The 61,172-nt window shown below is 41.9% G+C and overlaps 5 protein-coding genes across 7 annotated transcripts; 3 read left to right on the top strand and 2 right to left on the bottom strand.

Moving 5' to 3' along the window:
- Window positions 1-5,871: 5,871 nt before the first annotated feature.
- On the bottom strand, window positions 5,872-14,607 carry nop9 (NOP9 nucleolar protein). The gene is made up of 12 exons (XM_076744088.1): window positions 14,551-14,607; window positions 13,401-13,705; window positions 11,311-11,547; window positions 11,004-11,204; window positions 9,780-9,887; window positions 7,827-7,968; window positions 7,532-7,724; window positions 7,291-7,431; window positions 6,997-7,116; window positions 6,608-6,820; window positions 6,220-6,325; window positions 5,872-6,104 (listed from the first exon to the last, which is right to left on the bottom strand). Exons 2-12 carry the CDS (start codon window positions 13,624-13,626, stop codon window positions 5,950-5,952), a joined length of 1,842 nt encoding a protein of 613 aa, XP_076600203.1. The 5' UTR covers window positions 13,627-13,705; window positions 14,551-14,607; the 3' UTR covers window positions 5,872-5,949.
- Window positions 14,608-19,778: 5,171 nt separating this feature from the next.
- On the top strand, window positions 19,779-36,844 carry tgm1l1 (transglutaminase 1 like 1). The gene is made up of 14 exons (XM_076744131.1): window positions 19,779-19,892; window positions 23,524-23,822; window positions 23,920-24,111; window positions 26,503-26,754; window positions 30,278-30,396; window positions 30,685-30,792; window positions 31,165-31,342; window positions 31,918-32,056; window positions 32,522-32,714; window positions 33,080-33,233; window positions 33,556-33,840; window positions 35,183-35,343; window positions 35,481-35,617; window positions 35,711-36,844. The coding sequence occupies exons 2-14, from the start codon at window positions 23,525-23,527 to the stop codon at window positions 35,853-35,855; spliced, it is 2,361 nt and encodes a 786-aa protein (XP_076600246.1). The 5' UTR covers window positions 19,779-19,892; window position 23,524; the 3' UTR covers window positions 35,856-36,844.
- Window positions 36,845-38,164: 1,320 nt separating this feature from the next.
- On the bottom strand, window positions 38,165-42,774 carry abhd4 (abhydrolase domain containing 4, N-acyl phospholipase B). The gene is made up of 8 exons (XM_076746034.1): window positions 42,592-42,774; window positions 41,429-41,514; window positions 41,125-41,229; window positions 40,720-41,008; window positions 39,544-39,731; window positions 39,350-39,461; window positions 39,054-39,240; window positions 38,165-38,850 (listed from the first exon to the last, which is right to left on the bottom strand). The coding sequence occupies exons 1-8, from the start codon at window positions 42,633-42,635 to the stop codon at window positions 38,761-38,763; spliced, it is 1,101 nt and encodes a 366-aa protein (XP_076602149.1). The 5' UTR covers window positions 42,636-42,774; the 3' UTR covers window positions 38,165-38,760.
- A 519-nt stretch (window positions 42,775-43,293) lies between these two features.
- On the top strand, window positions 43,294-45,881 carry dad1 (defender against cell death 1). The gene is made up of 3 exons (XM_076745221.1): window positions 43,294-43,614; window positions 44,580-44,753; window positions 45,636-45,881. Exons 1-2 carry the CDS (start codon window positions 43,404-43,406, stop codon window positions 44,708-44,710), a joined length of 342 nt encoding a protein of 113 aa, XP_076601336.1. The 5' UTR covers window positions 43,294-43,403; the 3' UTR covers window positions 44,711-44,753; window positions 45,636-45,881.
- A 3,590-nt stretch (window positions 45,882-49,471) lies between these two features.
- On the top strand, window positions 49,472-53,611 carry pigr (polymeric immunoglobulin receptor). Of its 3 annotated transcripts, none has more exons than XM_076745152.1 (8): window positions 49,472-49,568; window positions 50,142-50,486; window positions 50,595-50,676; window positions 50,875-51,101; window positions 52,161-52,266; window positions 52,738-52,826; window positions 52,964-53,034; window positions 53,148-53,611. In XM_076745152.1, exons 1-8 carry the CDS (start codon window positions 49,520-49,522, stop codon window positions 53,217-53,219), a joined length of 1,041 nt encoding a protein of 346 aa, XP_076601267.1. In that variant the 5' UTR covers window positions 49,472-49,519; the 3' UTR covers window positions 53,220-53,611. The 3 variants fall into 3 exon arrangements, with proteins under 3 accessions (XP_076601267.1, XP_076601268.1, XP_076601266.1); XM_076745153.1 differs by having other exon boundaries at window positions 49,484-49,568; window positions 52,158-52,266; window positions 53,151-53,358; XM_076745151.1 differs by having other exon boundaries at window positions 49,484-49,568; window positions 52,158-52,266; window positions 53,148-53,358.
- The last annotated feature ends 7,561 nt before the right edge of the window (window positions 53,612-61,172 follow it).

The following is a 61,172-nucleotide window of genomic DNA, read 5'->3' as shown; positions in this document are numbered from 1 at the left end:
GCCAGAGACACTCTGATCAATGACAATGTTGCTCTGGAGCTGCTGGATCTGTAAATAAGCAACTTTTGCCCAGAGGCTCGCCACATCAACTTAAAAGGTAGTGATTTGTTGAATAGAACTTTCTCACATCAGACATTTTGACTTGTTTTTTTCATAAAATGCTGCATTGCATTGTTAATTATATTGGTCCAACTTGTGCTTTTGCTCCATTAACAAACCCAAATATCTGCTAAAACAACCACATGAGTGACCTGATGCTGCAAAGCTATCAAGAGCCAGGCTATGAAGATTCACTCAGAACGCCACGTGTAAAGTACGAGATGTTCAAGTTCAATGTCAACAGAGCAGGAGACCCTTATTGTGTGTTTTTATTGTATACTAAATTAAAATCTGAATTAAACTAAAACTAAAGTCCTTTTTTTTTACTTGTTTCTCCAGTATTGTTACAGATTCAGAATGAATGTATGCATCTTGGAGCATGAACTGAGGGTTTCAGCGCAACAGTAAGAGATTAGGAACCACTGCTCTGAATAATCCACCGAGGATGCTGTGAATAGCTTTTTACAGGGACCGTGTCTTCAGCAGAAAGTAGTTCCAGAGGAAAGAGTGTTCAGAGCAGTGATGCTGCCCTTGAATTTTGTGCTTCCCAACAATAGAAGGAACAAAGTGTTGTTCTGTTATGTGAGAAAACAGATTTCTCTGCAGTGTGAATGAACTGACCTTAGAATCTGTCCAGCACCTACAGCTAAAGCGACCATCGCCTCAGATGCTGCACTTTTTATACCTGCTTGTGTTTAAGCCACATTTTCCATGCAGTCTGGTCTAAAAACAAAACACAGGTATTACTTTCCCTCCCTCCAAAGGAAGTTAAGGAGACAGGCCATGGGGGATTGTCTCCACCTAAAAATAACCATGCAGCGGCTGGTTATACCTGAACTAGTTCCAAAAACAAAGTTAGCATCAGTTACATGAATGATTTATGGATCGACAGTCCTTCAAACAACACGTTTGGACAAAGCAGGATTCAAAAATAAGAAAAGCCAGTCATAGGACACAGCTAATGATCTAAAGGAACTGGGCTTTGACTCCCCATCACTAACTGAGTACGTTCATGAACCTACTCCTTCAACGACGATGGATTTTAGTTGACAGGCTGGAAAATAATGACACAAATAACTATGAGAACATCTCCCCTCTCTCTGCTCCTCCCTAATTTTTAGCAAGTGTACAGAAGGGCCTCGGGCTAAAAAGCAAGAGCACCGTTCCCCGCAGCCAATCACATGAGATCACATCAGATAGCTTTCAGCCTGTGATGCTGCTACAGTAACTATCTGGAGTGGATACATGGGAGGACTTGAGAGGAGCGCAAACTGGCAAAGAGACAGAGGGGTTGAGGAGGGAGAGAGAGACGGGGTTGGAGAAATGCTTTGAGGAGTAATGGTTGCTTGGAGACTGTTGTCAAGGAGACGATGAGTCCTCGAGTCCTTTGGCATCTCAAATGTCCTATATTTATGTTGATTTTCGGAAAGAGGATGTTTTTTTTGTTTGTTTTGCTTTATTCCCTCAGTAGGTGAACGCGAGGCAGACGGCGATAAGCGCACAGATAAGGTGAACTCTTCAGAGGCAGCCTGGATTTTCTACAATGCGCCTCGCAAAACGGGAAATGACACATAGAGGATTTCATCATACTTAAACAGGTCAGATAACTGTCAGATAATAGCATGCATTTGACAGCTGCACAGAGGCCCGCAGGAAATAGAAAGGGAAACAAGGACAATATGATACAGTTTCTTTTTGTGACACCCTATCAGTCTCTCAAATCGTGACAGACACCCTCCCTCTCTCTGTCTTTCTGTCGCTGACTCATTCTGTGGGCATTTACTGTGAATTTCGGGCAAAAGACGAGAGCAGGGAAGACAGGGAGCTTAGAAGACGAAAAACCACCTACTGTGCGCCAGTGAAAGCCTGTCGAACTTACTCCTCACTTTGCACCAAAGAAAGACTATTTTCAGTGAGCACTGTGCATAATGAGATGCATGTTTTCCTGAAGTGTGGGTGTAGGCATGTAAGCCAGGAGGTAATATTGGAAATGTTCTGTGTAGTGTATCTGGGGATAGACCAGGGCACGTGGAGGCTACAGTGAAGGCCAGACACTGCTGTGGCCAGACGCTGAGTGGCACTGAAGGAAGCATGGCTGATTCCCCAGGGAAGGCGTGCAATGTGATTTGTTTTCAAGCGGCAATGGCTCATTGTACCCCAAAGGTCATTGTTCCTCCGCTTTGTCTCCCAAGTGCACAGAGCTGATTATACATGCACACAGCTATAATAACCAAACCACAAAAGAATAAGCCAGACCAGCCTCACTTCAGTATCACGCTCAGAGTGGAGCACGTGGAATTAAACCCGGTTTGGTCAAAGGGAGAAGCCCACAGTGAAAAATCAGGCCAAGTGATTGTAATGGTGAGTTGAGGAGGCACAAATCAGCGTCATTACCGGCTGAATGCTGCAAGAAATGCTCCACATGTTTCCAGTAATGTGGATTAATGACAGAAGGTGAAGGAGAAGCATGCGTTCTGCAAAATATGACTGTAATGAAATGACACCATGAGATTAGTATTGATTTTGATGTAAGCTGACATGGATGTAAAGAGGAACATGTGCAATGCATCAAGTTGGTTACAGCTAGTATCTTAGAGCCTGAACTGGAAAACCATGACTGCACCTCACAGATCCTGTAGTTCAGTAAAAGTGCCAGACTGCAGTATTAAAGAAATGAGATATAAGTAAGCCTTACAGGTGCTGGGAAGTGGATTCTGCTGTGTTTTAACAGGGCCAGGCTTGAGATGTCTCCTACTTTCAGTCTTAATGCTATGCTCCTTGATAACTGTCTCCTTGCTCCATCTTAAAAAAGTCACAGAGACAAACAGTATGGAAGGAGATTCCATCTTCTCAAGCAACTCTCGGAAAGAAAGTGAATAAGCATATTTCCCCAAATGTCATACTGTTCCTTTAAATCAGGGGTACAACAATATTATCACACACAACTTTTTAGGCTTTTTATCTCCTTTGAAGAAATTCTCAAATTCTTTTGATGTTCTACCGCAGCTAAAAAATCTTAATTTTCGCTATGTCGCCAGTAAAGCATGATTACAGTGCATGGCAAAATAAAAGTAGCAGCTTTGATGGAATAAAAGTCCAAAGAGATCTCATTACAAGCAGTAAGTAAAGAGAGCTGAAAACATGAAGATATTGGAAAATGGAGCTTTTTCTCTTGTCACCTGCACAACCACACATTTTGAGCCAACTGGTTTATTGGAAGCTTGGTTTGAAAGCAGCCTGTCGGGGGCTCGGTCCTGCTACCAAGCAAAGTGATGAGACAGTGCTGCTGTACCCTGATGTGAGGCCGACTGAGCCAGGCTTGGCATGCAGTTGGACAGCTAAAGAACGTTATATCAGAGCTGAGAAAAAGGCCATTTCACGTCTTTATGAGCATGAATACACCTCCATGACAGTCTGACCTTTAGACTATGAAATATCCAGTACGGTTTTAAACTGAGAGGACACATCACAAACTGAAGTAATTCATAACTGATGTTTCACTCATGATGATTTAAAATGTGATTTAATGCATTATGCATGCATCATATACCACGGATAAAGAGTTAATGTGACTCGGTGGATCATCAATTAATGATTATTAATTTGCATTTACTTCATACATTCATTCATATGCCACCAAATTAAAAACAAATCAGGAGAAAGGACACACATCTTTGGACATACATCAAAAGTTTACACTGGAACGAAGTGAGAAAGAAAACCTGGCCTTTAATATTGTGTCATGACTGTGACTTGTCAGCATTACTAGGGCAGGTCTCTGCTGACCGTTGGGTCAGTCAGCCACATGTGGGTGTTTGCTTGTCACGACCAGTCTGGTGACGGAAAGGTACAGCTCATGTTTCTACAGGAACAGGCAGCGTTCTGTTTCAGCACCACTCTGAAATATCCTCCTCTGTGTCGCCGGTTTCCAGCTCTTGTAATGGAATAGGAGGTAATGTATGCATCAGCATTATAAACTCATAGTGGCTTGATCATTTGTTGATGGTGAACAACAGGAAGTCATTATACATACTGCATGAAATCATTATGAATCATTACTTCTGCATCAAATAAGCATGTGATTGGAACCTTTATCATGAAGTATTAGCAAACATCTTTTGTGCATAGTTGACAGTTTGGCTTTATATTCTGCAAAGGTGACAAAAAAAACCCATTAAGATTGGTCCTCTGGAGAGCATAAACATGGTGGTCTATCATCTGTGGGTTGTCCTGAGTAACCAGGCCAGTGTTTCAGCACAGATGTTCTGATGTTGAGCTAAAAACCCCAAACTATCTTCATAGTTCAGTACAACTTTGGGAAAGTGGGAGTTTTTTTCTGATTTGAGTAAACTTATCCATTAAATATTCCTCAATGGCAGACGCTGTTTCAAATGCTCTCTACGTTCTGTTATGCTTTTATGGTGAGCAGACATGTCACTGTACACTCTGTACGCTCAGTGAGCAGAAAAATAGAAACACTTTTATGATGTAATCAAATGCAATGCACGACCTGCATCAAATAACGACCTGACTTCGCTCAGGCTTCCTCTTTACTTGTTTATGTTTGGGAGCCTGAACCTTGGCGCTAATGTGTTGTGCTACACAACACTGACAGAAGTCTCTAATATTTTTTTCTCACTTAATTGGGGTAGCGCAACTATTAAGAAACATCCTATAATAAAATGGAAAGAGGTAGAGAAAGAAATGACCACACAGCTGAATCAGCTCCTCTCTGTTGAATCAAAAAGGTTGCATTTCTTAAAGGAGCTCTGTGCGGGAGTGAAATATGTAGGATGTTTTTTTTTATATTTTCTGACTTTTTTCTTTAAGATCTTTGGATTGAAGATGGATGAATGTCTTTATTTGTTAAAATTTATTGTAAAGAGGCACCAGAATTGGAGCCCTGAGGGTTTTCTATAAGGTGGTCTTTACCTGCTGTATAGGGAACCTGTCTGTGCTATACAGTGTGGAAAGCTGCAAGCTGATTGGTGGTCAAATCAACCTGTTAAAGCACTGTAGTGCATTTATGACCTAGAAGCATGGTGGCCTTTGTTGTTGCGTCCGTGCTAATAACGCATGCTGTCATACAGCGTGACTCCTTAGCTCTGTGCTTCTTTCTCTTCTGAGAAGCTTCTGTCAAGATGAAGGCTTTCTTTCTTCAAATCAATATATAATCAATGCCCTCCTGTGCGATGAAGCGATGTGTCTCCAGCAGGCCTGCGACAAAAGAAGCTCACTGCTGAGGCACAGAACGATTCCCAACAGCCTGGATTTGTTTGTGTTTCTGTTTAGGAAGTTATTAGGAAACATGACATTCAAGAGGACAGAAGAGTCGATGATGGCTTCAAAGATCATTTTCACATCCACGTCAGACTTCCAGTTTTTACCCGAATGTATGAAATGTACTAAAACTGCTGTTCCATATTCAACGTTTGTATGCATACATTCATGTCGTATTTGTTTTTTCATTGCCACTATTATTCAGCAATAACAACATCCACAAAACAAAGTGAGGAAAATCAGATGTAGTGTCAGCTTTGTGTTTCTGGGTCAGTGTTTCAGGCAGTTTTCTCAGTGACTATGTTCACACATTTGAGCGGGTGTTGCTCTGCTCATCTGAAGACCTGGACCACCACCAAACGAGACTAAGAGAATGACACGAGCTCCACCTAGTGGCAATGGTGCTCCTTACATTAAATAGTACAAAGGTGGACAGAACTGCGTTGCTGTTCCTCAGTGCTCGATTGATGGGTGACAAATTCTCACACAAATAAGGAATATTTTCTTTATTTTTTTAACCAATTACATAGCAAAAAAACACTAAGAGATTATTTAAATATAGATTTTGTTCTACTCGAGGATTTCGCTGAAGAGTTTCCGCTTCTTGGACTCGCCGGTCTGTATTTCCTGCCAGTGGGCTCTTCTGTGGGTGAAGTGGGAGAGAGCAAATTTGGCCCACACATGGCGAGCAAACTGATCCGCCCTCAGCTGGCTTTCACTCCCCACTGGAAGGGAAAGGAGGGACGATAGAGGACGCCTGTTAGCGGGGATGTGGCCGACAGGCAGTGTTTAAAAGCAAATGAAAGAAATATCCAGCCACCCCTTCACCTCAGGACCTACCGAGCTCCTGTGCGATGCTCTGCCTGTGATTGACTGAAGCGCTGTTCCACACGGCTTCCAGCACCCGACTGCCCAACCTGGAGCAGGCCATCTGGACATACTGACCCTGGGAGGACGAGCAATGGAGAAACGGTGATGAGCTTTAAGACGACAACAAACAAGCAAACTAGTTTACAAAGAAATGAGCATGACATTTATCTATTAATACTGTCACAAATGTTGGATCAGAACACGGAAGCTCCACTTTCACTTTGGCTCTCTATTAGCTGAAACTGGCCAATTTGTTGCCACCTTAGGGGCGGCTATGCTTAAGTTACTCCCTAAACCATCTGGTCTACAGTTTTTAGCAGACAGTAACTGGAGCATTCGTGGAGGACTGCACTCGTACCTCCAGCCTCTTGAGGATCTTGCCTCTCCCCTTGTCGCTGGATGTGGTGATGAGGGCCTGGAGGACGTGGCTGCCTGCGGGGTCAGACGCCAGCTTCAGGAGGTCAGCGGGGGTCAGGGTGCGCAGGCTGCTGAGGAGGAGCGAGCGCTCCTTGAACCTGGCCAGCGCCTGGACCAGACGGGAGCCGTGGTAACAGATGGAGGACAGCGGGACCTAGAAACGATCGAGAAGCCCAGAACTGTAGCTCGCTGCATGCGCAACATGTACTCAGTGTCAACATTTTTCAACATCTGCGGTGCAGCTTTGTGCCAGTAACTAAACCGAAATGTCAAGACCGCAGTTAAAACGCAGCCATACTCGGTTTGATTGGACGTCTCTCAGTTGTTTACCTCTGCCTGTGTGTCGCCCTCTGCTGTGTCAGAGTGGTAATACACCTCATAGGTGAGCAGGGACATGAAGAGAGGGAGGCAGTTGACGTGACGAGAGCCGGGCTCGGCACAGTGGAACGCCTGGGAGCCAACACATCAGCAGGATTTCCATTACCCACAAATCAAACATTAAGCAGCTTCATTGTGCTTTATGCACTTGAAGCCATAAAGAAGGAGGAATAAACAGAAACAAGGGTATTGTTTTGTTGATTTAAGACCCATGTGGGCTACAAACCACTGCTCTCTGACGCTTACTTGGAGGAGGCACTGCATCAGCTCTTCCTGTTTCTCCTCACTTTCTGCACAGCTCTCTGCCAGCTGGACGATCACACCCATGTGACCTGCGGCTAAGATGGCCTCCACACCCTGGATCAGCTCATCAAACAACCTCAGGAACTGCAGAGGAGCAACAGAGAGAGAAAATGGAGTCACCCTTTCAGTGACAGACCTCCTGTCTTTTATCCTGCCCTGTGGGACATGCAGACTCATGACCAACCACTTTGTGTTTGGCCGAGGCCGCAGTCAGCCTCTGTATGGGGAAGTTGGCGATGGGATGCAGGGCTAAGTCGACCAGCTGACCCTTGAGGTGGTTCTTGTACAGGTCCCGGAGAAGGGACTTGTGGGACAGCTGTATGATGGTCTCGATGAGGCGGCTGGAGGCCTGGTCCTTGAAGAAGACCAGAAGTGGACTAAAAGGAATGTGAAAACAAAAGCAGCTGTTACATAACGTTTCATGGCAGCAGCGACTCATTCCTGGACCAAAGGAACACAGTGCGAGAGTCGCCTCGGACCTAACTCCTGGTGCGGCGCTGCGACTCGTCAGATACTCCATGATGCGTTTGAGGAGCTGCTTGCAGAGTTTGGGCCGTTTTCGGTGACACACGGTCAACATGGTTTGGAACACCGCGCTGGCAGCAGCATCGGTAACACTTACTGGAGAGAAAAGAGACACAGAAAGAATACTTCTTAAAACTTTCAGCCAATTTAAAGGCGCCCTGTAGCAAACAAACAAACAAAAAAAAGATACATTCACATTCAGGGTTTGGCACAAAAACACCCTGTTTGGATCCCTGAGGTCTGTGCTTGAATGCATTTCTTTGGTTTGAGGTCATTTAGAAGTTGTTTTTCAGCTGTAAAATGTCCTGCTCAGTACACTTCTTAAAAAAACAGAAGAAAAGGATCTGCAAATTTTGCACACTTGTTTTTTTTTTCTTTTAATTAAAAAAATAGCTACACTTCTTTGTGTGTTACCACTGTCGGCTGTATATCAGTGGAATGGTGGTAAATCAGCAGCAGACACACAATAAGACATAACAGGGACCCAGCTGTAAAAAATATAGATTTTATGTTTTTTTTTTTTAATTTTGCAACTGGACCAAAGCTTTCAGACCACCAACCACTAACCAACACCAGAGAACATCTGCACCAAATCAGACTAATTAATGTCCTTATTTACCAGCATGCTCACAGTGCGTTTCGTCTCTCATTTGAACAGAACTGAATGCTTGTAAAATGTATGTTTAATAGCTCATGCTGCGCCATACTATCACTTCAAAGGCAGACTGAAAGAGCTGCATATGTGCCTCTCTCTCTATTTATCCAGACACCTGTGTGGACGAGACGCCGCTCTGCTTTATGGGTTCGAAAATGTGGACACAACACAGTTTGTCCCTGTGCAGCAGAGCTCCGTTAAAAGCCACTTAGGTTTCTCTGCGGCATGTGCGCTTGCCCCGAGGTTATTCATTGACTCTTTCATTTTGTTTTGATATTAAACCCGCAAGGTTGAATTTATCATATGAATTCTAAACACAATTCAGACAGAGTTCTATTTAGGAAAGCTGCCCTTGAGCACTTCCACTCTGACTCTCCTCAGAGCCCTCGCTCGCATTTAACAGGCTTCAATGTTTTTCTGATTCCAATAGAAATGTCAGAGCCGTCAGCAGAGTTCAAGAGGAGGGGCCCGACAGTGTTCGCCCGCCACGTTACTTGAAACGCTCCCTTCCAAAAGAGATCACGGGGCTCACGTACTTGACCCGGGATTCAACAGGTTGAATGCACAAATTCTTTTTTCAATAACAGCTAAATCGAAACAGAGTATTCAAACAATTCTGATAATAATCGAAAGTAATATGGAAAGAAAGAGAAATAGAAATGGTCAAATTCAGGACACTAAATTTAATCCTGAAACAGTGGAAATAAAATATTAAAACCAGAGTAAGCGGTGTGTGTTAGAGGCATTTTTGTTACGTTTTCAGAGCCGACCCCCTCATCACCACTCTCCTCCTCCACCCTCTCTGGTGGGCTTGTCCTCCAGCGGGAGTCAGGCAGCGAGCGTCCATGTGTTTTGGGGAGTGGCTTTGGACGGAGGCCTGAGGGGATGTTTTTTTGGTAGTCTACTTTCAAATTCTAGATTAGTCTTGCGGGTTTCTCCAACGTCACCAGCTCCAGCTTGAAAGGTCAGTTGTTAAGTGTTTTATAAGGCTGCTGACTCGCCCTCCATCAGTCGTAAATGAACTGTTTAAAACCCAAACTGTATAAGCAGCAGTCATTTTAAGACTGAAACCTGGACAGTTTAGCCTGTTCACACTGTGCAGGTCTTTTTTTTAAGTTAAATGAAATCAACACAACACCCTGTGCTTTGCCATACAAGCATTTTCTCCTTGTGGCAAAGCTGAACACAACACCAGTCTGTCAACGATTACTGCGAATACGCATGTGCTTCGGTTTGACGAAAGATGACTCACGATTAACGTTGTCCATCAAGGTCTCTGTGAGGCTTTTGAGCTCGTACCAAAATGATGTGGGAATTTCAAAGTCTGTCAGCTGCGGAACAACGGCGCGTTCTTTTGTACCTGGGAGAAAAAACAAGAATCACAAAAGACAGAAGTTGACATTAAAACAAGCTTAAAGCGACAAGCCGCTGTGTGTAGAAGCCCTGATACACTGGACCGGCCTCTAAGACCGAGCACTGACAGGAAGAAAATAGAGCTTTTGATGTGCTGGCTTTGCTGTCAGAAGAAAAAAAGTGGAGACTGATGTGAAAAGCACACATAATGGGTGAAATCGGTTCTTTTCTAGCAGCTCAGACAGCCCTGTCTGTCTGGTGAGGGTCGACTTGTGTCACTGTTGCCAGACACTGGGTAACGTAAGGTCACAGGCTTTCAACAACAGCAGCAGTTTGATATCTGTTTTCCAACTGTGAGGCACGCACAGCTCATGGAGGCTATTAGGTACTTTAAACCCTTAGTGACTGTCGCAGGTTCCCTCGAAAATCCCTCTCAGAGTCCTAATTCACTCACAACTGAACTCACAGATGTTGTGCACATATTTTTAAATTCTGTGTGACTTTGGAGACATCATGATCTCCAGTGTCCATTGCAAATACATACAGCTTAGAAGTCATCGAAAGAGACACTCCTGGTAACTACAGAACTTGCTTGAGAATCATCACGTTTTTAATTTTTTTTTTGGTATCAAAACAATCCAGTGACAGTTGTCTGTACATCCATATGTTCACTGTCAACAGGAAGTGCTAACAGCCAATTCGGCAGACTTTTGATGATGCCAGTTTGTTGATCACTAGTGGTAGTCTACGGCTAACCAGCTGCCGCTACATTATACTTTTGATTTACATCCTCTGAAGCCCACAAATGACTGAAACTGTGTGTCCAAAACTCGGAGCATGATTACCTACCACACAGAATTGACACAAAGAACAATGACAAGGCTAGCAAGTGACAAAATCTTTTTCTATGTTGCACTATAAATATTTTTTTCGACATGACTGAAGCTCAGAAGTTCCCACAAATACTGAAGGACTTGGTGGACGTGCAGTTACCTCAATTTTGTCTGACAGTGGGTCCACAGTGTCAGACTGTGTGCTGGGCCAGCAATGACTTGGTGTATGTGTGTGTGGGCGTGTGTGTGTGTGTGTGTGTGTGTGTGTGTGTGTGTGTGTGTGTGTATACCTGGACGTGACTCGGTGCGGGGCGGTCCGAGGCAGCCTGCCAGCACATGTAAAAGCGTGCGGACCACGTGTGAGCCATGAACATGTTTGATGAACTCTCCGCAGTTGTCTCTCACCACCTGGCTTAAAGATAACACCTGGGCCTCCAACACCCCACAGCTCTCCTCCTCTTCTTCTTCTGTGGTAGCAGACGGCTCCTTCTCTACCGGTGCATGGACACAGAGGAGGCACACAGAGCTGAGTTGTTAGTGTTGCTTTTGTGTGATTTCACCTCTTTACCACCACCTAAATGAAACATGTAATCGTACCCATCACCCTGGACATCTGCCGGACTGCACTCTCCACTACGTGACCGCCGCACCGGTCACAAGAAACCGGCTTAAAATCGGATCCTGATTCTCCTCCCAGTTCGGCCAGCACCTCCCCCGCCTGGTCAGGACTGGACAGTGGGAGCAGCCGCTGCAGAGTGATGCTTCCTGTTCGGTCCATCGCCACCAGGGTCGCTTTACCTTTAACTTCTGTGAGGACGTTCTCCACAAACATCTCTGTACAAGAGACAGAGAGTCACACAGCAAGCAATTACACACAGTTAGAGATAGAGCATTTGATATTCAATGACAAATATCATCAAAAAGGAGAAATGAGAAATTGGGGTAAACTAAGAATACACAGTGACTCTGATGGAACTGTACAGATGGAGAGCGCACAGCTTGGTGAAATGATGCAATAAGGCTGCAACAAGCAGAATTATGTTAAACCTGGTTACATATATACAAGTCTGCCTTCTCCAACAGACACCTAGTCCCCTCCCTGATTACAGATACCAGGGTCCTCACTTACACGACATTCAAAAAAAACTCATTATACCACAGCTAAGGGCCGTCCTTCTGAAAACCCCCTTAGCGTGGTATAATGAGCGCATATCACGGACTGGAGTGATGTATTGCTTTTATAAAACAGTTACCAAAAATGGCTATATGAAAGAGGAATACACAATAATTTTCATGTAGTTTTTAATTAAACAGAAATACATATTATCTAATAAAGTAGCCCCGCTGTGGAAAAAAATAGTCCCACCTCTCCGTACGTTAGCTCTGCATGTTGTCTATTCCTCGCCTTTTTTTCAGGAGAAAGTCACTGCTCAATCAGCTCTACCATTGTTAACCCTATCTGGAGGTGAAAAGTTAACCTTAAACATGAGAATTCAACTAATTTAGTCTATTTGTTAACATTGTCAAAACACTGCAGCAACTTTTTGCTACCTACTGTAACAGTTTGTTGTCATGGATACATTGTTGCTTCTCTGACAGTCAGCCCTGTAACGTAAACATGCGAGGCCCCCCCGCAGTTAACTATGAGTGAGTGGTCCGGAAGAATCCACCCAAAACCTCAATGAATGAGACTTTTTTTTTAATAGTTTCAGCTTTGAGTGATCACTGACTTTATGTAAGCCGACTATATGTGACATCGCGGCAGGCACCTGGAGACGCAGCAGCGGCATCTGAATATCATGACTTTAAAAGCACCAAATTACTTACTTATTACTACGAATTTCGTTAATAAATAATGTGAAGAATTGTAAAATATCATTTCCATGAGGCTGTTCAATTAGACAGTGACAGATCACCCTATAGAGCCCTAAGTGTCACAGTCGCTGTCAAGGTGCTGATCCTGTGACTGACCGTGAACATGTTTGAATGTTGTTAGCGCCTTAAAAAAATAGACATCAAAACGGGCTACTTTTTGCTGCGTACTGTAACAGTTGGTTGTTGTCATGGAAAAATTGTTGCTTCCCTGAAGCGGAGTGATATGCTGTGATAAGGCTTTTTAGAATAGCAGCTGTAGTATACGCTCATTATATCACAGTTAACAGCCAATCAGATTGCTGGATTTCACCTTTCCGTTTTATAAGTGAATGTAAACACACAGTCTCCAATAATGTAAGGGATGAATACATGCAGCTCTGTGCATAGCGAACATTCAGTGGATGTGTTGTCTCATCAATCTGACAACTGAACAAAGGCTCAAGGTAGCTTATTTACTGGCCAACATAACATGCTGAGCAAGCTGCGTAACAGCAGGGCACTGACACTCAGCCCTAATAAGATTTTATTACTTGCCATTCTTGTTTGAAAAATAACTAAAACGATCAGTCAAATAGTTATTAAGTGATAACAGATTAATAACAGCCTGTACGTTTTCTGTTGCTCAATGAATGGACTAGTTGTACAATGTTTAAACTTCACTCAGACACACTAGCAGAGGATTTTCCACAATCCAATCACTATAATAAAGCACAGTTTTTTTGTGTAAGGAGTCTTTCTGCTGCACATTCCCGACTTTAATCGACTTCCAATCCTCTGCTGGCTCCCGTCACCACAAACAGAATCCCTCTCACCTCTCTCCTCATTATCTTCAAAGCCTTCGCTGAGCCTTTCCCCGACACGGCGGAAATAGCCCACACTCAGAGCGTCCAGACGCTTCCTGCCGCCGTCTCCCTGACCCTTTTCTCCTTCTTCGCCTCCCCTCCTCTTCCTCTCTCCTCCGTCTCCATCTTCGCCGGGGTGTCTCCTCTTCTTTCCTCCCCCTCTCTTTGGCTTCCTCTCCTCTGCTTTTGCCAGCATAGCTTGGACCTTACAGCATGCAGGTTACAAGTTGAATGTGTTGGTCTTGTTAGAGAGGTTGCTCAGTTTGACCCTCAGGCTGTAACAGGGAACAGATGAGGGGAAAACATGATGTCATCACTGGGATTCGATGGTGACGTTCACACTCACCTTATTCATCAAACCAAAGCATTTTAATAACATAACCAATACCGGTACTTGTAGATATGATGAGTATTGTTTACCTACAGCGACACAAAATTTTGTAAAATTAGGACTTGGTACAGGTTAGTCTGTATTTGATCATACAAATCACATGAAACAAGCAGGCCAAAACTTCATCAGAAATTACACATCAATGCTGTCAACCTGTCAAATGTGAATTGATATAAAGGAGAATCAGAGGAAACACTTCTTTTCTAATCAATACATTTTAGTAGATAGGCATCAACTAAATTTGCATTTTCTGCATCTATTAGGTATCTTAGTGCTAATTGTTGTGTTTTCGATTTGCCAATCCCTCCTGACAGCATGGTCGAAGACTGAGGTGAACGTCAGTGAGACCAAGATGGAAATTCTATGTAAACACAGAGATCTTTATTTGTTGGATCGCAACAAATATGCCGAATTTACCTCTAGCTACTAATGATTCAAGAAATGTCATAAGTCGTGTTATACGAGGACAACATGGCTTCCGATACGCTGTTACACATTATATTGATACATCCTGGAAAAGGACCTTGGTTTCGGGTTCTACATAAACGAGCAGGCGTCCATGTTAAGTCTCAGCATGAGAACCACAAACCAGCTCGAGCGTTTTCGAAACAAGTGGAGATTTTTAACAGACTGTTGAAAATATTTTACTGACACATTTAGCATAGTCAGCTGAGGATGAATCGATACACACAGAATTTATGGAAAGCACTAAAATGTAGTTTGACTCACGTGTGAAATGTGTAGACCGAGCAGAGGCGGTGTGTTGTGGTCGCGGAATGATGACGTGGTAGAAGTATGATACGGCGCGTTTGTCATTTTTGGGCCCACATGTTCCATTCCTCAGAAAAAAGAAAAAAAAAACTAAATTGTGATTTGTTGGATGCGGACCCACACAAAAATGCTTTAGTTAAGAGGATTCGCATCATGCGCATTTCTTTTGTCTCACTGAAAACTGTCTTATGCTTTAAAATGCACGTGATTAACTAATTAACTGAGAATAGCAAAAAGAAATGAATCATGTTTGGGACACATTCAGTAATAGATTACTAATAATGTGTTCCCCTCATAAATCATGATATATTTATCTCTCTTAGCACATGAGCTGCTTTGATTGATCACAGTATTGATATCGGTATGTGATCCTCGCCTGGTATTAGTTGGTATTGGATCGAAAACAAATCTTGTGGTATTGTCCAGTCCTATTCATAAATGAGTGCCCACATGTCGAATCTGAAGCACTGTTGTACTGTACAGTATGTTAATCACACTGTCCTAACGTGCACTGAGCTGTGGTTGTAACCACCAGAGGGCAACATGGTTGCTTCAGGTGAGGAACCACACTGCCCTGGAGAGATTCAATGACCATGTTCACCTAAAACCTCAGTGAATGAGGTAAGATCAGAGGCGTTGACTCCAACCCAAAACAAATGACTCATTTAAAAACGAGACCTGCACCCCAGGTAACACGTGACTTTTTCCAAGTCTTTTGAAAGACTTTTCCCACCCACAAAGCACAAGAACCTTGGGGGGTGCCAGCTGTGCTGTATATTCAAGAGAAAACAAACAGCCCGTTTTCAAGTTGCAGGTGGACTTGAGAGTCATCAGCACTTGTTTCGACGAGCCTTTGATGAATGAATGTTTATCGAATTCTGAAAACTGAAGAAGCTTAATTTGAAATACCACTAATCGATGGCAGGACACGTCTCTGCTCTGCTGCTGTTTACATCTTGAAACTTACTTACATTCAGATTAAGTGAGCACATTTAACACTCAAAATCTAAAGTTCAAGACTTTTGACTTTTGACTTGCTTCTGACTAAATGGCACAACTGCCCCCCTCTGCGACAATGACGACAGCATGGTGCTTCCTCAGAAAAGTGACATACCCCTGCCTACAGCCTACGTATGGGTGTGCCTCTAAATGAATCAGGGGTGAGGCAAGTTCAGACGTTGTCATTTCTGATCACGTTGGAGACACGGGCTGTGTAATACCTGCCACAGGTGAACGGCAAGCGCAGAATAAAGAATCTCTGAATGAATAATGTGATGTAAGCATTAAGTTCAAAGCCCTGCTGTGCCTAAATACAGCCTCACAGAGCCGTAAGCATGGCTGGAGACTCTTAATCCTGTAAGACAGTTGAAATGAGGATGGTTCAAATGAAGCTGCCGTACAATTTAAGAAAATCACAGGACTGTGTACAGAGAATGTATATGGAGAGAGCAGAAAGCCTGGCATAGAATGTGAAGTGGGAGAATATAATAAATGAATAAATTCTGGTAAATCTTTCAATGCTTTTCAGGCCAAGATGTGTGACTTGTTTAAATTGTGCTCAGAAAACACAAAAGCTTTGTCTTTTCATACGCAGAGGACAAACTGAGTCTTACACACTAAAGATTTTTTTTTTTTTTTTTTTTTTTGTCTGGCGAGGACAGGGGGTTTAGAGCAGAGAGGCACAACCACAGATAAATCATTTGTTCAACAGCAGTGCTCCTGTTGGCTTTGTCTGTTTGTGCTCATCTCCAGAGCAACTGCAGCGCATGCAGCAGCCCCCGCAGCAAACTGTGAATGAACACTGCCATTGATTAAGACTTTGAGAGTCACACAGACGTAGCCAGACGCATTTCATCACACCGCTGCGCAGTAAAACACACACAGCTCTCGATGTCACAGGCTGAACCTTGTTATGAATCACGGGAATCAGCAGTAATCTACGGAGTGAGCAACGCTTTACAAATGAATTTGCTGGTCTTGTCTGCATCACATACGAAAGTTACTGTAAGCTCTCTCTTTGTTGTTGTCTGGCTTGGCTGCCTGTCAAGCAATACTTAGATTTGTCATAATCGTAATGGAAACAATATTGCGAATGCTTTTGATATTACGAGCGCTGAACTTAACACACATTTCCATTTCCATTCCCATCATACAGGCAGGAGTGGTGTCAGTTTTCTCATCTAACTCTTGTCGAGGAAGAACATAAACACATTTTGCACAATGTCAGACTGTTCCTTTAAGACCGAGCTGACATTCAGTTTGAATTGTTTTTAACCCCTGCATTCTTTATTTTTAATGTAAAACAGGAAATTTATTGTGTGTGTGTGTGTGTGTGTGTGTGTGTGTGTGTGTGTGCGTGTGTGCGTGCGTGCGTGCGCCTTTTTGATCTTCATAAGAGGTCAGAGGAACTTGGTTATTATTTAACAGAGATGTGTCAATACAGCACATACCAAAACTATTCTCGCCGACACTCCTTGACATTGGGGCAATCCTGCTGTACGTTGTATTTGCAGAAAGATTGGACCTCCTGTTTGTGTCAAGACACAATGAACAACAGCAATTGATTCCTATATTGTATTTTTCATCAGCTGCTCTCAGTGAAAACGTATACCATACAAAGGGCACGTATCTCCACGATCCTAATATGTCTCCCAAAGCCAGGAAGTTTCCTTTGGCCGGCTGCTGACTGTTTGGTTTCCCACGTACAGTGTGAGAGCCAGGACCCAGGCCCATCTGTTATGCTCAGATACTCAGCGAACCCAAGTCACCTTTATGTTTCCTCTCACGCCCACTGCTCTGCAGAAGCCACAAATGCTGTCCATGCTATTTATCACATCGGCGTGCGGCCAGCAGGATGAACAATAAGACCGGTCGGTGGTCTGCATTTTTCAAAATACAAATAGTCATGACCAAAATGTAATGTATGGCTCCAGGATACATTTCTCATAGAAAAATCATTTGCACAAATAATTCAGCAGCACATTTATAATTCAGTAATAAATTCCTTGTGGGACCTTATTACTTTTGTGTTTTGAAGGTTTTGAGTGTTGTCTTCCATTTAAACACCTCAGTAAGGCACTAAAGTGACTCATTATACACAATACACAAACCTGGAACGGGCACATCTGAAAGGAACTCAGCCATTATTAATGTTAGTAATTACACGTGCTTTTCCCACTATGACATGTCATACATGAAGAAGGAGATGTTGGATCATTACAATCCCATTAAAAACCTCACAACTGCTCTTAGACAATGACTGATTACATCAATTTTAAATGAATGTTTTATTTGAATAGTAGCTAATATAGATTTGTGTTTAACTAAATTTGAAACTTTAACAGCCTGAAAATCCATTCTAATATATCCTGCATGTATTTAATAAATATACATCCGTACCACATGTTTTAATTACTTTTCCTGATGTCTTTTTCCTCTTGGGTCACTAGTAAAATACCTCCCAATTACAAACAGCAGCCTCAGTTTTCCCGCATGGTTTGTGCTAATTAGCAATGTTAGCATGCTAACACATTGCACTAAGATGGTGCACATGATTATAAACATCAGCATGTTAGCATAGTCATTGTGTGCATGTTAGCATACTTGCATTAGCATTCAGTGCTGCTGTGCTTTCGTGCAGCTTCACAGCTCTCGCTGCCATGACAAATAAACGTGATCTTATTATTTCTTTTGATTGTTGTTGTAATTCTCAGCTGCAATGCTGCAACCATTTACCACTGACTGGCAGTGGAAGGCAGGTTTAGATATATATCCAGGTTTCAGGTTTCCCTTGTAATCATCTGATCAGATGTGACATCATTATGGTCTCCAGCCAAACCACAAAGCTGCGGTGCACTTTACTCATTCACACTGTCTGCTCTCATTGGTTGGTGGCACGTTGGCAAAGGTGGAATCTATGAGACAAATTGCCTGGAATAAACATTTCATCATTTTTGTGTTTTATGTTTACCTGATGAAGAGCTGCTTTGGACTGAAATCAAAAACATGCAATAGCAAATATGCCATCTTCTAAATCTGTGGCTGGGATTTTAAGTTTGCCTTTTTGGGCTTGTGATCAGACGGTTTATATTTAGGATGTCAGAGGTCAGCTAAGTCTTGTCCTCTGAGGTTTTCCTGTAAACTGGCCAACAAAGGAGTACTGAAAGTGTGCAGGGGAAGTTTCACAGTGACTCCAGCATTGACAGAGGGGGGTTTCCTATGGAGGAGGTTCAACCTTGGATCAACAACACATCATCCAAACTGTGCTTTTGGTTTATTTTGGTGGTTGCAACCACGATAGCACAATTTACACATCTTTATAGGCTGAAATAGGCTCCCGGCCCCCTCTTTTTTTTTTCTTTTTTCTTTTTTTTTTTACTGAATATGGTTCATATTATGATTGCTCTGTGGTGCAGGTTGTGGTTGTTTGAACCAAAGCATTTTATACATGACTGCAGTTACTGATTTGCTAGTTTTATTACGTGATCCCATTAAGACTCATCTTACACATTAAATGCTTATTTTCCTGCCCTCGACTGATTGACGTCTGCTTCCACCAAGGTTTTTATAGCTAACAAAAAGTAAACTAAAACTAAGTGTGAAAACAACATTTTAGACAAACACTTTAAGTCAAATTTGTGAACTCATCAGGCATGAGGCATTGGTGCTTCAGGGTTATTGAGACTGGGATGACTGTCAGTCAGTCACCCGCCTCCCTAACACCTCCACTGAACTTCTTAAATCTCACCCCAGACAAATACACCCCATAAACCTAAAACGGATACAGAAACTATTCAAAACTAAAGTAAAACTAAACATTTTTAGACTATACACTAAAAAGTAAACTGAAACAAGAAACTCTGGAAACTAAACAGAAAAAAAGAAAGAAAAGAAAAACGGAATCATACAAATTTATATCAACTATATTAAGTCTGGCTTCCACTCCCTGTCTGCACTGGAAAAATAGCGCTGAACATTGCGCAAAAACTTTATCTCTTCACTGAGTGTGTGTGCTTCTCATCGTGCATCATGACACACCACGTGCAGCGGCGCAGCTCGCGCTCAGCGGAGCGGTGGGAGTGGGAAACTTCAGGCCGCTCAGGGGTGGGACTGGGTGGGCCGAGCTGCGAGGACGAGGGGTGTGTGTCCGCTTTAAGTACCGCGCAGTGGGATCCGTTTCATAAATAAACTGATCCAAGATCGGAGCGAGGGAAGCAGCAAACTTTGGACGCTGAGTGATAATTACTGAGGACGAAGCAGAGGGTTCACCGCTGATCCAGAGAAGAATCCGCACAGATCATGTAAGAGTTTCAGTGGCTTGTCTTCATGGCTTTCTCTGTCCTATCAGGGGGGTGTTAGGTGAAGTGGAAACTTGACCTCACAGCTTCTTTTACGCAGGAGAAAGTAGTTAAAGTTAAAGGGGAGACCCTCCCATGAAGAAGAAGAAGAAGAAGAGGAGGAGGCATGTATTTGCATTTTCACAGAGGACAGATTCATGTCAAAATGTCTCACAATATAAAATCTGGATTTGCTCCACATAGAAGGGCTTTTCTTGAACTTCAGCATCTATCTCGTGTTCTAGCTGTTCTGGTTGAAGTTTTGGGCTTGAACTTTCTGAAGTTTTCTTGCTACAAAAATCCAGTTAATCAGTTCCCCAGGTGGGTTTCCAGCTGATAAGAAGTTGGTTTGCTGTTCTCCTCACTTTTTCTTTTAGTCTTTTCCATGTTCAATAAAGAACACTCAGTTAGTTCAGGTATTTCTATGTCCTCCACCTTTTTGGTTGGCAGCCAACCAGCTGCAGCTGATCCCATTTTCTTTCATCAGAGACCTTGAGGCTGTGTGCAGTGCACAGGCTTTCTTGATGTTTCTTTTGCTTGTGGTGGCATTCCAGGCTTTATTTATTCAATACATGAATTAATTTTACATGGGACCAATCTCACCAGACAAGCAAGCAATTGACAGCTGGTGTTGTTTGGGAACTTGAATTTGAAGCACTTATCTCAGGGACCAGTGTGCATACCAGCCGCGCTGGCATGCCAACACAAACCGACTGAACAGAAGTGCAGAGCTGCAGAGGGAGAGGGCATAATGGAAGAAGTGATACATGTGGTAGTGATAGGCAGAGGGGGCGAAAAGATGAAGTAACACTTGTTTTCAAGCTTGGCTGAGGTTTGTATTAGAAGTCCATTTAAGTTTGTGCATTTAAGTGTGAGGGAAGAGCAAGGCTGCCAAAAAATTAGTCTGGTGGAATGGCTTTTCATGGGTTTTTTTGGAAGAATGGATGACTCTAATTGGGCAATTCTAGGCCACCTAAGGTGCAGTATTGAGATAACTTTGCTTTTTTAAAAGCCTCTGAAGATGCAAATTGCAACAAAGCAGCGTGAAAAGCTTTTATTCAGTTGTTACATTTCAAAAGAATCCACATTTGCTGTGGTATTGGGCCAATTCTAATTTCATCTTACATTTTATCACCCCAAATATTAAGTCTCCCATCGTCTGAGTGAGAAGAAAAAGGCACAGAAGCTCAGTTTTACACAGTGAGCCTAAATCCATCGCTATCTAACCAAAACCTGTTTAATCCTGTCATGCCTTTCACTTCATGCCAATCCACACGCTGGTTCCTTTTTTTACTAAAATTAGAGGTGGAGCAAAGGCAGCATGGGTCAGAGAGCGTGACCAGTTTTGGGTGGAGATCATGTTGCAACACACACAGCTGACTTGATCCATTGTGTCTGTCACAATGATTATGAATGTATGCACCAAATATTTAGAGGATTTGGAAACAGTTGAAGGGAGGGGAGTGTTATCAGACCTGCAGATGACCTCAAGGAGAAGAAAAATCTGGAGGGAATGATAATGTGTGCACACACCCACCCACCCACCCACACACACACACACACACACACACACACACACACACATTCGATACTTACACACATCGATCTTGAGGGTCTGGTACTTGGAGCTGCTCCTCTCTACCACCTCCTCCTCAGCTGTTGTCTGCCCTTTGAACTGACATAACTTCACTATCACTGCCTTTTTCCCAAACCCAGTCACACTCACTGCTGCTTGTCTGTATGAAAGAGGTGTAGCTTTCCTTACATAACCCCATCATGTTACCTGTCCAGCCTGAACTTCTAGCTTTACTTTGCAAAGCAGAATGCTAAAGTTTAACAAAGATAACATAAAGAGGCGCATTGACATCGGCCCATGCACACAGCTAAGCAGGCATGCACAGATGCTATTTGACCATTTGCTAGACCCCTTTCCTAAAGAGTGAAGTTCAGTAAGCTTCACCACCATAACTAGGAATGGCGGTGTGTTTATCTGCTCCAGCTACCTGACTGCAATTACCTCCAAAGACAACACAAAGACACAAACATCCAAACAAGGTTATGTTCGAACAAAATAACTTTTATTACATTTTTATACATGCAGTATATGTATATTGTACTATAAAGGTAGGGCTAATTAGCCTTAGCTAGCAGTGCAAGAACATGATACAACACATGCATCATCAACTGGTGAGGATGCTAACTTTTTTGTGTGGCTATAACTTTAACCTCAGTCTTTTTGCATTATGTCATGCAAGCAGCCATTAAGTCGTGTTTAAGACCCTTTTACTTAAGTCTTATAAAATCCGTGTGCTGGGAAAAGTGAAAAATGGCAGCTGGAGGAGCAAAACGGGGCTTAGCGAAGGGTGTTTGTAAAAATGAGAACATCACCCTATAAAGCAAACACCTCCTCTATGTGTTTACTTAACAACACTGCATTTCTCCTGATTCTGTGCATTACTGCAGCTCATTACAGTTTATGAGTGTTTAACAAGAGCAAATAAAACTCCACTACTCCTTTAATGTCTTGGTAAAATAGATTTATTTTTGCGTGCAGCACAAAAATAAATGTATAACGTTAAGATGGAGAAGTTGCAGATGCTGAGAAACAGGCAGAAAGAGGAGGATCGGAGAGAACGCCCTCCTCTCCCTCCCTCTGCTTTTCGCTCTTGTAAACATTTTTTGTTTTCATTTTTCTCATGTTGACATTTGGTGTTTGACATTTGACCCCGATTTTAACATCTGAGTATGGACAGGAAGGAGCGGCTTATCTTCAGTGTGACAAATGATCAGCTTCAGCTGTGATTATTAGTGCTCTGTGTGAGAGTGGGGATGTGACACTGTGATAAATGTTCACATCAGCTACAGCACTGGACACCCTCACCCGCAGTGTATGCACAGGCACAGAGATTTACACACAAAGTGCATTATTTCACAGCTTGGGTGAGGCAGATGGAATCCAGCTGTTTGTAAGAGGTACGTCAGATTGCTCAGGGAGTGTAGCCGACGAGGATGAAAGGTTAAATACCCCCGAATGCCTTGGGAAAGCCTGGTAGAGCCGAGTGCATTTCTGGAACGTGGTAATTGTGGGAAAAAGTAAAATAAAAATTGCATTGGCTGGTTCACGATGAGGAGATGAAAGACACATTTTTTTTTAAATCAGATTATTCTGAAAACAAAGTCTTGGTGCATGAAAATGTACTGGAGCTCAGCCAACCGCCACTTGTTCCACTGTTTGCATCTCTTTCTGTCGACTGTACGATGTTTTGAAGCTGTTGGACTTTTTCTCACTTTACTTCTAGTTGTTGCAGATAGGTTTGGTTTTATTTGCACCTCTCTGAGATTTCTGCTCTCAAGCTAATACTCTCGTAATGAAAGGAATTTTGTTTGTGATTTGTTATGTTATGTTATTTTTTTCTTTTATTATTTTCTGTTTAGTCCTTTCAGTTGGCCATTTACATGTGCATCTTAATGTCAGGAGAAGCAGGATGATTCACTCGTCTTGTCTGTGTAACATAATCAAATAATGACTCAATATGACGATTGCTGCAGTTTTACTCCTGAAATCGAAATAGCAATTTTCTAATATGTCTCCTAGAATGCCAGGTGAGAGGTTGACAGTAAGAGGGACGTCGGAGATTGGGCGATTCCCGGGAGCAGCCCCGCCCACCAGGGTGGAGCTGACCATTCACAAAGAGGGCGAGAAGAAACAGGAAGAGGGAGGCTGTCGCCGCTGGTTCAAGAAGATGTGTCCATGTTGCTTCAAGCGCCAGAGCAGCACCTCCTATGATGTAACAGATAAAGTGGATTTGATCAAACCTCCGGCTCCAGCCCCTGCGCCGGCCCCGGAGCCCGCCAAGCCAAAACCTGAGAATGGAGAAGCAAAGGAAATGGAAGGTACAGTCACAGACGTTTGGGGTGAATTGTGGTATGAAATTGTTTGGACTAGACACAGACACGTGCTTACATTTTCTATTAAACCTTCCTCTCTCAGAAATAAAACTGACGGTGCGCTCTGTGGACCTGCTGAGCTCCAAGACGGGTCAGAACAGACAGGAGCATCACACTGACCTGTATCACGGGGAGGAGCTGATCATCCGCAGAGGACAAACTTTCCAGATAGAGCTGGAGCTCAACAGGCCCTTCAATGCTGACTCTGACAAATTGCACCTGGACATGAAAACAGGTATGGAATAGATGGACAGTGTCTGTGTGTGTGTGTGTGTGTGTGTGTGTGTGTGTGTGTGTGTGTGTGTGTCATCATGCCCTCCAACAAAATCAAAATATCAATATGATCATTAGCAATGATGGAGGTGTCTGAGAATTGGATAAACTGTTTAGGTGAGTAGCAAAGCAAAGCAGCAAAACAATAAAGCAAACAAAATAAGAAAATGTCTGGATACAACTTCCCAGCAATTTCAACCAAGCAAGAGACAGATTAAGAAGGAAAAGAGGTGTACTTCAGCAGTCATGCCTAAAGTAATTGAAGAAAACAGAAATTAAATCGTGATTAGAAATAAATCCCACATATTGAGTCAGCAAGTGAGCAAAGAGGTCTAAAGCACTGGCTTAAGGTAATGGATGAATAGTGACACAGCCAGGAGGAATGTATAAACAGATGAAATGAATAGCTAAAAGTAAGAGATAAACAGTTTAAATTGCTAAATGTGTCAGATAAATGGTTGAAGTAGAGCAGATTTGGAACATGATGGGTGGTGCTGATGAAGGGGTTGAGCTCATCTGGCATGGTTGTGGTGGTGCGTCATTCAAACAAAGGTGGGAACCGCTACTCTAGAGCCACAGAGGACATGATTACTATTCAAGGCGAAGAAACTGATCTAAAGTGTAGAACTGGTGGAGCACCTTTAACCAGCGTTAGCTGCAGGCCCGTGTGAAACGAAGCGGAATGAACGACTGACTCAAAACAAGCACGGGAAACGTGGTCGACATGCCACGCATAGCGAGCACATTTAAATCGAGCAGCAGTTCAACCATATCTCCACCACAAGCTTTGGATTCCACCCACCACCCCACAGCGTTAACAGTTTCCAGACCTCAGGACACCGGACACCTCTCTCTGGTATTTAAAGGCCTAACACTACAGCGATCCACTGCTCACTTGGGAATAAACGGCCATTACATCACCACAGAGAACGCAGCACATCGTTACATGGGAAGAGGGGATGAGAAAAGGAATTGACAGGCACAGATAACTATGCGAGCCACCCCCATTTGACAGGTTCTCATTATTTTTGCTTTCACAGTCGCATTTGCTGTGAAAAGGTTTTAAGTGTTGCACCGAAAGCAACAACTTTGCGTCGCTGTAGGTTCCTAAGCTGTTATTTTGTTCATCTATGAAGCTGAATGAAGATTCCGAGTCAATTTACAAGAAAGTCATTCCAGCAGAAAAGAGACAATTTAACATTGATTTCCTTTTGAGCGGGTACACAGATGTGACAGAGGAAGTCCTGGCTGCGGTCGGGCGGAGAACAATGGTTTCTTGATAAACTCCACATTCGCTTCAGCAAATGGCAGCTAAAGCCCAGCAGGGTGCCACAGAGCAAATAACTCAGAGGAAAGCACCCAATAAGTCTTAATCCAGCAAGGAGGTTAGAATTAAAGTTTGTCCAAAGCTGTTTGAGCTGTTTGTTTGTTAGCCTTCAGCGAAACATGAAGTCATATAAAAGGAGACATTGAGGCTAACTGTCATAAGATGAAACCTTCACCAACACGCTTTGCCTTCTGCAGAGATGAGTGTGTGTGTGTGTGTGTGTGTGTGTGCAGTGTGGGAGGTTTTATAGCCCTGAAATTTTGTTTACTGAGACAAACCATACACAGCGGGGTGAAGGGCTGTGATGCATATGTGGTTTACAGTTTGCTATGGTTGTGTGGAAAAAGACTAACAATCACTGTGACGTGAATAATGGAGTTTACTTCGTTCCCATATACATGTTGCAGTGAAGTCCTTCCCCTGCTGCCTCCACTATCAATCCAAATTTTCAAGGTTACTTGAGAATCAGAAAAAGGAGAGAAGTGAAAAGCACTTTGCTGAGCTGCATCGCCTTCACCCACACATAAAAAGAGTGGTTTCGAAATGTTTTACACAAACACAGAATGTACAAGTTCATGTGCATATGCATTCAAGCAGATGGACTGACTAATGGATGTTTGTCATCTTGTTCACTGGAGGAGCATCATTTGTGTTGCTGTGCCCTGAAAGGTCGTTCAATTCAAACATGAGAATCTCTACCTGAATTGCAAATGTTGTGCTGGTTTTTGTTTTTCTTCTTTTTCGCTTAACATGTTTTGCTTGCTGTTTTGTTAGCTGGACATTTTAATAGGTCTAGTGGTTCACAGCAGGTCAGCTGCAAGCAGTTTACTTTAATTTAAAAATTTGGGGAATTGCACTCTTGCCAAGAGTTAGATGAGAAGATAGAGGCACATGCAAATGTACAAATGCAGAACAACTCATCTGGCTTTTGTCTATATAACTTCTATTGCAGTGTTTTTCTTTCTGTTTCTTCTTTGTTGGAGTATTCTGGTACAACATGACTCAAATGTATCCTGTGCGCTGTAGGTCCCCTGCCCACGGTGTCCAAAGGCACCCACGTCATCATTCCACTGGTGGATCACCTGGAGGATGAACGCTGGGAGGCCAAGGTTGTAGAGCAGAACGGCAACAAAGTGAAGCTGTCCATCAACTCCCCGTCCAATGCTGTATGTGGCCTGTACGGGCTCACGGTGACCAGTAGCTCTTCAACGGGCGAGACAGGAACTACTCACAACTCCAGCAAGAACATCGTCATGCTCTTCAACCCTTGGTGTGAAGGTAAGATTGGCAGCGGGTGTGAACAGGAATGTGGATTGAGGACAGGAAAGTGGAAGAGAGACAGGAGAGAGGACAAGTTATTTAAGTGATGAGAGGAGAAAAATGAAGGAAGAAAAGGCAGCGTTGCATAACAAGTCTGGGATGATTTACGTACTATCTGGCTTACTATTTGGTTTGAGGCCAAATAGCTGCAAAGAGTCAAGATTTCTCTTGCAGGAGAACTGTCTGATACAGGCCAATTTCCAGGGAAAGTGTTCCAAGAACATAGCTGCTGTATTACAGATCGCGTCATCGTTCTGATAACACACACTGCTGCAAAGTAGATTTCTGTTTAGCCGTTTCATCTGTGAGAGGAATCCTGATATAATGTTACACAGGGGTGAGAAAGTCCACCACAGTCCATGAGTGTGTTGCTGTCCATCAAACAGCTACAGTGTGACCCTGAGTGTGACTATGGGAGTTATGTAACTGCACTGGGTATGATTGGTTATGCCACTTACTCACCACACTGAAGTGTGTTTGTGATCAAAACAGTGTGTGTAGAAGATGAACTAGACCTTCATTGGCCTCATTTATAACGTCTATGCATGCACATGTGATTTTTAACCTTTGCTTATGCATAAATCAAACACTGATGTGGGGTTTTTTTTTGGTGTATCTTCATCATGTTTTCAAAATGAGCTTTGTATCAAAAAGGTGATACAAGCTGTAAACACAGTCCAGAGTGCAATTAATCCATTGCACAACCGGTCTAATTCTTGACTCTCTTAAGTGGCTCTAGTGTGCCATGAATTATGAGTAAATTAAGACTTTTCTCAAGACAAATATTCAGCTGACGGAGCAACAGCATCAAACTGCTCAGCTCGGTTCTCCGTCCGTCAGCAGAAAATGCCTGCCTACAGCAAAAATTCCAGAGTTACAAGAATGTTTGACCATGAAAATTCGGCAAAGTGTGCAACAATACAAAAAACGTTCAGTAGCGTAAAATCTAAATGCAGTTGAGACGCGTAGCAGAGCTGTGATGGTGTGGCTTGTCTGCTCTGGTGCTTGGGTGAAAGAAAATGATCGCTCGCTGCTGCATGTTTCCAGCATTTAAACGCCGATCTGTCTGGGTTTTTACACTCAGATGTGATTTTTAACCTGTCCATATGGGGTTCATCAGTATTTTCTTAAATAATTCTTCAAAGAAAAACGAGAGGTCAGTTATATGAGGTCCATTCCTTATTCTGCTGTTTCTTTCAGTTCGCTGAGCACTTCGAACTGTGCACACAGGATATTTGACAAAAAGAAGTGTGTTTGCAACACAGCAAAATAAAAAAAAACAAAACAAAAAACGTGGACCTGGATCTGATAAAAATCCATTCTGTCTTTCATTATGGGGTTGCTGTTTTTGGCAGCAAGCCCAATCTCCTCTTCCCCCTTGCAATCTCTTCTTCCCAAAACCAATCCCACCCTCTTGCTCATAAAAGTCAAAATCCCACAATTACTGTATAAAAACGCCACGGGGCGAGCTCAGAGTAATCCTGCAGCTGGTGACAACCTGTCCTGTCCCTCGCCTTTACTGCCTCCGTGTGTATTTCCTGCCTTTCTGTGCCTCTCCCGCCCAGCTTTGCTCACGTCTTGCTATCTGTTGACCCGATCCTCACTCCGTCTCCGCATTGCTCTGTTTTCTGGCCTCCCCCTCCTTCCTATCCTCCTGTGTGTGTCTGCTTCTGTCTGCATTGCAGAAACATTCAGTAAGAAGCGAAAATCACAATTATCACAGCTGCCAGATGCTGTCAAGCTCACCTCCCTCTACTTTCTCCTGTAAAATCTCAAGACTGTCAAGTCTGTTATGCTCCACTCTCCCTCCACCCTTTCCTTCTCAAGCACAACTTCCCCTCTTTCTCTCCCTCGTCCCTCATGACTTTGTTAAACCTCTTCCTTCCACTTAGTTTTTCTCATGTCCATCCTGAGTACTCTGACATTCAAGGCTTTCCCTTTCTTTCTTTTTTGTCACGTTCCTTTTCCCCGCCAACCGGAAATCACGGTGGCAACATCGAGAGATAAAAGAGATGGAAAAACAAAGATTTCTGAAGCTCGTGGTAGGCGTGCACGCCCAAGTCTGGAGGGCTGATGTCACTCAAAACAGACTTTTTCCCATAAATGAATGTGGGCCCCACTGCAAGGTCCATGGAGTCATTGTGTTTCTTAACCATTTCCTGGCCTTTGGGACTCTTCATTTGTGAAAAGAAATCACATTCTTTAGTGATTTTGTCACTGAAGAGTTAAATAAAGCAAGATTGTGCTTACTTTCACAGGGAAGGAAGGAGACAAACTCTTGAGTCTGTATCATTAAGTTTAATCCTACAGTTTTAAGGAAAAGGGTTTCTTTGTTCGTTTTTCCTGTCAACGTTGCTTTAATAACACCAACATTGGAGATAACTATATACACTGGGAAATCTAAGGAAGAAGAAATATTTTTGTCTGACAAAAATGTTTGTGTTTGTTTCCAGGCAGTTTTTATCTTTGAGGGTTTCCCTTGTTTCAAGCTTTTTTGCCTTTAATTGTCTTGATGAGATATTCTAACTTCTTAGACATTTATTACTGGTTTTGAGACACTTGATGCTTGAAACTAGAATTTCCAGTTTTTTGATTGACACTGACAAGTGCAGACCTGCTCTGTGAAAGTCAAAATTTCTTTGTATCCAGACAAATGTACTTGTTTTAGTCTGATGGCACTACTTTTAAGGCAACTGTGGGTCTTTTAGGCCAGATATTTAATATTTTCCTGTTCTCTTGGGAGATATTTTTGCTCATTTTAAGTAGCATTTCTCCCATTTAATTGCATTGTTTTCTTGTTTTTGAGAGATAAGTTTTTGCTGTGTAATAATATTTAAAAGTAAGGAATGTCAAAGTTCCTCTTAGTATTAATTAAACCCCTAAAAACTCACTCTGTTGATCAGATTTATGTACGCAGCAGTTTTTTCCATAAAAAAAAAACAACCTTAATGCCTTAAAATGCTATTCTAGCAGCTTCTGAGGACGACTTTTCTCAAAGTTTTCTGTAATGACTGCAGTCACCATCTAATTCAGCAGCTTAGCTATCTGATAAACTGTTTTGGGTGACGTTAGCTTTCACGTTACAACACCCCCAAGGTATATAAAATGTCCTGTCAGTGTTTGACATGAATCATAATGGAACTTGGCAGGCTGACGTAGGCTAGCATTGCGTATGTTGACTCGTCCTTGCTGTGTGCCCAGGTTAAATGGATGAAACAGCGTCGGGATTCAGTTTTATGACTAAACTAACCTGTTTCTTATGTAAAAAAAATTCCAGAACAGTGCTCTACTGTAATCCTCAGTTGATTGGTTCGTTATATGTATGTATGTTAAAAACCCATATGGACATGTTAACATGGTGCAAAACTTGCTTTTCTCTTGGAGTTGGTCTTTAAATGTATGCAATGCATGATGAGAATCTAGACTCTCAATACTATTAAAAGATAACAGTTATAGATGCAACGTTTTCATGTCTTCCCAGAGGACACGGTGTTCCTGGATGACGAGGAGGAGAGGAAGGAGTACGTGCTGAACGACACAGGGAGGATTTACTACGGCACAGAGAAACAAATAGGCGCTCGCACGTGGAACTTTGGGCAGGTATGGACTAACAAGACAAGATGTGACATGAAAGTGCTGAGCACATCTGCTTTTGAATGTCATTATGTCACTGCCTGTGGCACGCAGACTCTTTGTTCCTACTAATCTTTAAAACAGCCATTTTGATATGTCTCAATTATTGTAATCAATGTTTATTGATGTTTCAATAGTAAGACGTGCGTTTGAATTGTACAATATTTTTTAAAACCCAAGATATGATCCAAATCTCCGTGTGAATGGGCTGTTTTCTTTGGCTGATGAGTTGTTTTTTTTTTATTGTTGTCGTAGTTTCATGAAGGAATCCTGGAAGCATGTCTGTTTATCCTGGAGAAGAGCGACATGCCTGCATCTGGTCGAGCAGATCCTGTCAATGTGGTTAGAGTTGTATCTGCCATGGTGAGTTTAAGCTTATAGTGACATCCATATCAACATGGGGTTAGCCAGGGTTTTAAGAAATGCTGTCATGAGTCATTAAGTTTCATTTAATGAGCTGGCTTTTCAGCTGTATTACTTTAAGCTTTGAAATGTTGTTTCAAAGTCTTCTTTTGAATAACCTCAGGTTGCTAAACCCCCCAAATTTCCAGTAAAAATGCTGATGACACAACCTCATTGTCTTCATTAGTAGCTATGGCCCTAATCATGTCTCAAAGGGATAAATAAAGTTCAATCTAAATCTAAATCTAAATTGTTCATGATCTGCTTTGAAAATCATGATTTCTAAATGAGAGCAGTCACCTGTAACTGCCTGTGTCACGGCCCTCTTTTCAGATAAACGCTCAGGATGACTTTGGGGTTCTGGTAGGGAACTGGTCTGGGGATTACTCTGACGGAGTGTCTCCTGCGGCGTGGAGCAGCAGCGTGGAGATCCTGAGGAAATACCACTCGTCCGATGGAACGCCTGTGTCATATGGACAGTGCTGGGTCTTCTCTGGGGTCACTACAACTGGTGAGAAAAAATACAGGAGAGAGAGTGTGTGATGGTGTGTGTGTGTGCTAGAGAAAAATGTGTGTTTGTAGAGACAGTTTGTAGCTCAGTGGGCAGTAGCAAGATTGCACCTTGTGTTTGTTGTGTGTGTGCATCACCAAAAAGGGATTCAACAAAGGCCAATTTGATTAGCATGATCATTGCTTCCTGCCTATCAGGCCCTTTTCATTAGCTCTCTGTGTAACAGAACACTTCATTCATTGTGTGGGCATGCAGGGTCACTCACGTGATAGCTAGCTGACCTTAGCACACACACACAGCGTTGCTCCCGATGGCAAACCATAGCTCATATACACCCTAAATACCTCACACTGGCATTCCTGTCATATCTCCCACTTCTGTCGCCGATTGAGCCACATGTGTTGCTTTCATTCAGCCAGGATATAACTGTGCATTTAACTGTGCAAATTCCATCTCAGCAGAAATATCTGAAGTGATTATGCTCAATGCTTAGTATCTGGGAACATTATTTGATGATTAAATGACCTTGTAAGCAGAGTTGTAATTAATCTATCGCTGCCTGTCTTTGTTTCCAGTGCTGCGGTGTCTTGGCATACCCGCCCGCAGTGTGACCAACTTCCAGTCTGCTCATGATACTGATGTATCCCTCACTACAGATGTCTATTTCGATGAGAATATGGACCCAATCGACTACCTCAATAGTGACTCTGTCTGGTAAGATGTGTCACTTTACATGGCCGGGACACCATGCTTGGAAAGATTTCCTGCTGCTAAATCCAATCCTTAGGAATGCACCATATATTAAGATCTGCTCTGGAAGCAGTTCCCTCTAACTTGAAACCCCAGAGATGTCACGCTCTTTCAATTATTTGCAACTCCTCCAATACCGCAGAGGCTGATGTGGTACCTCTCTGCTCTCTGGCAGTACCGTAAAATGCCCTTAGAATGATTTGTACTATTTCTTCTTCCTTATGGCTACTTTTTACACTTTTCATACCGAACTACAAAGCAAAATTACACCAGGTACTTGCGATGTAGCAAAATAGCTTATCTTAGCTTAGCTTAGTTTAGCACAAGAAGCTGAAAACAGAGGAAAATGATGTGCAAACATGGACTTGCTGTATAAAAATGGACATAATTAACATATAACATAATATAACATAATTTAATTCCATCTAGGAACTTCCATGTGTGGAATGATTGCTGGATGGCAAGACCAGACCTGCCCCCTGGTCATGGAGGCTGGCAGGCTGTTGACTCCACTCCCCAGGAAACGAGCCAGGGCACCTTCCGCTGCGGCCCCGCCTCTGTCAACGCCATCCGCTCCGGCCAGGTCTACCTCAAACACGACACGCCGTTTGTCTTCGCTGAGGTGAGTGCTAGAAATTGGCAAGTGTGCTTGAACACGTCTTCATTATTTAGTTCACTCTAGGTGCATTACCAAAGGAAGAGGAAGGTGGTCAAACTTCATTGTACGTACACACAATTTAAAAAGGCGTCTTCGGAGCTGGAGTAACTATGTGAGGCGTAACTAATGAAACTAATATATTTCATAGATATAATTTAGTGCTTCTCAGCAGACACCTTCTCCAGCAGCATGCATTGTTTTCAAAACTCAGCCATGCTATTCACTGAGGAACTGGTACAAAGGAAATATAATACATCAAACTGATGCATACTTGAAAGTTCACCTTCATCATCAGGAGCTAATGGTGTTTGTTGGTGCTTTTCTATCAGGTCAACAGTGATAAGATCTACTGGCAGAAGAACCTGGATGGCACTTTCAGCCAGATCCACAGTGAGAAGAAAGCTGTCGGCCACTTCATCAGCACTAAAGCAGTGGGCTCTGATGAGCGGGCAGACATCACACACCTGTACAAACACCAAGAAGGTAGCGACAAGCATATTGTACTTTGCTAATGGTATTTTGCCCCAGATTGATGCTCTAGAACCAGACAGAATTATTTCTACACTACCAGGAACTATCTTAAAATGTCAAGATTAAATGTTTTCTTGCTGCATAGATCATTTCGCTGCGCATAGATTCCCCTCATCTGACCCCTCACCAGTTCACCTTCTCTTCACAGTTTTAAAATATGTGTCTCTGTTTGCTTTGTTTGGAGGACTGTGGGCCATATCTCTTCTATCTGTCAATAAATCCTCAAACATCAGACAGGACGAGGTGCACTCACCGTCTCCTCCCTCTTTACCAGGTTCGGAAGAGGAACGTATCGCCGTGGAGACTGCCAGTCGCTATGGCAGCAAGCCAAATGTCTACTCCACGCCCATGGCAGAGGATGTTAGTGTGGAGGTGAAGATGGACGGTGAGGGGCCCAGGATGGGTGCTGACGCCCAGCTGAGCATCCTGGTGAAGAACCTGAGCTCGCAGCCTCGTCGGACCACTCTGCACAGCCAGGTGGCCGTCATGTACTACACTGGTGTGCTGAAGGGCACCATCAAGAAGGAGCAGATCCTTGTGGAGCTTTTGCCCAATGAAGGTTAGCTTTCCCCTAAGGTTAAAAGCTGCTGTATGTTACAAAAGGAACTTTGACTTTGCAGTTCCCCTCAGCTCTGCAGAGAGTTTTAGTGTCTTGCTGCTCTCATCAGTGTTGTTTCCAGCTGCAGCAAACAGCTGTTTTCAGCAAAAAAAAAAAAAAAAAAAAAGCCAGAAAAATCAAGCGCACACCACCTGTCCAGAATCAAAATGGACAGATATTTTTTCTCGGAGTCGGTGCTGCTAAAAGGAGAGTGATGAATGCTGACGTTGGAACTGTTTGCTAACTTTTCCACTCCACTTTAGAGGGCGATAATAGCTTGGTGTTGTGTTTACAGCTTGTTTCTGTTGCCCCTGAGTTCATTCAGGTTTAAAACAACCTTCCTTAGCTCAATGAACAGCAACTGATGGCTGCAAGTTACAATCACAAGATAATGGTAAACCCTGGTGTTCGATATCAGCCCCAGAGAATATTGAATTGAGCAAAGGTGTGTGTTTTTTTTTTCCTTATGATTTTCATTTGTAAAGGGAAGAATATGTCATTTCTTGTTTCAAAAGTAAATGTTGTAATCTCGCCCTGATGCAGTCTAATGCACTGGAACAGCCAGGGGAGCTTTGCTAATAAGCAGCTGTGAAACTGTGAAAGCCCAGGCTGTAAATTGGAGTTAGTGTCAAATAGATTTTTTTACATGGCAGCATTAGCAGAGTGGAGTAGATTCAGGCAAAAAAAAAACAAAAAAACCCCAACAAATTGAACTGTGTCGTGGGATACGTAATTGAGAAAATAATTTGGCAAATTGTGCTCATTTTTAATTCAGCCGAAACTCATTCCAGGTTTACATTTTGGGAAACACACATATTTGCATTCTTGCAGAGAGTTAAATGATCACTCTCATGTTTGTACGGTTAATATGAAGCTACAGGTAGCAGCCAGTTAGCTTAGCTTCGCTTGTCTGTACAAAGACCTGCAAAAACAAGTTGCTGTGTTATGGAGGATTATGTGTGTGTGCATCTATGACTGTTTTGGACATTCTGCAGGGTGATTCACTCTTGGAAGTCATGTGTCTGGCCATGAAATAGCCAGACAGACACCCCTCATAAAGCCGCAACCTTTTTACACCCTGGCTTTTGCTTGGATTTATCAAACAAGGTTTAACATGTTAATTGGTGAACTTTGATGGTGCTGGTAAATGGATTTTGTTACATTTGGACAGAGCCAGACTTGCTGTTTCCAGGTGTTTCCAGTCTTTTGTTTAGCTAATCGGCTAATAATGCAAAGACGGGAAAACCTGCACAGTAACAATGCTGAATACTAAGCCCAACCCATTTTCTGTACTTCCACGCAGAAAGGACCATTGAGCTGATGCTGCCCTACCAACAGTACCAAAACCAGCTGGTGGATCAGGCAGCTCTGATGCTGACCCTCTCGGGAAGAGTCAGCGAGACCCAACAAGTATTAGCCAACCAGACCACCTTTAGGCTCCGTACACCTGACCTCACCATCACAGTAGGTTTTGTTTTTATATTGCAATGAACCATTTGTAGGATTATTTCTTATAATATTACTCCATCTGGAACACAGAAAATACATAGGAAAAGGTTTTGTTCACCCCTCCTGACTCATTTTCAATGACCCTCTTACAGCCTTTGGGAGATGCTGTGGTTGGTAAGGAGATGGCAGCCAAGATTACCTTCACCAACCCCTTGCCACGTATGCTAAAGGCAGTGGTGTTCAGAGTGGAGGGCCTGGGTCTGCAGAAGGGCCACGAAGTGGTTGTAGGGTAAGAACATGAGACACCTCCCTCTATTTTTACCTCCTCATCTCTGTCATCCCCTCTTTCATACTAATATCCCACTCCTCTTTCCCCTCTCAGTGATGTCAGCGGCCACTCCACCGTGACATTGACAGAGCACTTCATTCCCACCCAGCCCGGACCCAGGAAGCTGGTGGCGTCACTCGACTGTAAACAGCTCACACAAGTGCACGGAGTGGCTGATATCTTCGTTCTGGAGCAGTGAGAGTGAGTTAGCTGCTCCTCTCACGTCGCCTTTTCCTGACAAAACATAAACATAGAACCTCTGATTATATGAAAACTGTTTATATATCTTTAAACTATCTTGTTTTTTTGTACTACAGATATATTTTAAGTCTATGAATAGACCATTAACAGCTGTAGCGTTATTAGCATTATTAACTTGAAATGTTAGAAATTCACACTTCTACCTTGCTCTTAAATGTCAAAACTGTGGTGCATGCAGTGGGGTTTAAATGCACGCACAGCAAGTGAAGCGCTTTAATTAACCAGCATTTGTCTGTTGATTGCATAGACTGTTCTAGCACTAGTGCATTTCAAGACACTGAACAAATGATGTGAAGGTGGTAATGTAAATACTGTATGTGTGTTATTCACATAGCTGAAAAATATGTGAAATGCATTGTCAGACAAAATGAACCTCACGTGGCTTACATGAAGTTGGGGGGTGGGGGGTGGGCCGGGGGGTACTGTGAGACGCTTTTATAGGGAATGATCTCAACATTGGCAGTGGCATTTTGTAAAGGGCACATTGTAATTTCCCTTTTCCCCCCTCCTGTTACATTCAACTGAAGAATTTTTAATTATAGAAAATGATTGTTTGAAAGATAAAGATATTTTTAGGATACACACAGGATGTAAAAGGTTATTGAAATCATCAGATGAAATGCAAATTCATACCGTCTCCTTTATTTTGAAAATCAGTGAGGTACCGCTCTCAAAACTGGATGCAAACCTAAATGTTCCCTGAGGAAGAAGTCTGTCCATCACGCGTTTCTAATGACACTGACGTCAGCCTTACAGTGTTTTAGTTACCAAAAAAATTGGCTTAATTCACTGAGTGTTTCATTTCAGCACTCTAAGTACAATGTGAAGGAAACTATTTTAATGACATGACACTATTTATCTACTTGGAGTGTGTTTTTGTTTTGTATTGTATGTGTTGTCTTGGTAATAAAACTTACACTGACATGATTACCTGACTTCTGAGTTCTTTTCTGCTCCCAATACATCATCAGACAAGTCTTAACTGAAGCGAATGATGATGGAGACGGAGCGACAAGCAGTTACTCGTATTCTTCCATTTCTGCAATCGAACCTTTTATCTTGTGTGTATCATGATCGGTGATCTGCTGCGTAGTGACTCATTCAACTGTGCGACTTTGAGCAGGTGACACACCTTCGATGTACTTCATTTTTCAGGATAATGCTGATACAGCTGCAGGTACGGGAGTATGTGATTGTGATATCTTCGACCTGCATGCAGAGGTTGTCCTTCTCTGACACGCTGCGGCTGACATACTGGACAGTTCAGGCCAGGCTCGAGGTCGGGGAAGACTTGGCTTGTCTCCACTCTTCATCTCTTTTGTTTGGCTTCCAACTGTTTCATTTGTTGCAGAGTGTAGAGCTCTAATCTCTCTTTTGACTGACGGCACTCTAGCTGAAGAACAGCGGCGGAGTGGAACTAAGTATATTTACTTCGAGGTGGATGTACTTGATGCTACTTTATACTTTTACTCGACTGTGTAATAGAGGGAAATGCTGGCTTTTTACTCCACTGCATTTATTTGACAGCTCTATTAAAAGCAACTTTTCACATTAAACCTTGGCTTATACAATCTATGATGACTTGATAAAACATGAATAAATCCTTAATACTTGTCAAATAACATATGATAATACAAGACTGAAGGGGGCAACTCTACTGCCTAAAGAGTACTTTTACTTTGAATGATTTATTTTGATGAAATCACTTGTGCTTCACTGTACATCACTTAGTTTTTCTTTTTAACTTGTAATGGAGTATTTGTATATTCTAGTATGACTACTTTTACTTGAATAAAAGATTTGACTTTCTTCACAGCTGATGGGTTGATAGAGTGAAATGAAAGGAACAGGCAGCAGTGGTGGAATGTAATCAAGTACAGTTACTCTATAAGTCTGCACTTATTTACTTGAATACTTCCTTCTTATGTCTACTTTTCAGGGAATATTGTACCTTTTACTCTACTACATTTTCTGACATGTGGCCATTTTATGAAATTTAATACATTTAGAGTTATACAATGAATATAACACCGACCTTCACGATGAGCACTTTTGTTCTATATTTTGCTGACAATATTAATGTGCTTTTACTTATACAACATTTTCACTTCCACTATCCTTTTTTGACAGGCAGAAGCCCAAAGCACACTGTAAAGCTATTGGAAATGACACTTGTTACTGACCTCTACTGGTTGGGCAACAAAGTGCGTCACAGTGGATTTCTACAGTAGCACGGGAAACATTAAATGGTCCAATAAGCTTTTATTGTTTTCATGGTATAACATACAAACAGCTCTTTGATAGTGTGGGAAAGACGTGAGAGACAAGCATGAATCAAAGAAGAAAACATCTCATACAGTACTGAAGGTTCCTGTCAGGCACATGTAAGAAGTGGGAATCAGTAGCTATTTGGCCGCTCTGTAACGCAGAAGCCCAGAGCAACCAGTGCAGCATTTGTCTTTCATTTACTTTTAAAAATGCATCAATGGGCAACATAACCTGAATTCAACTATTACTGAACATGCTGATAAATAAATTTGCTGACAGTTAAATTCAATCATGTTATAAATAGATCATGTATGAACAATACTAAATTGAAAAAAGCTTATATCAGTTAACAAATGACAGAGTCGCTATACGACAGTAAAATGAATCATAAGAAATAACATTCAAACTCATGTTGAGCTACATTATGCCCACATATGCCCGAATGCAAAACCAACCAACCGGCGTGCTTCACATGCAAAGGTTTCAGTGCGAACACCAACATGAGCTGTCTGTATACTTTCAGTCCTTTCACACACACACAATCATACGAACATAAAAAATACACACACAGATGATCAGTTCACAGAGTTACATATTTTTTCCACCACTCTGTTGAACTCCTCTGGTTGATCAGCATACACGTGGTGAGAGGCGTCATTTATCAGCTGCACAGTGGACAGACGAGGAAATAAAGATCACTACAACAGTCAGCAGTAAAGCACGACATGAAGCTTCTACACTGACAAAAAATAAACAGGAACTGAACTAAAATTCAATTAAATGATGATTCAATGCGGACTTGCACATCTTAAGACTCATAATTTGATCATCTCTCCCTCATAACTCTTCACTCTGCATCTCTACTCACCAGCACTTTTGTGTCGGCCTGGTTCCTGATCTGGACCACTCTGTCCCCGGACGAGCTGTCCACCCAGGATCGTGCTCCATACAGCATGGTGAGGGGCATGGAGGGGGGCAGGAGGTGAACCCGCTGCAGCATGGGCCTCTTAGCCCAGCCCAGAGACTCTGCCATGGCCCGGAAACCCACTTCACCACTGGGAGGAGGAGAGGAAATGGAAAAGGTTGCAGGAAATTGGTCGGCTTTTTGAATGCAAAACGTTCTGTTACTAAAAATGTGACAAAGTGACGCGGGTGTTGGCTTACCTCGGGGTTTGTGCATTACAGTGGTAGATATATTGCGTCATGGTATCATCATCAAACAGGTCTTCGAATTTCCTTTTGAAATCAGGACGGAATCTGTTCACCAAGCCTGGACCTGAATCAATGGCACACTGTTAGAGGACGGAAAGGGTATGACGAGGCACAGTGTCTGTCAGATAAACAGGAACATGTCTTACCACACGGGCCTGCTGCTCTGATCACAGCCAGCGGGTTGAAGAGGGAAACCACCGTTGCAATGGCTCTTACCCAGCGTGGAATGGGCGGCCTCTTCACAGTCTCTGTTCCCTGACCCTGATCCTCTTGGGACTGAGTCTGGGCTTGCTCAGGGAAACCCCAGGGGTCCACCAGGATAAGATGTGACACTCTGCAGGAGAATACATCATAACATCTTATCAACTGGCATATATTTGTCATCATCATATGCAAGGCAGGAGGTAGTGTGCAATGCTGTTTTTTCTGGATGCTACCACTAGGAGGTGCCAAAGTCAGGCTTCTTTTTATTTTTCAGAGTACATTTCTCATTTTAAATATTTTGCTAGTTAACAGACCTGTTAACTATGCGTGCTCACTTTCACATTAAACATAGTCATTTGATCCACTGTGCATATGAAAATAGTAATTAATGCAGCTTAAAGTTTTAACCTCCTAAGACCCGAACTCTTGCACGGCATGCATTATTAATTTCTCTTGCTATTGCTATTTCAGCTGATGAATAAAACAAAGAATTATCAGCATATTATTATTATTATTATCATTTTTTGTACATATATTTTATATATATATATTTTTTATTATTGTTTTTCTTATTATTGTTAGCAATATAATGTCCTTGTATGTGGACATCCGGTCCTAGGAGGTTAAGGATTAGTTTGTCAGTTTGGGAAATGCGCCAACTATCAGCACCTCTAAAGTTCATCTTCCTCTGAAAAGTTGTAATTTTATGGAGGGTCACGTTACGGACTATTTCTTGGCCAGTCTTGTCATCACCATGTGGTTACCAGGCGACCAGCGGAGACTCTAAGAAGTGACCCCGCCTGGCAGAAAAACTGTCATGCAGACCAGAGCCAGGCTGGGGCTTTCCAGTGTTTGTGCAAAGCTAAGCTCACTGCCTGCTGGCGATAGCTCCATATTTACCATACAAACATGAGAGTGGTATTGAACTCTTCTTCAATGCTAATGAGCTCATTTCCAAAGATGCCAAACTATTCCTTTACGAGCGTGACATTTTTATTGTACTACCAGCATTTGTAGTAAGTAACCAACTCCAGTAAAGCACCATAAAACTGGCCAAACATACAGCTGCAGGTATTTGCCCACGATTACTGGATATGCTATCCTAACAGTGTTATTACCTAGAAGGGTACTGGATGGCGTAGGAGGTGGCCAGGTACCCCCCCAGACTGTGTCCCAGCAGAATCATGTTCTCCAGACCCACAGACTGCCTCCACTGCTCAATAGAGTCCACAAACTGCTCCTCTGCCTTGGTAGCATCTGAGGGGAAGGGGGGCCTGGAGCTCCTGCCAAAGCCCAGCAGGTCAAAGGCGTAAACAGGCCGTGATCGACTCAGCATCTCGATGTTCCTGATCCACAGGCCTACCCCTCCTCCAAAGCCATGGACCATCACCAGGGGAGTCTTCGGGGCTTCAGAAAAAAAGACATAGGGCAGTTATAGCTGAGGTGGTACACTGCATGCAGCACTGTGGGGTTCCAGCTGTTGCTTCCTGATAAACAAACAAAGACTGAGGGGAGGGTGGTACCTTGTTCTACAGGTTTGCGCACCATCTTGTTGGTGACGGTCAGAGTCCATATTCTATCCTGGTTTGGTAGAGTCACAAACCTCGCCCACAGGTCATTCTGAATACCTGTTGGAGCAGGTAAAGAGGAGTACTGATTACTGTCACCACCCCAGTGACATAACAGTTGCCACATCAGTGTCATATTACACAGAGAAGTTCCACATGAGGAGATAGACATTCTGTATGTGATTCAAAGTGCTTGGCTATGCCGACATTAGTGCGTCGTCTTGATAAAATCAGCCAGTATAAGTCAAAACATTCTCACAGGCGAGAATCTTGGACTCTGCAGTCTTCAAAAGGGACATGGAGGTTGGACGCCAGGAAGGCCACCAGCTCCAGACTGGACTGGACCTGACAGGAGAGACAAATGAAGACAGAGGCATGAAAAGAATGAGCAGATAGTGGCTATCACAGGAAATACATGCTGAACACGTAATACTAACGCCACTAGTGAGAGTCCAAGGGTGAAGTCAGTGTTATCATTACTTGTATGGAGCGCTGGTGCTGCACGCCATCATTGCTGTCGATCAAAGTCAGTGCTGGGACCCACAGCACTGACGGAGTGCTTAACATTTATCATTACTGCCTCTGATCCCTGAAGAGCGATCATCATTTAAAGTCCACACAGTTTACTGTGTGACACATACTTCTACAAACTACGGTGCAGCCAACCTTTTTATTTTTTGGACAGAGTCTACAAAGGTGTGTAAGCTGAGCTGAGGGGGGTTTATACCCCCCACTTCCTCTTTGATTGGAGGTAGAAAGAGGCCAGTGTCACGTTTCTACCTCCACCATGAATACACCAGGTACAACACCAACGCCCTCCACCTGGCTATTCAAATTTGCTGAGTCATCCAAACTCACAGCTGCACTTTTCCCCAGTGCCACTTCTCCCACTTAAAGGACCTTTTGACAGGAGTGGCAGATTAGGATAATCTCTCTTAATCAACATTATTTACACTGTACCAAAGCTGTGGCTACTAATAAAAACCCAAATATTCCTGCAAGACCGATGTAGGAAGTAACAGTGAACCAGAGACTGGTTACTTTTTATGGTCAACTTCCACTGTTTACACTACACCCTTTTCCTATTCTTGTTTAAATTTACTAGTCATTGTCTCTGTGTCATATTAATATAAATGGAGGCGGCTGCATTTATAGAACGACAGACTATTTGTTTTAGTTTGTGAGTTATGTCACATTTGATTTAAGTGTGAAGACTTGTGTATTTTACACAGGATTCAGGCACAACGACACAACACTGCAGTGAAGTACTGTATTACAAAGACCCCGATAAATGTTTTAAAGATGGAAAACGACACAACGAACACGTCCGTCTTAGAAAAGTTTAGCTAGCATGTGATGTAACAGACGGACAGTGTGCTGAAGGAGAGAGTATTCGGCTGTATTGTTATCTAACTTACTTACTCTGTCTCACACTCGGTGTGTATCGCAGCTGTAGCAGGATCCATTGGTGATCATATTCCGGTGACTATATTCAGCTTAACTGAGTTACGAGCTTGTCAACACGCTTCCTGGGTCCTGCTTTGTAATTAAACTACTGTAGGCGACTTTCTAATGTTTAGTAACGCGTACATTCCTTGGTCAGCTGACCGACCACAAAGATGGTCTAATGCGATGATCCATCAAAATCAGGCATAAAGCGTGCCTCATACTGCATTTAAAAGTCTGACGAGGCGTTCACGCGACATGAAAAGCTAACACTCGCCATATGAATTCGGCAACAGGAGCACTTTACAGTATTTATAATCCACCAACGGTCAAAAGGACTGGCCATTACAAGTGTTATTTTGGTGTACTGCCGTTGCTATAATTTTCACTACTGTTCCGTGTGTTTTTGTGGATTATTAATTCGTGGAAACTAGAAAAAAAACGTCAGATTTCTGTGAATCTGTAATTCGCAAATTAGACACTGGGGCCTTGGGTCCAAAGAAAATTTATAAGAATCCAGAATGCAGTCGACACAGACTCATCTCGAAAAACTGTAAGAGTAAAGCATCGTCTCACGTTTTACACCTCTCTGCTGGACAGTGGGCGGCGACAACGATATGCGTCATCAACGGGCTCGTTGCTCTTCTTTCCGAGCGACTCGGAAGATATTTGTTGTAACACCAAAGCCGCTTCCGGTTAATGAGGACACGTCACTCATTCGACGGAGGAAGAGGACCTGTGCTAAAGTCGTTTGTTGACCCATTTTGTACAAATTAGACAGCAAAATCATGTCGAATTCCGTCATATCGGTCATTTCCCGGTTTCTAGAGGAGTACACCACCACGACTCCCAACAAGCTGAAAGTGGTGGATGCATATCTTCTGTACATCTTGTTGACTGGGGCGCTGCAGTTCCTCTACTGTCTGCTCGTCGGTACCTTTCCCTTCAACAGCTTTCTGTCGGGCTTCATCTCTTGTGTGGGTGCTTTCATTCTCGCAGGTAAATTTTTCCTCAGTGAAATGTTGTGATGTCTTGTCGGTGAATTGTGCAATGCGTCAGTCGGAGGGTTTCAGTCAGTCTCTGGACTTCAGGCCCACCAGTGAACATGCGTGCAGACACAAGTTAGCTTCCGAAGCTAAACCGTCATGACCTGAGTTGTAATTATAAAAGAATGTAATAGATAAACATTACTTAAATATTACTATTTCTAGAATTAAAGTGTACACTCAATTGTCGCTTTAGGCGCACTTACCATAAACTTAACTAGTCCAACAATGCAAAAGCTCTGCAGCACGTCTTATCTCCATAAAGGTTATAATGTTCAGTTTTTGTTTGTACTCAATTGTGTTTATAGAGAAATAATTAGCATAAAACAAAAGATACTATACAATGCAGTACAATTCAACAGCACCACAGACTGAAGCCATAGTGAACACAGAGTGGATTCAGTTGTGGGACTATTGCATTAGTTCTAGCCAGGTGTACCTAATAAACTGGCAAGTAGGTATACCGCGATGTACCATGTAGATAGAACCGTGCTCCTCAGAGCTTATATTGACAGAGCTAGACATCTTTCGAACTTCTCCGTAAACTTTCAGCCAGATGAGCTTTAGCTGTGATGCGACGACAGTGAAGCATTGAACTGCATGATTAATCGATTTGGTTTATCATTTGGCTATGAAACGTCAGAAAGCTATGAAAAATGGCTCATTACAATTCTCCAAAACCCAAGATGACCCAGAGATAAATTGTCATTTCAAAAACTGAACTTTGTCAGTATTAGTGGTGAGTTGATACATTTCTGAGTTGAAGAATTAATCAGCCATCCCATTTGTGACGTTTTATATGCTAAACTAACATTTATCAACTGTTAATCAGTCATCATGCCTTTAAGTTTTGTTGTTTATGGGTCTAAGGAGCTCGACTCAAATGCTGAATCCGTCATGTCTTCTTTTTTTTTTTAGTGTGTCTTCGTATCCAGATCAACCCACAGAATAAAGGAGAGTTCCTGTCCATCTCCCCAGAGAGAGCCTTCGCTGACTTCCTATTCGCTCACACTGTCCTCCATCTGGTTGTGATGAATTTCATTGGTTGAAACCGAAGTGCACCTGACTCACAGTGTCCCGCCCCCTCAGAAGGTGCATATTTCTCACATGTATTTCATTAAGACTGCTGTAGCAGTGCGATTCAAACCACAGTGGAGACATTCATGCTGCTTCTTCTTTTTGTTTTTTTTTTAATTTGATGTGTTAGTTGATGTTTTAACAGCATCATCATCAGATTGTTTTTTGAAGATAGTTTCCCATCCAGCTGTACGCTGCTCAGAGTAACGACATTTCTGCAGCTGCTGGTTATGATGACTTCCTTGTTGGAGAGATTTCTCCCATAACAAGCAAGCCCTTTCTGCAGTCTTGAAGCACGTCACTGCTGAACATTCTTCAGCTGAAGTGAAAAGCAAAAGGGTCAAGGATGAACGGCAGATAGTTAAAAGAACAGGGTTTTCTTTAATGAGTTCCATACTGTTAGTATTTCTAATATGAGAAACTCTTAGAGCTGATGTGTGTGTGTGTGTGTGTGTGTGTGTGTGTGTGTGTGTGTGTGTGTGTGTGTGTGTGTGTGTGTTAATGCATCAGCCTTTATAGTGTAGAGCCTCTCAGTGGACAATAAATGGGAGATTTTATGAACTCAAAGGATCATACACATATATGCTTTACTGTATTGGTTTGTGCTAGTAAAACAAGACATACACCCCTGCCTTGTGGGTGCTCTCAGTCACATTAACCATTCCTGCCAGTTCATTCTCAGTGGAACCGCCCAGATATATCACATGTGATAAGATGGACTTCAGTCTTACTTCTCTGGGGAGATCCACATGATACCACATATTGCTTTTGCTGTGCTATGAAATGATGCTATTGAATTTTTAGATGAGTGGAAGGGTGGCGCTGCATCCTCAGTTGTCTCTGAATAACGACTCCCATAACTTGTCACTGACCCCACCGCCTCTTCTTTTTTTTCAGAGACCACAACAAGAGAAGTTAAAACTCCCCCTCAAGACACGATGCTACATCTGCTTTTGTGCAGCTGGTTTGGAGAATCCCATCCCGCCATCCACCCTGAATAAGTTGCATCTTATCTCACGTGATGCAGTTCAGTTTTCTTACTGACAGAGGTTGATTTTCATTCTTTTTTTATGTTGAAATTTGTAAAGCATTCCCTTTTGCACTGAAAAGAAGAAAATAAAAGAACTAAAATGGTGACCTTGAGTGAAACGCTCTCCGTTCTGTTTCATTTTCAACAGCAACGGACCTTTTTCAATAATACATGTTTTCAGATGAGAAAGATACAGAATGATAGTTCTTAGACTTTTGCATGTACCCTCCCTAAACACCCATAAACTGCATCTAAATCTTTTAGATGCATACAGTCTTATTTGAACACGCTAAATGACTTATTTTTATTATTAAATTAGAAGTACATTACATAAAACAATACCACAATCATCAGACTGTGTTGTACAAGCATACTCCCCCCAACCCCATATAGTCATATTACACCTTCAAAAACAACTTTTTATACCAGGTTTGGGAGAGCCACATGCTACATCAGGAGCTGATTACAGAAAAAGAAATACCTGTTAGAGGTTGACAGCACAAAAAATTTTACTTGGTGAAAATTGCTGGGAAAGGGCTCCATCCCTTGCAGAACTTGTTTTGAACCCCACAGATTGCAGCATTTATTAAAAGTTGAACTGAGACTACAGTATATTCTGGGGCCAATGAGAGTGCCACAGCTTGAGCAGCAGGCTTACTGCCTATCATGCGAAGAGAGAGGGGAAGCAAGAACATTACACCCCAGAGCAATGAGAGGCTTTGCTTCTATTACTTGCTCTGGAATAACTGATAGAGTCAAACACATTGCAGCTCAATTGCTTTAAATGGCGCAGAGCTGTGGGTGTGGATGTGTGGGCCAGTCTGAACTGGATATGAAACTTGCATACAGAGATGAAAAATGGACTGAATCATGTTGGCTTCATAGGTCTTTCCTGTAAAGGTCAGACCTAAATCTCCTCCTATGCTGATTTAATAGCACACAAAGAGGTACTCTATCTACCTACCTTGACATACTAAATAGATAACATTAGCGTCAGTCCTTTTGAAAAGGGCTTCGTATAAAGAAGTAAGAGTGGTGATTCTGGGAAATGAGAGGCGAGATTTTGAACACATCTCAGCTGAAACAATCGAAACACAGAGGCAGGGGGTACCTCATTTCCTAGATTTTCCAGGGGGGAGGTTGAACCCTCTCTGTGTGACTGATGTTATGCTGAATAATGGGTAAAGGTAACTGGAAGCTACTTATCGATTGGGCTGGAGGAAGTATTTAGATTCTTTACTCAAGTACAAGTGGCAATACCACTCAGTGAATATACTTTTACAAGTAAAAGCTTATATTTAAAACAATGCTTAAGTAAAAGCACATTGGTCTTAACCTCAAGATTTACTTTAAAGTTTACAAGTAAAAGTACCCACTATTCAGACCCAAAGTAGGTTTGCACTCATATTTTACTCAAGTTAAGTCTTCTGCTACATTCTACTTCACTAGTTTCAGAGAAATATATTTTCTCAACTACATTTATGTGGTAACTTACTGCAATCCCAGCAGGTAAACAAGCTTCCCAGCAGTCTATAAAGTGGCTACAATTAGCTCCACCTTTACTAGCTGCAACATTAAAGTGATCCAGGAATAGTTATAGTGTCTCAATAGGAGATATATATTATTCTGAAATGGGCTGTTCTGCATAATGAGTTTTACTTTTGGTACTTTAAGTATATTTTGATGCTAATACTTTGCCGTCTACACTGTAGTATTGCTGCTTATACCTATAATTAAATGATGTGAACATGTCTTCCACCACTAGTATAATGGCCTCTGATGCATTTACATGTAAGCCACATTTTAATGTTGTAATTGGTCGAGGTGTGGCTATTTTATGTACTGTTTGGTGGCTTGATGTAATGTATAATGCTGTGTTGTATTTCATATGCTCATTATAGGCCATTAAAATCTTAATCTGCAATAACTAAAGCTGTCAAATGCACGTAGTGAACTTAAAAGTACAATATTTCCCTCTGAAATTTAGAACTACAAAGTACCATAAAATTAGAAACAATGCACAAGTAAAGCTGTTAAGATCAGTACTTGAGTGCATGTACTTTCCAGCACTGCTTATTGTACTTGGTGCATAAAGAAATCAGCTTGCAGTCCACGTCTTCGTAAAAATAGACAATATTTTAAGGGAGTAATTTATTCTGTAGACTTACAGTTTGATTGTGGTATGTCTTTTTGACTGAACTGCTCCTCTGTGCGCTGGAAGAAAAACAATCTCATTAACTAGTCTCTATTTAGAGGAATAGCCTGTTGGGCAAAGCACTGGTATCACACTGAAACCACTAAGCAATATATATTAGAGCCTCAGTAATAAAAACAAACATTAGGAGGCATCATGGCACCATTTTGCTTAAGCCATACATATGCAAGGTCTCTTACCAATGCAAACATGAAGACATGGCAGAGAATCTGACATTTTAATCAGGTTTACATGCTCTGTGAGACAGGAGGGAAAGTTGGGAGCATCTAGTTAATCTTGCTTAGTTTGATGCAGCAATTCACCAAAATAAAATCTGTTGCAGCTCTTGTAACAGAGACAAACTAATACAGTCAGTCTTTCGTAACGCTGGAAGGAATGTCAGGATGCGCCGTGGAACCTGACCGGCTGGAAATAATTAATTTTGGGAAAGTTAAGTTTCGATTCTCAGATCTGCCTGAATGCTCAGTTTCAATTCTGGCTTCTTTTCTCCAGGAAATGGATGACCATAAAAGGCCTTGTAGCCAAAGCATAAAGGCAGGGACTTTAGGGACATCCTTGACACCCTTCACTGAGCAAATTGAGAGGCTTGGAATAATTGTTTGTTAATTCAGTGGCTGAGGGGGCTGTGTGTAGAAGCTTAATCCAACAAATGAAGACTGGACCAAATCCAAAGTTTTCAGGCATCAAAATCATTTCATTGTAGTCTGCCAAATGAATTCTCTGCATTCATGGAGGGGAGGCACTCAGCATTTGGTTGCTTGGGAGAATAAAAGATGGCTAACACTGAAAGAATAAAGATGACACGTTAGAATTTACAAGCCAAATCCTTTGTTAATAGTTAGACATTTTTGGAAATATAAGCACATTCACTTTGTTGCCCAGAGATAGATGAGCGGATTGATACCATTCGAATGAGTGTGTGCTAAATATGAAGCTACAGCCTGGGGGCAGTTAGCTTAGCATAGCACACAAATCTGTATGTGAGAAAAAAGAGTTATGTCCGTTTAAATTTGTGAGCTTTGGTTGTGCTGGTGGGTCTGGTGGTGGTGAGCCAGGCTAGCTGTTTCCCCTTCACCTGCAACTTTTATGCTAACATAAGCTGTGTTGCTAATGCTAATGCTAATTGCTAAGCTGATGTTGAACTGTTCCCCAAAAGTCTTGATTTCTTGAACGTCAGTTTGAGTTTGAGTGTAAATAAATCCTCTGGGGTTGCTGAAGAATTAAAAAGATGTGAGCAAATGGATCACTTTACAGAAATCCACCTTCTTCTTCAGGAGAAATACACTTTCCAGGTTATGGAAGTGAGCCGAAAATCATATACTAAAGATGATATTTTACATCACAGCCACAGTGAATGTAGCTCATTAGATGTTTGCTAAAAACATTCTTCACTGGCACCTACATGGTTAACATCTGGAACATCTGGATCCAACTAGTGGTCACATGACTGAGTGGAAACTGGCATTGCGGAACCTAGAATCTGTGTTCAGACAAGGGAGAGCACTCACTTGGTAAACCTCAAAGTGACGGTGAAACATGCCGAAGCCCCTCGTACTCGCCCTCGGCCTGTTGCCATGGATCCCAGGTAATAACTGTGACTACTGAGGATATATGATTACAAAATGTGCACAATAACTGATGACTTCTTAGGATGATTAATGTCTGTTCCGCAGCCCCCTCACTTTGCAAACACTGCTGCTACAGTGCAGGGTGTTTCTCATGCTTCACTTCTCTTTACTATTTTATTACTTTTCTGTTTTAATCATTTGTTGAAGACAGACTAACCACTTTCTGCCTAAGCTGGGGAAGGCTTTTATGCTTTTTCTGAAGCTTACAAGCGTCTGTACTGTTTGGCCCTTGGCAAGACTATGTTTGATGTTTATTTTGTCAAGTCTCCAAAGGCTTGTTATATTTGTCCCCCAAAAATCTCTATTATGGAGGATAATCCAATTTTGGAATAAGAAGTATGGAGAGGGAAGTTAAAGGAGGAAAACTGTTTTGTTACAAAGGAGACTGAAACCATAGATGTGGTACAAGTGCAGCTGAAGGCCACTTCCCCCCGTTGCTCAATCATATGAGTGTTGACTGAGACTGTTCTGTCTGAAAGTTTAAGTTCAAGGGCAGTGTGCAACATTCAGTCATCTCCACTTTGCATCAGCCCTCCTCTGCAGGGTAACCACCGTGGGAGAGCATGTAGTCCTGGAGGGGGAATCCCTCACAGTCCCGTGTCAGTATGAGCCCCAGTATGCCAGTTATGTGAAATACTGGTGTCGGGGGAGCATGAGGGAGTTCTGCTCCAGCTTAGCTCGGACAGACAACATCCGTTCGGACAACCCAGCTGAGGACAAACTGAGCATTTTCGACGACCAGGTCCAGCTGGTGTTCACTGTGACCATGAACAACTTGAAGGAGGCAGACTCTGGGTGGTACATGTGTGGCGTGGAGATAGGTGGTGGGTGGACCGCTGATGTCGCCACTTTCACTTACATCAAGGTCATTCACGGTGAGCAATGGAGATATTTTGAGCTGAAAAAAAATCCTCTGTTGAAACCTGAAGTAAAAAAAACATTTTCATGCAAACTCTTAACGGAAGTTGGTTTCTTTCCTGCAGGTTTGTCTGTGGTGAGCAGCCAACTGAGTGGCGAGGAGGGGAGTAGCATCACAGTTGAATGCCTCTACAGTGAGAGATACAGGTATTTGATTGTCTCATTCATCGTATTAACATTGCGTCAGTTCTTTTTACCATCAGCTCACATAGGACCTCATTGAATCCAACATTTCTAGAGCAGGAAACCCAAGAAACGTGGTTATTTGTTTAAGATTTCCAATTTGAGCCAAACTCTGACGGACAGTCAGTCTTCCCTGACTCCCCTGTGACTGCTTGTCAACAGGCAAAGTGAGAAGAAGTGGTGTCGAAGTGGAGACTGGAGCTCGTGTCTGCTGACAGGTTCTGAAGGGAGCTACGAAGACACTTCAGTGGCCATCAGCGATGACAGAACTAGGACTTTCACTGTAACCTTAAAGAAGCTGCAGTTGAGAGATACCGGCTGGTACTGGTGTTCTGCAGGACAGCAGCAAATAGCCGTGCATGTGCTGGTCACACCCCGACCCACGACTAGTAGGTTGATCTTAATATAAGAACATTATGTTACAGTGTTTTCGTTTTAAGTGGAGATCTTGACAATCTTAATTAGTTCCTACTTGATTCATTGCTTAAGCAGCACCAGGAAAAAAAAAAATCAGCAATATTATTGTTTGGCATGTGGGTGACACAGAACAAGCAAACACAACACTGACATATTATACTATTGTTTTTATCAGCCTATTAACACATCCACAGAAGCAATGTTAGCATGTTTTTGTAATTATGTGTTTGCCCCTTTGGTGAATGGAAGTCAAATATTAACTCTCCTTTTAGCTTTGTGTTGGTTTCCACCAACTGCTGAAAAAAGTGTGAACCAAAACAGTAAAATTGCAGGCTGTAAAACCAAAGCAGTGAGCTCAGTCAGACCGCCTTAGAATTTACACCCACACTAGCGGCTCTCTGAGGCTGTACTGAGGCACAGCGCTGCTTTAAGCTAAATGCTATCTACATATGCTGATTTTGAGATGGTGTAATGTTTTATGAATACATGAATTAGCGATGAAATCTCATGGAAATCCGTCCAGTGGTTGTTTTTTTCACTGTGGACCAACACACTGACTGATGCTGACATCCCTAGAGTTTTGCTGCTAACGTGACTAAAATATTGACATGTGCACCTTTAAAAATACATGTTTTTATCATCCTAGTCCGTTTTCTCAGTGTGAAGAATCTATTGGAGCCCCATTGATCTGAACAGGTGGAATCCAGGCCAGTCAATGCACTATGGGGAGTTGAGCTCTTGAATGTTGTTGAAGACTTTTTTTGGAATGAAAGAAGCAGTTGTGTCGACTGTGTGGCCTTTTCCCCACGTCAGTGTGTGGCTGCTGAAAGGAGACGCTCTAAAGATCAGTATGTGTTTGTGACAGATGGCAGGGGCTCTTAGGTCTCCAGCTGTACAAGCTATTGATTATTACGAGTCACTTATCAAGAATATTGATGTTATGACCTCGGCAGGCGCTGCTACAAACACTGCTCTGCTTACGGTAGGGCATCATCTCTCAGCTCTGTGTGTAACATCTTTGTCTTCAGCAGCTGTGTCTGTGACATCCCAACTCACACCAAGTCAGTCTGTTGCACCGTCGTTGCCTCCACCCAACTCCATCATCACCAAGCAGTCCTGGAACAACCGCAGACAAGAGTAAAGCCCTTCTTTGTAATAATGCTTTAAATAGCCTTTTTTTTTTTTTAAGTATTTAATGTAAATCTGCTCCTAAAAGGCAGAATGACAGTGATAGTCAGATCATTTGCACCTTATGGCAACTGCTTTAGATAAAACTCCTCCTGGGGAACATCATCCATATTTCAACATAAATTTACACATAAAATTTCTAAGCACCAGTCCTCTACCACACCTTCCAAATTTGATGCGATGTCTTTCACACTATTAACTGTTATGGATGCTCATCTACACCGTCATGAAAGAGTTAACTCAAGTTCAGCTCAGTCAGGCACAGATAATGATCCACCGTTCTTGCCCAGGAGTATCTTCCTGTCATCTCTCATCTTGGCTGTCATGTTACAATGTGAGAACAGATGTAGCATGAGCCTGTGCTGCTCATGAAGCCGGCCTATCTGTTCAGACCACTGTGGCTTTCTGTCTGTGTTTCAGTCACATTTTGGAGTGGTTGCTGCTGTGCACTTCTTTAATGCTCCTTGTGGGCATGGTCATATTGGTGAGGAAGTTGTGGAGACTGCACAGTAAGACAACATCTCATTTCTTTGATCATTAAATCAGAGAATCATACCACTAACCCCCTCTATAAGTCTATCAAACATTTTGTATTCATTAAATATATATGGGTAAGATCTTTGCATTATTTATTTGTGGCTTGCAGATCCTCGGGATCCATTTCTGGAGCAGGATCCTGTGTTGAGACAAGCTAACGAGGAGAAAGCAAGGATCAGTGTAAACGCCCTTTAAAAACACCTGTCACTGTTACACACCATTTCAAAATTAACTGCACTACTGAGGATATGCTGTTGTGATTATCACACTCATTTTTCTTTCTCTCTCCACAGAAGTACTCAGACCTGCAACACGCTGATGTTGTTTTCCCAAAGAGGAATTACCAGGACGCACATATGTACTGAGCTTTGTCAGTCCAGTGTATGCTGTCACTGTTTGCCACTGAATGTAATTTTTGTGTTAGTTTACCGCACATGCTTTATATGTAGTGTCTTTTGTTTATTACATATCACCACATTTGAAGACATTAATGATGCTTTCTGCTTTCCTTATGTTATAGGCTGTAGGTCTTATGAGAGTATGCTTCTCCTGTAATATGACTTTACCAGAATATAATCATGTTATGTTTGATGTAATTTGGTCAGAAGCAGCGCTGTAACTACTAGTAAGGACACTGAGGTCATGTCTTCCGTATTGTCTGAATACATTTGGGGTTTGCAGTACACAGTGAAAACTTAAACATGGTATTTTATTTTTTTTTTTTTTGATTTTCAAAATAAATACATATTTAGATTCTATTATTGATTATTTCTCTCCCTTTATTTATGTGGGGGAATAAAAGAGTAATGCTTTATTTTACAGGTCCATTATCCACTGATGAGGGGACGATGTTTGTTATTGTTTGAATGAAACCTTCCATAATGGGTTTTCGGTCACTTGGGGGCCGCAGAAGCAAGTGACCACAAATGACCTATCTTTTAGTTTTTCATTTGATTTGGTGAACTTGTTAGGTAATCACACATCCAGCACACGTGGAGCAGCAATAGTGTTCATTCAGAGTTGTGTTTATGTCCTGATGAATCCAGGTCCGCTAGTTGCTAACTGCATCTGTCTTGGTGCTGGGTAGGTAGAACTGAGTTGTTTTTTTGAGCTCCTCATCTGTAAACAACTGTGGCCAAAACCAAAGCAAAGCTCCGTAGAGCTGAGGGAAAAGAGCAGAGTGTGATATGCTCTTTCCTTGAAATAACTGTGCAGAAAATAGAATTCAGCAGATAACTCAGTAACATATGCAAGATATTATTACATGTTAGAGACGCTTTTTGGTGTCATTGGGGTGTTGGGGGGACATCAACTTGTGACCTCAGTATCTAAAATGCTGGCTATGGCCCTGCTCACATATCTACTCTATGCAATGAATTGTATTCTGCTTGTATGAACGCTTAATCCCAATCATGCTTCTCAAGAGGCAACGTGCCCTTCAGGTCTAATGATTATAATGGTCACGCACACTGACTGCCCCTGCTTTAAAGATAATAATGGGCTCTGTTAAAGATGGACTTAGACAAGATGGTGGGAATTGCTGTCAGCTCCTAATTGCTGTTTGCTGCCTCCAACTCCAAAGAAATAAGCCCAATGTGAATGAATAAGAAATGCAAGATGGTAAATCCTGTCTGCATGGAAAGCCCATGGGACTGACAGAGGTACATTTTCAGTTTTTTGTTGCTTTTTTGGTAGAACTAGACCACTGTGTTTATTTCATAACAAAATAATGAGATGGCTAATTAACACATTTAGGCACGGATGCAGACTGTTTGACTTAAAACTTGTGAAAGCATATTCAGGAACCATGAGCATTGTTATGAGACACACTTAACTTAAGTGTGAAGTGAGCAAATGAAGACAGAAACCATTAGAAGGAGTTTACAAATGAACTCTGAAAAGGGAACAGCTCTACATTTCATGCCTGAACTGTCTGTTCTCATAGTGAATCTCAAGCGACGTGTTAGAATTGTAAATTGAACGAGCTAATGAGACGACCAAAGCAGCTGTGGAAGCAACGAGGGCTTGGAACTCTTAGAAATAACTTCGTCTTACCTTCAAATGAGGAACGGCCGAGTTCTTTTTTGTGATTTGGGCAAAATAAAATTTCAAAGATTCAGTGTTCCTTCATGGTGTCGTGTCATGACTGTGAATTATCGTCTTTCCTTGGCATAGTTGTGACGTTTTAGGATTTTAATGTAATATTTCTCTTTAGAATAGCCACATTACATGATATTCAAGAAAAAAAAAGTGAGGTTGCTGGTCTGTAGACTAATAACAGCCAACAACAACAACAGCACCAGATGGCTGTAGTGCTTATAGCAATGCAGACTTTGTGCTCAGTGACACAGTAACAGAAGAGACTTGATGTTGAGTCTGCTTTCAGTTACTTACTCTGAAGTTTACTGAGTCATATACATTTATTTATAATGCAATTCTGGGCGAACGTCCATCATCTCTGTGCCAGTGTCACAGGGCTCATTTTGCAGCCATTACCTCAGATCACAAGACATACAGTATATCTGCAGTCTGTTCCAAGTGGATGGACGGAAATGGGAAAGAAAAGCCTTGAATTTGAAAATTAGATTGATTAGATGATCTGACAGAATTCAAGACAAATGTAAACGCTGTTTAAATTCCTCCTTTGTTTATTGTATCTTACTGTATCCTTATTAGAGTATCATTAAATGTTTTTAGAGTTGTTGAATTTGGGATCTGCTTTCATACGGTCTTGTCTTGGCCGGGTCTGCCTCGCAAAAGAGTTTTCCATCCTCAGTGGGACTTAATAAATGTGAAATTAAAGGTAAAATTAGAGAAACGGGGTGAAACGATTCTTCAAGATACCACCAGATCATTAGTCATACTATGTGAACAGGGACTTTTTTTTTTCATTTTATCTAGTTATGAAAAAAATGAAATGTCTCACGCGGCTGTGGATCGTATACTCTTTATGCTTTCATCCTCATTAATAATCAAATACTTTGGAATTTGTTCTTTTTTCATAATATTAAAGATTTCCAGTCATATGTGTAGGTCTATGTGGTAAAACTCTTAAGTTTATACCAGACTGATTATGTAGAATGCTAAATAATAAATAATAAAGTTATGTACCATGATTTAATGATGCCACTGCACAGTTTTTAAACATATTACGATTTCTAGGTGATTTCTTTTTTAAAAGAAACTTTAAATATTCAGAATCTGTCCTACTCTATTCAAATCTATTATGTCCTATTCTCCTCTTTTCTACTGTCTGTAGGTCAGTCAAGTTTCACCACTGCCTCGATGTTACAGGGACTCAGTCATTAATCTAAATGTGTTTCAAGTGGAATCAGTTCTGCCACTAGATGGAGGTCAACCCTGTATGAAATATGTTCTTTCTGTTATGTATTGTGTGTGTGTGTGTGTGTGTGTGTGTGTGTGTGTGTGTGTGTGTGTGTGTGTCTGTGAATGGCACACGTATTACTCACGTTGTGGGGACATAAATCTGTTTGCATGGTCACATTGTGGGGGCTTGCCATACTTGTGGGGACAAAATGCATTAATTTTTAGGGTAAGACTTGGGTTACTGTTAGGTTTACGTTAAGGTTGAGGTTAAGGTTATGGTTAGGGTAGGTCTCAAGGAAATGAATATAAGTCTATGTAATATCCCCAGAAGTGATGAAAACCTAAGGTGTGTGTGTGTGTGTGTGTGTGTGTGTGTGTGTGTGGCAATTAATGCACAAAACATTTTCCTTTTTTCTGAACCAAACACCACAGATATTCTGCAGAAAAAAAAACACAGAGCTCTATGCAGAAAAACACAGGATTTAAACAACTTTAACGTTCTTGCATTTACTTCCACTGCTTGCTGATGTTTGCATACATTAGAAATTACAATTCTTTAATTGTTCCCTCGGCCATTTGATGGCATCTCCAATCAATAGGTTTGTACACACCTCGTGTGCAGCTGCTGCAGATAATAAGGCGTAAGGGTTCGTCTATGCCCTGTGACAATTGTTTTGAAGGCCAAGTGTTATACAAGCATGCTGTCCTCATTAAATATTGCATTATTCTTATTCACCCAGACCCAAGTGGACTGGACAATTAGAGTGCCTCTTAATTAGGATAAAAATAACTTAATATTAATGACTATAATGTACCTGAGAGCTTGAGATATAATTATCTGCTGTTTTGGGGACACCAGTGTAAACTCTTAGTAGAACCAGTCATAGTATTGATCAGAGGTGTTATATATCTTTTTAGAATTTGACTCAATTACTCCTTTATGCACATTCATTTTTATTGTTAAGCATGATTTCATAATTTTATACTCTGCCTATGTTAAGTAACTCTATCGCAGGTCCGTAAGCTGCGTGGAGAAAGAGGCATAATTTCCCTCAGTGTTTCTATAGTAACAGTAGATTAAAAACAAAACACAAACAAAATGAAATGGCACGTACTTGCCAGATCCTGTTCAACCATAAGATCCACTGTGACTTACCAGAGTGCCTCCCACCCACTGAGAGAGCATGACAAGGCTGCAAATGAAGGGGACAGACTGGTCCTGCTCTGGTGCTGCAGATCAGAACCCCCCTGTGTGCATCACTGTTAAAGGTACATCTCCAAACCAGACATCACATTAAGCCTACTGTAGAAAAACATCCTGTACTCCTAAACAGATGTCTAATTTAACTGACTTCATTTTCACTTCTGTGAACATGAGAGCAGGACTGGAAACAACAACAAATGAATGAATTCATGAATGAGTTTCTTGGTGTGGATATTCACAGTGAGGCAAACATGTGGTGTTGTTTGTTACATGATTTGTCCTAGTTTCAACGAAGACCCAATATCCAGCCTTTCATTCTGTGAAAAATAGTGTAATATCAGATGAAGTCTTGTTAGAGCTAAGAGCAAACTAAAGACAGAGGTGAGCTGCTCTATAAAGCGCTGTCTGTGGAGCCTCATGAATGGATGGTTACAGCTGTTGTAGGTTTTGCTGCCCTGTAGGTTAGCAGTCAAAGAAGGTCCAACATTAATCCCTGAGGAACACCACAATGCGGCTTGTTATCAGAAAATGTTATCTGAATATACTTTTATGAGATTTGAATGCCATTTTATTTCAGATGCTGCTTGAAAAAGGTCATTTTAATGTCAGCTTGATTGAAGATGTTGCAGTGTTGTGCTGCAGACTCAAGCTGCAAAGAAGTAAAGTCATATATCTGGTAATTTAATGACGGAGTTATTGAAAGACATACTTGAAATGAATGTGAGTAGCAGTTTTAAGGACGCTGTACAGAGGAAATGTTAATGCTTCTTCATTACATAAACATTCCTAAGTGTCACCAACATCTTATTATTGACAAAGAGCAAGCATATCTCTGCCCTGATTGCATTACAACGTATTATAAATATTATTCTAATGCCTTGCACACATTCATTTTAGATTCTTCTGACATTAAATTGAGCTTAAACTGGATGTTTTTAATAGTAGCAGAATAGCTGCTTCTTATTGAAACAGTCATGGAAAATGCCAGAGGAAAAGAGACTGTTTTGACCGTTTACTGACGGAGCTACATCAGGGTTCAGCTCCTCCAACAATGAGGATTGTGATTTTTAAATGTCATTGCCGGCATGAAGCAGGATTCCTGCGACATGGTCCAACTGGGTCAAGAAGCATTGTGCTCTCATCATCTGCAGAAAATGCATAATCATAACAATGGGCACTGAGCGTAGACAGCCAATTGTGCATATGACATTGACTATCTATACTTTGCTACAAAAGAGGAAAAAGACTGAAATACTGTCCATCTATATTCCATAGTTTAGCAGTTTACTTACACGTCAGCAAATAGTTTCTGAAATGTTTGGGCTCATTTCTCATTTTTGCAGACCCACAGTTTGACTTTGACAATACACAAAATGGAACCTAATTGAATAAAACATCAACATTTCAAATGAGCTGCTGCCTCTTGCAGTCCTCTTGGAAAAAGACAACTGCTGAACCACTTTGCACAGTGAAACTCTGAATGCTGGCACACAGCTGCCCTCCATATTCACAGACAGAAAAACACCACGAGAACAATTTCAGTGCAGTTAATATCTGTTTGCTTGACTGAGCCGTGCCCTTGAATAACATCAATTATCCGTGAAACATTTATTGTGCTTTAAAAATATTGAGAGATAACTGTTTCTGTCAGCCTTACGGTCTGACTTTGACGAGTTTGGTGTGAGTCCTCACAGCAACAATGCTGGATTTCAGAATCCTATCAGATAGATATGAATCCCTGATGTTGGCTATTTGCATAAAAAACCCCTCTGACTGTGAACTGTAGACAGATGCAGCATCAACAAATCTATCAAACTCCTAAAATATTCTGTCTTGTGGAATAAATTATTGGGTAAAAATTAACAGTTCATTGTTTAGAACAAAGACATGCAACGTGCTGTTTTTGTAGTCTTCAAAACATATTTTTAAAATAGTTATTTATAGTTATTATATAGTTACTTCGTATAGTTATTTAACATATGGGAGTTTACTTGTAGCTTGATCATATCCAAAGCAAAATAAAAGTAAATGTGGAGTCTTGTGGGAGAATCGCTTCAGCCTATATTATATGCTGAACATCCACAGCCCCTGCTGGAGAGAAGACACTGACATAAATAGAAGCACAAGATGGGATCAATATCAATTTCATGGTTCCGTAGTAGCATTGACATTGTGCAATTTATTGGTGCAACAACTCTGTTTTGTCTTGCTCTGAGTGTATAAGTGGACATTAAGTTGAGTTTGGTAATTCAGTCACTGATGACGCCCGTGGTTTTTTTTACTCGAGGAAATAATAGAGTCATTTTATGGTGACAGCTCCAGCTCACCAGGGGCCTTATGTTTTCTGGGACAATGCACTTTCTGCAGAGCTCCTGCTTCACTTCCTCACTGTGAAGCTCCAGTGCAGCACACTTAGGAACATTTTGTATGATTACCGGACGATGAATTATAAAACACTGCTCTGCCTGTGATGATTAAATACTGTATGCATTCATATCATTGAAACGCTGCCGATGCACCACCCACTCCCTCTGCTACCACTGCCTGAGGGGTGTTAGCACTACAACTTTCACACTGCTGAAAAATTACATGATCGTGTAATCTGCGCCGCCTTCTATTCTTGAAAACTTTATGCCGAGACTCATTGCGAGGCTCTGTCAATCAAAAATAGTCCACTCATCTGAATTCAGGTGCATCACCCCAATAAGTGAAGTGGGTGTTTAAGATATAGAGACATTATGACAATTTCCATTTCTATGAAAAAGTTGTTGTTTTTTATTTAATACTAATACCTCTAATGAAGGATTACACGGTGCTCTGCAAAATGAAACAATTCTCCTTCTGTTCTTATGAAACCTTTTCAAATCCCATTAGAACCAGATTAACTAAAAATGTGTATGATCCATCATACAGGCTGTTATTCTGAACATTTTTAAGATTTTCTACTCAATAATAGCTGCATATATGTTCCATGGCTAAATGTAACCACCTTCCAATGTCAAAGCAGTTGACTTTCTTGTTAACCTCTCTAACATATGGGTTATGTTCAAGTCTATGGCCCATTTGTGTCGGTGGTCACCATTACGCTGAGTGGAGCAGAGGAAGGTAACATCACTGTTTGGTGTTCAGTGGTTCGATACTTAGCCGCTATCGGACGTGCTGTCAAGGTCTGCAATCTTGCAGAGCCGTTCACATTTCACTATATGACATTCGCCTGCTGAGGGATGATGGGAAGCAAGCACCCACCGTGACGGTGAGGGATGAAGGACACACACTGGCACTAGAATATTATTTCCATCAGTGTCACATGGACAACTGCAGGTTTCACCTACACTTTATTTACAGCCTACTGACAACAATGATGTGTGATAGGAAATCATTTAACTGCAGCCTGTTTTCCTCTTTACCAACACGTGTAACACTTTGCATACATTATATGATATTACAGTCTGTGTTTTATCAACACCTCCCATCGTGTTCCAAATGTGTTCATTCAAGCTGATTTTTAATTGGATGTCATTTAATACCATTACTTATATAAGGCTGTGTGTTTCAGCAACAAGTCCATGCTCAGATGACGTGATTTTGTCCCTTAACTCCGTTTGTACTCCAGAAGTGGGACTGTGCCATGTGGTGTATATCAACATCTGCTACATATGATCAGCCTGCATCTACATCTGAGCAGCTGTTGGGCCACTTTTGTAACACACAGCGTGAAGGAGTGTCAGAGCTGGAAGGAAGTGACACCTTCTTCTACAGCAGTTTGACAAATGCTGACAAATATTTA

Source organism: Chaetodon auriga, chromosome 12 (genome assembly GCF_051107435.1).
Source record: "Chaetodon auriga isolate fChaAug3 chromosome 12, fChaAug3.hap1, whole genome shotgun sequence".
Lineage (NCBI taxonomy): Eukaryota > Metazoa > Chordata > Actinopteri > Chaetodontiformes > Chaetodontidae > Chaetodon > Chaetodon auriga.
The sequence above is the reverse complement of the archived record's forward strand: the minus strand, read 5'-3'. Positions and strand labels throughout refer to the sequence as shown.

What these genes read in the sequence shown, in the direction of transcription:
- nop9 (XM_076744088.1), bottom strand. Translation starts at nt 13,626, where the DNA reads ATGCTGGCAAAAGCAGAGGAGAGGAAGCCAAAGAGAGGGGGAGGAAAG. An exon ending in GCAGATGTCCAGGGTGATGG is followed by an intron (nt 11,205 to 11,310) that starts GTACGATTACAT and finishes ATGCACCGGTAG; the next exon opens with AGAAGGAGCCGTCTGCTACC. An exon ending in AGATCCTCAAGAGGCTGGAG is followed by an intron (nt 6,326 to 6,607) that starts GTACGAGTGCAG and finishes TCGTCCTCCCAG; the next exon opens with GGTCAGTATGTCCAGATGGC.
- tgm1l1 (XM_076744131.1), top strand. Translation starts at nt 23,525, where the DNA reads ATGCCAGGTGAGAGGTTGACAGTAAGAGGGACGTCGGAGATTGGGCGA. An exon ending in TTAGAGTTGTATCTGCCATG is followed by an intron (nt 30,793 to 31,164) that starts GTGAGTTTAAGC and finishes CCCTCTTTTCAG; the next exon opens with ATAAACGCTCAGGATGACTT. An exon ending in CCTGTACAAACACCAAGAAG is followed by an intron (nt 33,234 to 33,555) that starts GTAGCGACAAGC and finishes CCTCTTTACCAG; the next exon opens with GTTCGGAAGAGGAACGTATC.
- pigr (XM_076745151.1), top strand. Translation starts at nt 49,520, where the DNA reads ATGCCGAAGCCCCTCGTACTCGCCCTCGGCCTGTTGCCATGGATCCCA. An exon ending in CTCTACAGTGAGAGATACAG is followed by an intron (nt 50,677 to 50,874) that starts GTATTTGATTGT and finishes GCTTGTCAACAG; the next exon opens with GCAAAGTGAGAAGAAGTGGT. An exon ending in GAAGTTGTGGAGACTGCACA is followed by an intron (nt 52,827 to 52,963) that starts GTAAGACAACAT and finishes TGTGGCTTGCAG; the next exon opens with ATCCTCGGGATCCATTTCTG.
- abhd4 (XM_076746034.1), bottom strand. Translation starts at nt 42,635, where the DNA reads ATGGATCCTGCTACAGCTGCGATACACACCGAGTGTGAGACAGA. An exon ending in GCGCAAACCTGTAGAACAAG is followed by an intron (nt 41,009 to 41,124) that starts GTACCACCCTCC and finishes TTTTTTCTGAAG; the next exon opens with CCCCGAAGACTCCCCTGGTG. An exon ending in GCCATCCAGTACCCTTCTAG is followed by an intron (nt 39,732 to 40,719) that starts GTAATAACACTG and finishes ATTCTCCTGCAG; the next exon opens with AGTGTCACATCTTATCCTGG.
- dad1 (XM_076745221.1), top strand. Translation starts at nt 43,404, where the DNA reads ATGTCGAATTCCGTCATATCGGTCATTTCCCGGTTTCTAGAGGAGTAC. An exon ending in GGGTGCTTTCATTCTCGCAG is followed by an intron (nt 43,615 to 44,579) that starts GTAAATTTTTCC and finishes TTTTTTTTTTAG; the next exon opens with TGTGTCTTCGTATCCAGATC.